We start from the raw sequence: 72,089 nt of genomic DNA on the forward strand, positions 1-72,089 counted from the left end.
TTGTTTTGAGATATGGGGATGGTGATATTAGAGTCGTGCTAGTTGATTAGTTGTGAATTTGAGAAATGCTTGTGTTGAAGTTTGTGATTCCCGTAGCATGCACGTATGATGAACCGTTATGTTAAGAAGTCGGAGCATGATGTATTTATTGATTGTCCTCCTTATGAGTGACGGTCGGGGACGAGCGGTGGTCTTTTCCTACCAATCTATCCCCCTAGGAGCATGCGCGTAGTACTTTGCTTCGATAACTAATAGATTTTTGCAATAAGTATGTGAGTTCTTTATGACTAATGTTGAGTCCATGGATTATACACACTCTCACCCTTCCACCATTGCTAGCCTCTCTAATACCGCGCACCTTTCGCCGGTATCATACACCCACCATATACCTTCCTCAAAACAACCACCATACCTACCTATCATGGCATTTCCATAGCCATTCCGAGATATATTGCCATGCAACTTTCCACCGTTTCGTTTACTATGACACGCTCCATCATTGTCATATTGCTTCGCATGATCATGTAGTTGACATTTTAGTTGTGGCAAAGCCACCGTTCATAATTCTTTCATATAAGTCACTCATGCATCATTGCTATCCCGGTATACCGCCGGAGGCATTAATATAGAGTCATACTTTGTTCTAGTATCGAGTTGTAATCATTGAGTTGTAAATAAATAGAAGTGTGATGATCATCATTCATAGAGTATTGTCCTCAAAAAAAGAAGAAAGGACAAATAAAAAAGGCCCAAAAAAGAATAAATAAATAAATAAAAAGGGGCAATACTACTATTCTTTTTTCCACACTTGTGCTTCAAAGTAGCACCATGATCTTCATGATAGAGAGTCTCCTATGCTATAACTTTCATATACTAGTGGGAATTTTTCATTATAGAACTTGGCTTGTATATTCCAATGATGGGCTTCCTCAAATGCCCTAAGTCTTCGTGAGCAAGCAAGTTGGATGCACACCCACTTAGTTTCTTTTTTTTTTGAGCTTTCATATACTTATAGCTCAAGTGCATCCGTTGCATGGCAATCCCTACTCACTCACATCGATATCTATTAATGGGCATCTCAATAGCCCGTTGATACGCCTAGTTAATGTGAGACTATCTTCTCCCTTTTTGTCTTCTCCACAACCACCATTCTATTCCACCTATAGTGCTATGTCCATGGCTCACGCTCATGTATTGTGTGAAGATTGAAAAAGTCTGAGAACACCAAAAGTATGAAACAATTGCTTGGCTTGTCATCGGGGTTGTGCATGATTTAAATACTTTGTGTGGTGAAGATGGAGCATAGCCAGACTATATGATTTTGCAGGGATAACTTTCTTTGGCCATGTTATTTTGAAGAGACATAATTGCTTAGTTAGTATGCTTGAAGTATTATTATTTCTATGTCAATATTGAACTTTTGTCTTGAATATTTCGGATCTGAATATTCATACCACAATTAAGAGAATTACATTGAAATTATGCCAAGTAGCATTCCACATCAAAAATTCTGTTTTTATCATTTACCTACTCGAGGACGAGCGGGAATTAAGCTTGGGGATGCTTGATACGTCTCCAACGTATCCATAATTTTTTATTGTTCCATGCTATATTATATCCTGTTTTGGACATTATTGGGCTTTATTATACAGTTTTATATTATTTTTGGGGCTAACCTATTAACCGGAGGCCCAGCCCAGAATTGTTGTTTTTTTTGCCTATTTTAGGGTTTCGCGGAAAAAGAATATCAAAGGAGTCCAAACGGAATGAAACCTTCGGGAACATGATTTTTGGAATGAACATGATCCAGAGGACTTGGACCCTACATCAAGCAATCAACCAGGAAGGCACGAGATGGGGGGCGCGCCCACCCCCCAGGCGCGCCCTCCACCCTCGTGGGGCCCATGTTGCTCCACCGACGTACTCCTTCCTCCTATGTATACCTACGTACCCCCAAACTACCAGATACGGAACCAAAACCCTAATTCCACCGCCGTAACTCTATGTATCCATGAGATCCCATCTTGGGGCCTTTTCCGGAGCTCCACCGGAGGGGGTATCGATCACGGAGGGCTTCTACATCAACATCATAGCCTCTTCGATGATGTGTGAGTAGTTTACTTCAGACCTACTGGTTCATATTTATTAGCTAGATGGCTTCTTCTCTCTTTTTGGATCTCAATACAAAGTTCTCCCCCTCTCTTATGGAGATCTATTCGATGTAATCTTGTTTTGCGGTGTGTTTGTTGAGACCGTTGAATTGTGGGTTTATGATCAAGTTTATCTATGAACAATATTTAATCTTCTCTGAATTCTTTTATGTATGATTGGTTATCTTTGCAAGTCTCTTCGAATTATCAATTTGGTTTGGCCTACTAGATTGATCTTTCTTGCAATGGGAGAAGTGCTTAGCTTTGGGTTCAATCTTGCGGTGTCCTTTCCCAGTGCCAGTAGGGGAAGCAAGGCACGTATTGTATTGTTGCCATCGAGGATAACAAGATGAGGTTTATATCATATTGCATGAGTTTATCCCTCTACATCATGTCATCTTGCTTAAAGCGTTACTCTGTTCTCTTGAACTTAATACTCTAGATGCATGCTGGATAGCGGTTGATGTGTGGAGTAATAGTAGTAGATGCAGGCAGGATTCGGTGTACTTGTCTCGGACGTGATGCCTATATAAATGATCATACCTAGATATTCTCATAACTATGCTCAATTCTGTCAATTGCTCAACAGTGATTTGTTCACCCACCGTAATACTTATGCTCTCGATAGAAGCCTCTAGTGAAACCTATGGCCCCCGGGTCTATTTTCCATCATATTAATCTTCCAATACTTAGTTATTTCCTTTGCCATTTATTTTACTTGCATCTTTATTTCTCTTTATCATAAAATAGCAAAAATATTATCTTATCATATCTATCAGATCTCACTCTCGTAGGTGACCGTGAAGGGATTGACAACCCCTTTATCGCGTTGGTTGCGAGGAGTTTATTTGTTTGTGTAGGTGCGAGGGACTCGTGCGTGGCCTCCTACTGGATTGATACCTTGGTTCTCAAAAACTGAGGGAAATACTTACGCTGCTCTACTGCATCACCCTTTCCTCTTCAAGGGAAAACCAACGCAGTGCTCAAGAGGTAGCAAGCATAAAATGATACTTGAATAAGACTTTTTCAATGAAAGACCTCGGTGAAGCTGTTTATATATTGGGCATCAAGATCTATAGAGATAGATCAAGACGCTTAATTGGACTTTCACAAAGCAGATACCTTGAGAAAGTTTTGAAGAAGTTCAAAATGGATTAGTCAAAAAAGGTTTCTTGCCTGTGTTACAAGGTGTGAAGTTGAGTCAGACTCAATGTCCGACCACTGCTGAAGATAGAGAGAAACTGAAAGTCATTCACTATGCCTCAGCCATAGGTTCTATCATGTATGCAATGCTATGTACCAGACTTGATGTGTGCCTTGCTATAAGTTTAGCAGGGAGGTACCAAAGTAATCCAGGAGTGGATCACTGGACATCGGTCAAGAACATCCTGAAATACCTGAAAAGGACTAAGGATATGTTTCTCGTTTATGGAGGTGACAAAGAGCTTGTCGTAAATGGTTACATCGATGCAAGTTTTGACACTGATCCGGATGACTCTAAGTCTCAAACCGGATACGTATTTATATTGAATGGTGGAGTTGTAAGTTGGTGCAGTTCCATGCAAAGCGTCGTGGCGAGATCTACGTGAGAAGCGGAGTACATAACTGCTTCTGAAGCAGCAAATGAAGGAGTCTGGATGAAGGAGTGCATATCCAATCTAGGTGTAATACCTAGTGCATCGGGTCCAATGAAAATCTTCTGTGACAATACTGGAGCAATTGCCTTGGCGAAGGAATTTAGATTTCACAAGAGAACCTAACACATCAAGAGACGCTTCAATTCCATCCGCGATCAAGTCAAGGAGGGAGACATAGAGATTTGCAAGATACATACAGATCTGAATGTTGCAGACCCATTGACTAAGCCTCTCTCATGAGCAAAACATGATCAGCACCAAGACTCCATGGGTGTTAGAATCATTACTATGTAATCTAGATTATTGACTCTAGTGCAAGTGGAAGACTAAAGGAAATATGCCCTAGAGGCAATAATAAAGTTGATACTTATATTTCCTTATATCATGATAAATGTTTACTATTCATGCTACAATTGTATTAACCGGAAACTTAGTACATGTGTGAATACATAGACCAACAGAGTGTCCCTAGTATGCCTCCACTTGACTAGCTCGTTAATCAAAGATGGTTAAGTTTCCTGACCATAGACATGAGTTGTCTTTCGATGAATGGGATCACATCGTTAGAGAATGATGTGATGGACAAGACCCATCAGTTAGCTTAGCATTATGATCGTTTAGTTTTATTGCTATTGCATTCATCATGACTTATACATATTCCTCTGACTATGAGATTATGCAACTTCCGAATACCGGAGGAACACCTTGTGTGCTATCAAACGTCACAACGTAACTGGGTGATTATAAAGATGCTCTATAGGTGTCTCCGAAGGTGCTTGTTGAGTTGGTACAGATCAAGATTAAGATTTGTCACTTCGTGTATCGGAGAGGTATCTCTAGGCCTCCTCGGTAATGCACATCACTATAAACCTTGCAAGCAATGTGACTAATGAGTTAGTTGCGAGATGATGCATTACGGAACGAGTAAAGAGACTTGCCGGTAACGAGATTGAACTAGGTATGATGATACCAACAATCGAATCTTGTGTAAGTAACATACCGACGGCAAAGGGAATAACGTATGTTGTTATGCGGTTTGACCGATAAAGATCTTTGTAGAATATGTAGGAGGCAATATGAGCATCCAGGTTCCGCTATTGGTTATTGACCGGAGAGGTGTCTCGGTCATGTCTACATAGTTCTCGAACCCGTAGGGTCCGCACACTTAACGTTCGATGACGATTTGTATTTATAAGTTATGTGTTTTGGTGACCGAAGTTTGTTAGAAGTCTTGGAAGAGATCACGGACATGACGAGAAGTCTCGAAATGGTCGAGAGGTAAAGATTCATATATTGGAAGGTTATATTCGGATATCGGAATGGTTCCGAGTGATTCGGGTATTTTTCCGGAGTATCGAGGGGTTACCGGAACCCTCCGGGAAAGTATTGGGCCAACATTGGCCTAAGGGAGAGAGTGGGAAGCCCACGGGGGGTGTCCGCGTGCCCCATCCTAGGGAGTCCGAATAGGACAAGGAGGAGGGGGCGACACCCCCCTTCCCCTTCCCTCTCCCTCTCCTTCCTATTCCCTCCGATGGAGAAAGGAAAAGGGGGAGTCCTACTTGGACTAGGAGTCCAAGTAGGACCCCCCCCCCCCCCCATGACGCGCCCCTCCTGGCCGCCAGCCTCCTCCTCCCCCCTTTATATACGGGGGCGAGGGGCACCCCAAAGGCACACCAAGAATTCTCTTAGCCGTGTGCGGTGCCCCCCTCCATAGTTTACTCCTCCGGTCATACCGTCGTAGTACTTAGGGGAAGCCTTGCGCAGATCACAACACCATCACCGTCACTACACCGTCGTGCTATCGGAACTCTCCCTCGACCTTCTGCTGGATCAAGAGCTCGAGGGACGTCATCGAGCTAACTGTGTGCTGAACACGGAGGTGCCGTACGTTCGGTACTTGGATCGGTTGGATCGTGAAGACGTTCGACTACATCAACCTCGTTAACCTAACGCTTCCGCTTTCGGTCTACGAGGGTACATGGACACACTCTCCCCGTCTCGTTGCTATGCATCTCCTAGATAGATCTTGCGTGATCGCAAGAAATTTTTTGAAATTGCATGCTACGTTCCCCCAACAGATTCCCAATTTTGGGCTGAAATTGGTGCTTCCTAAGGTGATGGGGTCGCTTGGAGGGGACTTGGTGATGCCGACTACGACCTCAACGTTGTCGTTGGAGCCCAGTCAGCCACACGCCTATGTGGACCGTGGAGGTTTGGACGTTGCTATTGCTCTCTCACCTGAGGTTGTTTCCCATATGGCATCCGTGGGTGCCGATGTTGATGAGATAGGTGCTTTCGCAGCTACTTCTGAGGCACCGAAGCCCATTCGGTCGCCCATCTTTGACCGTGACGCTATGTTGGCACGTATTGACGAGGTGGTCTTCGTGAAAAGGCTTGACCGTTTGCTCGCCTCCTTGGAGGCAACTTGTCATGCGTCTCGCAATGCGATTGCTTGCCTCCTAGTGGATGAGGTTTCTACAGGCAAAATAAAGAAGGTGAAGAAGGCTCTCAGGAGCATAGGAAAGAAGAGTGGCGCCATTGATAAAGCGTCTGCGGCTGCTTAATGGAGGATACTCAGTCTCTTCGTCCTCCATCTCCGAGCGGCTCGTCTACGTGGCGTCTGATGTATTCAACATTTGTTTTGTTGAGGGTTTCTTTGCAACATAGAAGTCCCAGGGTTTGTGGTTGTTGCGTGTTATGTATGTTTCTCGGGTTGACCGTGAGGTCATGGAGTTTCTTTTTTAGCGAGTAGTCCGCATGTGATCTATATGTATCGGTTTTCGCCTGGTTTTCTGTTAATTAACCGGGAAATTCTCTTCTTCTTAATTAATCGATGAGGCAAATCTTTTGCCTCCGTTTCGAAAAAAGATCATTTCTTTCCTTCTGTAGGTTTATACTTGGAAATGGTAAGAATGTGAGATTCTGGGAAGAGCGGTGGATTGGGGATAAACCTCTTAAAAATAATTTTCCTAGGCTCTACAATATGTGTTTTCATATAAACAAATCTTTCAATGAGATTTTGAGCAAAGGAGTAGATCTTGTTCAATTTAGGAAGAGCTTGTACGGTGACTCATTAGATCTCTGGAACCATAGTAGAGAGGTTTGTGATGGTGCGGCTTTAATTGAACAATGAGATTCAATCAAATGGTCTCTTAATAAAAATGGCGTATAATCTGTAAAATCTTCTTATAGATCTCTTGTTGAAAATGGGGCCAAATATCCCCATAACCTCATATGGAAAGTAAAAATGCCTCCTACAGTTAAAGTTTTGATGTGGTTGGTCCTACACAATAGCATCTTGACCAAAGGTAATTTGCTTAGGAGGGGTTGGATTGGAGATAAAAAAAATCTCGTTTCTGTAGGATGAAACAATCAATCACCTTATTTTTCATTGTTCAATTGTTAAGTTGCTCAAGAACAAAGGAATTATTGTTTTGATTTGCATAATATTCCCGATAATGTTCAAGTTTAACCTTCTGATTAAAGGTGTTCAATAAAACGAAATAAATCTAGTGTTTGTTGGGATTACTGTTGTTTTTGGAAAATTTGGAGATTGGTAAATGGAGTCATTTTTTTAATAACAGGGTTACCGGTCCTGGTACACCAGTAAATCTAATAATCAAAATGTTGCATGATTGGAATATTTTGTAGAGAAACCAAGAAAGGAAAAAAAAATGAGGTGGAGGACTTGAGATGATCGCTGGTGAGGTCTTCAAAACTATGCTTGGATGGAGGATGGTCAATAGGATTGTTGTTGGATTATCAAAAAAAGGACGTCCTTCTGCCAGATTATTAAAATAGAGGGAGTAAGTTAATAAGTTACTCCTAATTAGGTGAGTTACCATCACATGTCTTATGTCAAACCAAACATGCATGCACGTGTAAGCAGGAGTACATATGTAGCAGTGAGCTCACCTATGATCACAGATCACGCGGAACTTATGTGTGCTCTCTCCCGGCCATGCACCAGGAAGATTCTCGGAAGGTTCACTCGGTTTGTTGCGTAAAAGACAGGAGAACTGACAAGTCACTCGATCGGCCACATTAATAGTGTGCATTCGCAACCACATGAGCACGCCGACGTGCCATTTTCCACGCGCGTGCGTACGGTTGCGTACGGCCGATCGGCGATGATTGGCCAGTCCCTACGTAGGCGATCGACTAAGCCGATTAGCGACCGGCCTGGTACGCACGCATGTGCTCTCGGCGTGCCAACTTATAACTGCTCACATTTTGTTGCTTGCCCGAACACCTACGTGACTGGCTTGCAGGTCTGGAACTCGTATCCGGCCGGCGTGATGTTCTGTTAACGGCAAGGCGTAGCTCAGCATTGATTCTCAGAAGGACAGGTGTGGTTTCCACAGCAGGAAAAGGGTCGGCAACAAGTAAGCATAGCTGCACACCTGTCGTGGTGAGGAGCAAGGCGATCCCCGAACGGCTGCGCCTACCCGACCAGCCTGCGAACGCCAGAGAGCAACCTAGAGACGCAACGCATGGAGGAACAGATGGCAGCCGGGGCGGCGTATCGGTCGGAAGGCGTTGGTTGCGCTTTGCAGGTTGCCGCAGCGACGCCATGAGTCTGGACTTTGGCCGCGCATTTCTTACATCATGAAAAGGGCTATCTTTTTTTTTGCATTGAATGAAAAGGGCTATCTGAAATAAGAAAGCACCACTGTTGTAATAATCTATACCTACTAATAAAAGAAATACGTATTTTTAGTCCGTCATGCTATTTTATAGAAACCCCCTTAATGTTTCTGACATTAAACCCGCAGTACATATCAAATGGTTTTTAAAATACGCATATCTTCTAAACCGTAACTCCAAATTTAACGTGTTATATATGGAATTTGCTTAGAAAAATATATAGAATCTAGATATGATGTTATTTTACCTGTTAACCATTTAAAAAAATACTATCTAGGGTGCAATCTTAAATCAACAATGCATCATCCGTCTTTCTTTCATATCGGTACTGATTCGGATTGTGGATGAACATCTCAGCAAAATCAGGATTAGAGACGAAATTGAAGACCACTGTCCGTTTCTTTGTACGTATTAAATCTACATGCAAGCCGTGTTTAAATAGAAGACATGTGTAATCTTGAACTTGCACTTTTGTACAAAGACCATCTTTGTTTGGGCCGTAGTTACAAATACTCATATTATAGACCCTTTTTTGAAAATTAAGAGCGTGGGGTATTCTTTTCTTACGTTGCAACACACGGAACCTTTTGCTAGTTAAGTAAAAAGATAGAGAATCGTTAGTACTATCTCTGTCCTCATTTATAACTCTCCTTTGTATTTTGTGCCAAATTTTGACTAGAGATTTAACTAACAAAATTAATGCATGTTATAAAAAATTATATCTCTGCCTTTGTATTTAAACATAGTTTTCAATTATATTATTTTTTATGACATGCGTCAGCATTTTGTTAGTTAAATTTAAGGTCAGGGGACTAATAAATCAGGACGAAGGTAGTAGTACTAATCTGGTGTGTATGCTCGTTGATCACTTGATGTTGAAGCGCTTGAGTGGTTAGCCAACTGCCATATCCAACATCCCAAGTTGCAAGCAGAAGCAGCTTATGCAAATGGAAGGAAATATCTCAGAGTTCAGATTTGGATGACTCTCGTTGGAGTCGGCCAAAAGGCCCAATCTCTGCTGCGTCCCATCGCATCAAGACGATCTCCCCTATCATGCCGATGCCCACACAATAATCTCTATCCTAAAAGCAGTTCTAGCACTATTTTGTTTGGCAGCATCCTAAACGAAACTCGGTACTGAATGCAAAAAACGGGTACCTTTTCAGTTGGTCAACTTCTTCACCGTCTAATAGACTATCCGCCGACCTCAGAGTTAAATGTCAACGTTACCAAGAGATCAAAGTTCAGGCTCTCTTTTTTCTACCTGTTTTGTTTTAAGAGGACGCTGACTCTCTTTCCAAGAGAAAGATTACTAGTTTAGACGTTGAGCCTGTTGGCTGGAACACAGAGCAAAGCAAGCGCACACCTTTTCTTTTCACTACATATAGAGTAGTAGTACTATTTTGCAAGCAACAGAGGTTTGACATCCCTCCAAGACCGAAAATACATCTCTGCACCTGAGCTCATCTACACCCGCGCTGGCGAAAAAAGTAAAAGAACTAGAAAAATTCAAAAAATTACAATTTTTTTTGTGCGGTAGACAATTTCACGCGTGTGGTTTGCTCCAATTTTCAAATCATTTGGACATCTAAGTAGCTCTCGGCAAAAAAAAAACAAATTGATGGTCTGTAAAAAGTTTACTGTTCATGTACTGTTTTGGCGTGATTTGTCTTTTTTGCTGAGAGCTGCTCGGATGTTCAAATGATTTAAATTTGGAGCGGGCATCACGCATCAAATTTTTCTACAACACAGAAAAAATGATTTATTTTGATTTTTTTACGATTTTTTTCTAACTAGGTGTAGATGAGCTCGGGCACCGAAACGTCGTACCTCCAAGACTTGCTTTTCAGACCACTGATTGGAAATGATTTGTATGTTCGTGTTTTTTCACAATGCACATACGGAACAGTTTTTCTTCGGAAGTTTGATGTATCATCTATGGAACTCGAAATGAATTACTAGCTGAACGTTATGTATAAGTAAAAGTAATCGTATGCGTCGCTTCATATCTGCCGACGATCCTATCTATCGCGCTGATCATACCGGACACACCGTTGGTCTCTCGTTCAACTACACCGGGCCATTCAACCTCGCGGGCGCACCGTTCAAAAAGGTTAAAGGGCCGCCACCTGCTATGTACAGAGCTGAGTTGGGGGTGCCGTTGGCAGCCAAAAGCAAGTCTGTGAAGGTTCAAGAATTCTACGGTATGTGCTAAATCTTCGCAGAATTCATTAATAAAATCCTACAATGCAAGGAGGGGCTAGTAGAATGATTTCCCGTTTAAATAAATAAATAAAAAAAATGCTAAATTGAAGCCAATCAAAGAGGGCCTAGTAAAAAGATTTCACGTTTTATGCTCTGAATTGGAGTAGGCAACGTGGCTACTAGAACCAGGCGACGTATATGTTCTGAAATAGAACTAGTACTAGCGTGGAAATGTAGTCAATGTATATGTTTATGTTTTGACAAGTGTACAGCTGCTGAGCTTGCTTGTTGCCGATCCGCCCTTCCCGTTCCTCCTTGTGGAAAGCACCACACTTGTCCTTCTCGGCGTACGTCAATGCCCGTAAAAAACACCACGCCGGACGCGAGTTCCTGGCCTGTAACTGCCGGATCAGAGACGCATCGCCGTGAGGGATTCCGGCAATGGCAAGCATGTTAATAATTGACACCATACCATTGACTGACTGGTAAACATACATAGCATACACCATCATTCAATTCTTGTTTATCCCGTGCCGCCCTGCAGCAACAACAGCGGGGCCGGTCCACCGAATATTTGGCCCGGTGCGAATCAAAATAAATATAGTCATTTACACTAAACAGTAGTGCTTATTTAGAAATAGTTTTTTGTAAAATCATAGTTATATGTAATTTTAACATATTGCACCTTAAAATTAATTGAACAAAATCCACTTAACTATAAGAAAAAAATAAATTAAAAATTTACTTGTTTTATCCGATTAATTTGTGACTATTGCATGAATATAGCATATATGTTTTTTGTGCATTCTTAAAAAAAGCACACTTTTTTCAGTCGAGGTCTTATTAGAGATCTCTATAATGTATCCCTAAAAAATAGATCTATATAGTGTATGGTATATGAAATATCTTGATAGCGGTCTTTGATCAGACTTATGCAAATAAAGAAATCTAGATTACACAAGATGTTTACGAGGACCTTGTCTCTTATTCATTGACACACTACTTTATTATTTTTGGTCAAATGTGTCATACATATTATAATGGGTTTTGTAATCTAATGGTTATGTGTGTCTACTCCGTGCCACTTGTAAATTCGTTCACTTGAGGAAGACTAGTAGCCTAACTTGACTTGATTTATATTTTGGACTATAAATTGATTCGTCTGTTTGTCTAGATATTCAATTTTTGTCACATAAATGTAAGAAATATTTAAGTCTGTCACGTTGCTGTGACTAAACCCCCAACCAAGTCGGCCCAACACTAGAAATCATAGGTGCAAAAATTTATTTGGTGTCTTGTAACAACCCCGTCAGCGGCTAGCTAGCTAGCACGCACGCACGGGTGCGACGCCGATGCTGCTGGACAACGGATCCGGTCGGGGAGGCGCGTGTGCTCCGGCAAGGAGACGCGATGGATGGCGGCGCGTGTGCGCCGACAAGGAGGTGTGGTGGACGGCGGCGTGGATGCTCTGACGAGGAGGCGCGGTGGACATTGGCGCGAGTTTGAACGCACGGGAGAGAGATGTGCGATTTATTTGGCCACCATGTGGGGTAGCGGCAGATACGAACTGACAGAAAAGAGAGCTCATGCGTCCGCTTTGTGTCCGACTCCGACCCAAATCTGACCCTAATTTGGTACGAGATGGGTCAGAAAGGACACAACATAAAAATAGACCTCTGCTTTGGGCTGTGTTTTTTGTTCGCACGGATTCAAACAGACACGCTTGGATAAAATGGATCGGTGTGTTGGAGTCTTGGAGTTGCTCTTATGTCATCTTTGGTCGGGGATTTCCTCGTGCTGGGAGGAGCATTGACCTATTGACCTCTCGTAGTGGGCCCCGACGTGGCTCTTTTCATTTTGTGTAGACATCTCGTATTATTTCTGTCATCCTGCGCTCATGCTCCACGGCATTAGATAAATCATGAATTCTGGAGTTGATAGTAGGCCATAGTTGAAATTATTTCGCTTTCAGGGTAAAAGTTCTAATTCTTTTTTTTTGCAGGGAAAAAAGTTCTAATTCTTGATGCGTCAGTTTTAAATTCTTAAAAGTGGAACAATATAAAATGGAAATCATAAATAAAAGTTTGGAACCAGGAAGAGTCACCCATGATTCACGCCAACCAAAATTTGACTCTCAAATACGTGATCGGTTGACAATTCGAAGCATATTTGTTTCCAGAAAATCCACAAAATATTACGGCGTTCCATCCCTGGATTTCTTTTTAATTTATAATGGTTGCTATGCTGTAGGATTTGCGTTGATGCATTTTTTTATTCGTATGTGTGTGGAATCAAGGGAATCAGAGAGGATAGAACTACTCACGCCCTTGCCATTTTTGCTGGGACTATGCTGCACCGCAACGCCATGGACCGTGGTTACTCCAAGTTCAGTTCAGCCTCGAACTCACTGCCGCCCCTGCAAAGCGCGTGTGCCTCCTTCCGATCAGAGCGCTGCTACACAGTCGACGGGGTCTGGACGATCTTCAGACGATGCAGCACATCTTGCCATCGATGCGTAGAGCAAAGGTGAACAGGACCGTTCAATTCTTCAATCGTGTGTACAGTAATTCCGTTCCGATCATTCGGCCGCGCACGGCCGCGCTTGCTGCCATCTGTGCCACCTTCCGTCCCTCGGTTGCTCTCCCTCTCCGGCGTACGTCCACGAGCTGACGACTTACAGGTGGCCAGGTTGGGTAGCGTAGGTGGACTGGTGCAGCCGTCGGGGCATCGCCTTGCTCGTGGCCACGACAAGTGTACAGCTGCAACGTACTCTGGCTTTTGCTTGTCGATCCGATATGCAAGCCAGTCGGGTCAGAGACGGGTCGCCGTGAGGGATTCCGGCAAGCACAATAATAATCGGCACCAACGCACTGACCGGTGCGATCCAATCAACTCGCGGCCTCATGATTGGCTGGCCGCTGGGTTTGCTCGCACGTTGCACCGGCGCGCCTAGCTAGCCAGCTCGCTGCGTTGACGCCACCGGGCTCATACTGACCTAGTGACCTGGGGTCCCTCCCAAGGGCGTACGTGACGCTCTACCGATGATCATGGGTGGGTGGTCATTGGCTGCTCGATCATTTTGTAGTACTCATGTGGCTAATGATTGGTGCGTGCAGATATCTGTATTTACACACGTGATTTGGTATGACTCCGTTTCCTTTGAAACATGGTTAAAACAATGTGATGAGTTTGTGGATGTGCTACTCTATCCGCAATCTTTTGTGTCGATTGGATCACCAGACTCAAAATCCTGACCATGCTGCTCTCAACGGGTAATGCTATGTGTTGGTTCGGAAAAGCATTGGAGTTATAAAATTACAATTTTGTCTACTAAAGCCGAATATTTAGGCTGCACAATAAAAAAAACATACATGTGAATTTATCTCAAGAACACACTCACAAATATACAATTTTTATACGCGTTTGTCTTAGTCAATCCCCCACGATGAAAGCAAACATGTAGTGCAAAGCATCGAGCCGGACACAGGGATGATTTGGCCAGGTTCGCCATCCCCGAGGAGGGCGATCCTAGAATGAGCCGGAGAGGTGGCATTGATTGATGAGTGCGGGTGTGATGGTGGGTTGTCGACGGCCGGGAAGGGGGTTTGGGGGGATGACCAGGGTGGCGGTGCGGAGGCACCGACATCGGTTGGAGGGGAATGGCAGTCCGATTGAGAGTGGCGGGAGGGTGGCCTATGAAAACCAGATAAGAAGAATCGGCTGACATGAACCTTTTCCAGTTTCCCGAAAAGTAAGTGCTTCCTATTTTTCTATTTCATATAAGATATTTTTATTCATCCAAGAGTTTAAGTTTGTGATGGAAATTGACAGTCAAGTTCCGCTCCATTCGGCGTGAATGCTGAGCCATGTAAATAAAAGTTTTGTTTTCAGAGACCGTGACACTGTTTATTAGAGTACAAGTCACGTTACTTGAGCTGTTGTGTCGGTGGAGGACCAGCACGGCACGGGATAAACAAGGACCGACCCGACCGATGAAGCTGACTTAACACTCGCCGTTTCATCTCCAGCTTTCTCCCGTTGCTAATAATTTGCCGTACGTGTCGACTCGCTCTCTAAAAATCAACCAGCTATAATCTCAAAAATAAAAAACGAACCAGCTAGCTACTTTTCTAGCGGAACTTGACACCACCGATTCTCTAGAATAACTAGTAAGTATGCACATACAACGCACGTCTCGACTAAAATATATTCCATTATAAAACACATTATTCTATTATAACATAAACCTACTTTCTGTGAAGCTGAAATCTCATGCAAAGAGCATATAATTTCTAAGTCCTTAAAATGACTGAAAAATATCATGCTTTATGAATACATGCTCAAGTCCATTGCGTAACAACTACCGAATATCATTAACTAATTGATACAAATTCAGTCCATGAAGAAAATTAAATTGTGGCCAAGTATATTTGCATTATGCACCCCCCCCCCCCCCCGGTCCCCGTACTGCATCTTGGCAACAAACGCCATCACCAACACCTCGCGGTCAACCATGGTACTATATAGATGCAGATATAATTGTTTGTCATATACCGCAGCCATGACCTCTTAAGCAGCATAACTGACATCATTCACGTGTTATTCATAGTTAGAGTAATCATTTGATCTGAACTGAACTAAATTTGATGTATAATATTCCCAACCAAAGAAAAATATTTTTTCAATCTTATTTTCTTCTAGTTGGTACCTACAAATGTGCCACTGGCAATAGGCACTGGGAAAACAGACATGTAAGTGTGTATATAGAGGCAATGGAAATTAGTAGTTTCCACAGAAGCTGATCAAATGACGTAATTCATCAAAGCTCTGAGATACAAGTTTGCGCATCTAAGAAACAAAACATTGCTAGTTCATACAGAAACAAACCATCAAGTTGTATCAATAAGACATCCTCGCCCCTGTGGTTGTACGAAGCAATGTCAGGAACACGTGAAACCAGTCACAAAACTCGCTAACAGACAAATCAGTTGCACAAATCACTAAAGGTGGAACCACGCTTACTCATAATCTAAAGGTCCTGGCCAATATGTAATTCATTTATGGTCATTTAGTGTTAATCCTTTCATGACAAGGTTCAGAGCAACGAAGGTAATTGCAACCTGTTATTTCAAATAGTAAGCTTCTCTTGTGAACATTCACAATAAAGCACATACCCAGTTTTAAATAGTTTGGAAAATAACAACAAAACATTGGGATTATAAGTCGAATAGCTCTTAGTGAGAAAGAACAAAATCCAATAGTAGTATGAAACCGAAAAGAAAAACAATAAAAATATCCAGACTACGATGACCTCCTAATTTCAATAATCTCCTCGTTCCCCTAGAATTCCCCTTATCCCTCTCAAATTTAAAAATCCAGTTCTCCGTCATGGTAGAATGAGCTCTCGGCGCGTCCTCACCGTCGCCAAAGGAGCAATGGACGCAGAGCAGTACACGTGAAGATGGAGCCCGAGTGGTCAGCGGCGGCTGGGAAACAAAGCAACACATGCAGAGGGAGCCCTCACTGTCCGCGGTGGCCGGGATACAAAGCAACACATCGCGAGAGCCCTCCTGCTCGGAGGCGGCTGGGAAACAAATGAGCTCTCTTCCTTTTGTATCCTTGAAAAAAAAGAGTTAGTCAGACCTGACGCGCCTACGTTCTGCAAACGACTTGCAGTCTGGCACCGCAGAAGAGCCGGTGGTGAAATAATTTCGACTTTCAAATGTACTCCCGTCGGTGGTGTGGGCTAGTTTCTTCTTTGGGTGGAGAAGAAACGGACAGCCGAGCCAATGCATGTAGATGTAGGGTTACTTGGCCGAGCGGTGAAGTGGAATCAAACAAACCCAGCGGCGGCACGCATGATGAGTACGATGGACGGGGTGAGCGGCGATGCGGTTCACGGTGCCCATGGACGCAACGCATCCGTCCATGCTTTCGGTCTCGGCGGCCCGGCGCCGCAAAAGCCCTCGCCACGCTTTCGGTCGCCGCATCGGCATGGGCCAGCACCACCTGCGCTCCGTCCATGCCTTCCCGCGACGCCACTTGTCGCCGGCCCGACGTGGCCGTAGGTACTCCGCGTGCATGTGTCACTTGTACGCTAGCTAGCCGAGCGGGACAGCAGCCGGCGTCGGCGTCGAGGAGCGTGTGCCGTGGTGGTACTAGCCGGCGTCGACCAGGGAATCTCGTGTGCGGCGTCGAGCGCCGCAGCCGCAGCCAGTGAACGTGCCTGCATATGCGTTAGGGATCGAATATTCCCTGTCGTCCTATTCCTATTCGTATGTGTGTGCCTGCATAGGCGTTATGCGTTAGGAAGTGGAACGCCGCATGTGATGGCAAGGAGGACAGACGCGCGCGAGATATTTGCTCGGAATTTTCCGTCAGGTCCAGGAGCTTTCTTTTCCGGTGAACAAGAACTTCATTTAAGGAGGAATTCTGGGGCAGACGCACAGGAAACAGTCCGGTGGAGAGAAGACCCAGCTGACCAACTCCGTTGAGGTGCACCCGCTGACTTCGATCACTTCCGTTCGTACGCGACCCAGCGCGACTTTGACGAGTCCGTAAATTGCTTGCACCTTCCGAGAATCATCGGCTGAGCTCAAAAACACTCTCGCCATTACTTACATAGAAAATCTGAGCGATCCGACACGGTTTTTGCCTTTTCCGGCTCCTAGACGAGATTATTTGACGCAGGCTAAGCATAGGCAGAGCGCGAAGCCAGGTCAGGTCAAGCACAGACCGCTTTCGCGCGTTCCCACTCACCGTCCAACCCAATCCATGGCTGCCGCGACCGCGTGCTCGAGAACCCAAACAGCTTGCTTCCCACGCCTTTTCTTTCCCTTGGGGATTTCCAATCTTTATCGCGCACGCCAAACACCTTCCATGTTCCAAACTTGCAATCTCCCCAACTTTTCCTCTCCCAAAGTACCAAGCCTATATATACGCTCACCCGCCATAAAAGAAGCCATCGCCACAAGCAAGCTCGACACAACACAATCCACCGCATCCCAATTGCCACCAGCAGAGGAAGGAAAGAAACGAAAACGACCATGCCCGTGAGCAAGCAATGGACGCGGGTGCGCACGCTCGGCCGCGGCGCCTCGGGGGCCGAGGTCTTCCTCGCCGAGGACGGTGTGTCCGGCGAGCTCTTTGCGGTCAAGTCCGCCGTGGGGGCGGCGTGTGCGGCGGCGCTGAGAAGGGAGCATATGGTGATGGCCGGCCTGAGATCCCCACGCGTCGTCTCCTGCATCGGCGGCCGCGGCGCCCGCGACGGCTCCTACCAGCTCTTCCTCGAGTTCGCCCCCGGCGGCTCGCTGGCGGAGCAGGTGGCCAGCAGCGGGGGCCTCGACGAGCGCGCCGTCCGCGGCTACGCGGCCGATGTGGCGGCCGCGCTCGCGTATCTCCACGCCACCGGGATGGTGCACGGGGACGTCAAGGCGAGGAACGTCGTGATCGGCGCCGACGGCCGCGCCAAGCTCGCGGATTTTGGGTGCGCTAGGGAAGCCGCCGCCGGCGGACCGATCATCGGTGGCACGCCAGCGTTCATGGCGCCGGAGGTGGCGCGCGGCGAGGAGCAGGGACCCGCGGCCGACGTCTGGGCGCTCGGCTGCATGGTTGTTGAGATGGCCACCGCACGCGCCCCGTGGAGCGGCATGGACGGCGACGCGCTCGCCGCGCTGCACCTGATCGGGTACACCCAGGCTGTTCCCGAGCTGCCCCAATGGCTGTCTGCTGAGGCCAAGGAATTCTTGGCCAAGTGCCTTGTCAGGCAGGCCAGCGACCGGTTCACGGCGGCGCAGCTGCTGGAGCATCCGTTCTTGGCCGCCGCCGTTGTCGACGCGAAGCCGCAAGCCGTGGAGAGCAAATGGGTGTCGCCCAAGAGCACGCTGGACGCGGCATTCTGGGAGTCGGAGTCTGACACCGACGAGGCGGACGACGAGCCGTCGCACGGCGCGGCCGAGAGGAGGATCAGCGCATTGGCCTGCCCTGCGTCGGCGCTCCCCGACTGGGACTCCGACGAGGGATGGATCGACGTGCTCTCCGGGCCAACGGAAGCAGTTGCCGTTCCCGCCAAGGTGACGTGTGGCATCATCGTGGACGACGCGATCACCAGTGAAGAGGAGTCAATCGACCCAGAGTCCGGTGCTCTCGACATTACCGTGGACGTGGAGTACAGCAGCGTGCTAAACGCAGGGCAAGAAACATATGATGATGGTTCAGTCAGTCATCATCAGTCACCGGAGAATTTAGCTTCTGACCAATTAGTGCCATGTAAATTGTTACCACTGTTATTTGGCAACAGAATTAGTAATGCAATCGATTTCGTTCATGCCAAAAGCACTCTGCTTCGCAAGCGCTGCTCCTCTGTTTCTTTGCTCTTACTCGTGCTCTGCTCCCCATTGCGACACGATTGATCGGCAAATCGCGTGAATTCACAAGCTTGCCGGCGGAAAGGATGGAGTCGACGCGGAAAGCGCAGCGTCACAGCCGGCGGACGTACTGGACTAGAAAGAATCCTCGACGGAAAGTACTGCTGCATGGTCAAGAACCACTTGCTCAGGCAGAGTCGACGGCCGACGAGTGAAAGCCAAACCTTTTTCGACAAGCGAGCGTCGCGTCCAGAGATTACTTCGCCAGGTGGAGATCCATCCAGCGCCCTACTCCGGTGTCCTCTCGCCGCTGCCCGACGCACTCGCCGACTCGTCGTCGTCCTGCACTTCTGGATCGCGTGTCGGCGAATTTGACACGTACTCCATGCTGCTCCACTGCATGTTTCTAGACTGACAAGAACTGGTAGGCTCGTGTTCATCTTTTTTCCATGTAGTACTACTAGCTAGTCCACACGGCAGACGCCACGCAGAGAAGTCTATTTTTTCTCTCTGAAAACTAGACATGTTTAAAGCATCTACAGCGAACCTCTCAAACTCGTCTCATACGTCTGGGTGGATCACCCGGTCATAATTTTTTGATTTAGACGCCCCCCCTCCCCCCAAACGGCCCTCAAACGGCCGGGCTGACCGGCACCCCCATATCCAGCCACGTCAGACCCGACAGCACGCCCCGACCTTAGATTGCACCAAATCCATCCCGAAAACCAGCCGGATCCATTTGCTATCCCCTTACTTCTTCGTCTCACACTCCGCCGCCGCGCCGACTCCGCAGCCGTTCCCACGCTCTCCGCCGCGAGCTTCGGAAGAGCGCTCCCATCGTCGCCAGCCCAGACGCCACCATAGTATGTCCGGCAACTCTCCTGCTCCGCCTTGCGCTTGATGTGTTTGATACATTGACCGACGGGGATTATTGTGATTTTGTTAAGTAAATGATGGATTCCGATGCTTTGTCAGACGAGGAGTATGGACCGACGGAGCTTGACCAAATGATTCAAGATGAGTTCTTCGGTTCGTCGGATTCGGACGAAGAAGTGGATATGATCATGCTCATGAGCATGCAAGAGGAAATGGACCAGCAGGTGGAGCATATTCTCAACTTTAAGGGCTCAATCAAAGAAAAAAGAGTGATCAACTGAAACAGGGTGTCCGGAGCAAATCTACTGCACAATGACTACTTTGCTCCCACACCTGCTTTCCCGAAAGATCCATGGTTTTGTCAATGTTTTCGCATGGCGAAACCATTGTTTTCGCCCATTGTGGATAGAGTGGAGGCACATGATGACTACTTCAAGCTCAGAAGGGATTGCTGCGGCCAACTCTCTTTCTCGGCCAAGTAGAAGTGCACGGCTGCTCTAAGGATGCCTGCACTTGGTACTGTCGCAGACGCCGTTGGTGAGATGATCAGGATGAGGGAGAGCACGTGCCTGAAGACTACTATCAAATTAGCCCGCGTCGTGGTTTAGGTGTTTGGACCTGAGTATCTCAAAGAACTAAATGCGCAAGACAGAGAGAAGTTGTTGGCCATTGGAGAAGCAAGGGGGTTTCCAGAAATGCTCAGATCAATTGATTGCATGCATTGACAATGAAAGAACGCCTCAAAGGTCTGCGGGGAATGTATCAAGATCATACACGAGAGGCCACCATCATACTAGAAACAGTGGCATCATATAACTAATGAATTTGGCATGTTTTCTTTGGATGCCCGGTTCTCGCAACGACATCAACGTGCTAGTACGCCTGTACTCTGGGCTCTGGCTTAAGACATGCATGCATCAATGCATGGTTGGTTTGACGTAAGACATGTGATGTCTACTCATCTAACTAACTAATTAACGAGCACTTGGTGCCTTGTTGTTGCCGTAGGAGCCACCGAGCGTTAAGTCAATTGATCGGTCACATTACTCAAATCGGGTGTGGTTGGCAGACAGTTGGCACCGAGATTGCGTGCAGTGAACCGGGAAGTTTACTGAAAATCTGTGGCAAACGTCGGTATGACAAGCGAAGGATATTCTAACACGTTTTTTTTGAAAAAAAATTAAAAAAAATTCTAACACGTATCAAGATTATTATGCAATGTTCGCCCCAAAAAAGATAATTCTACTAAGTACGCAACTAACCGGTGGCAGAGCTGGACAAGGTTGCTTGCCTGCCAAGCTTAGGATATGTGGTGATTTTTTTTTCTCGAAAATGTCTATTATCAAAGTTCAGCAGAAGTACAAAGCATCTCGAACATAATAAAAATTACATTGAGATTCCAAGACCCCAAACAACCACTACTGCCGTCAGAATGAGCTGCGGACGCGCCGCTGTCGCCGCTCCTCTACTGGAGCCGGCTTGACCTTGTCGATGATGACCGGAAAGTCTTCGTGCACGTGCACATAAGGGCCAGCGTCCTGGAGCCGCAGTCTTCGACGTTGAACCCTTGCATAGATCTGAAACACTTGACATCAAATGTCGTCACAAGACGAGAAACCCTAACCTCACCGCCCCAAAGAGACGGCAGGAATCTACGCGAGAGCCCCATCGATTCCATCCAGACGACGAATTCAAGGAGGATCTGAGCTCGGAAGACAAACTTGAAGAAGTAGCGTCGCCATCCGCCATCCGCCCGAGCACCGCACCTGCGAGGACTAAAAACTCTAACCTAAACTACTAACCGGAGCGGAGGCACCGAAATTCCCCTCCCCGCCACTGGCGACTGAGCGTTGGGCGGAAGGGAGGCGAATCCACAGACTCGCCGGTGAAATTTGGAGGGAAGAGTTTGTCCTAGCCGCTTAGGGGTGATTGTTGATAGCAACGAATTTTGAACAGTCGCACGGTCTTCACAAGACAAATTTTACCGTCAGTGGTATCTACAATCAGGTAATATCTAAAAATGTCTACTCGTACTTCCAAGCATTAGACCCATGATACCAACGATTATTTTTTGTTCGGGAATGATGATAGCAACGAATGATTGCCCATGACCCATGGAAGGGCGTCACGTTCCTCGTAGGGATCGAGCCCAGGTCAGCATGATGAGCACCATGGCGTCAACACACTAAGAAAGAAGACGACGATCCTAGCTGGGAGTGCAACTACTCCGGAAAGGCAGCGGCTGTCGAATCATGATGAGGCGGCGAGTCGATCGGGTGGCGCCATGTGCGCTGTGCAAAACGCTGGATTGCAGCCCACCAAACTGCACCAGATACGATGTTACTATTGCCGTAGCTCCCCCGGAAGTGCCAACTGGTTTCTCTCCTGTACACATGGCGCGCTGCGACGCCGGGACACATGGCTGCCGTCGCGCTGCCCACATGTGCTGCGTTCAGTTAGTTAGTTTCCTTGTCAGAGTAAGCAAACAGAGCATTACAGTTGGCCTATGATCACGGGTGACGCCGAATTGGTTCGCGATCAGCAGCGACGCGCCCGCGACAGAGAGAAGTGTAGGGCACCGGGCCATTAAGATTCCGTGGCTCTTTACTCGGCCGCTGCGTAAAAGGCAGGACAAATGCGGCGAGCGTTTAGAAAGATAGGCAGCGACGCGGCGCACTGGGGCGAATCGACGACACACGGCGCAGCAGCACGGCTCGGGTTGGCATCGCTTCGCTTGGCGGACAGACGAGCACGACCAAGTGCAGAGCGCAGTGGCGCGCGTGTGGGTGTGGCCCAGCCAGCGACTCCTTGATCGACGCCGTCCGCAGCCACTCCACTGGCGCCCGCGCGGCGTGCATGAGTACGTACGCAGCTACCGCTAGCACGGTCAGACGCGACTACCTGTGGCCTGTGGGTAGATATGCATCGTTGGCTGGTCGCACATCCAATGATCAGACCAAACATCACCCAACAGAAGCTCAGTAGTTTTCATCCACTAGAATGTCCAAACGGAACAGCCAAGCTACAAAGTTGTCTCTGGCCTCCCCCATGACAGGCCCGTAAACAGTAACTTGTGTCCATGTTTCATTGTTGTGTTTAGAGGCCAACTTAATTACTACTACTTCCATCCTGGTTTACTAGTTCCCTTTCTATTTTGTACCCGAATTTTGATTTTAGATTAACAAACAAAATGTTAATGCATGTCACAAAAATAATATCACTCGAAATTACGTTCAAATACAAATCCAACGATTTAATTGTTGGTGACATGCACTGACATTTTGTTAGTTCAATTTATGATAAAAAAATTGACACAAAATAGGAAGTGTGCCAATAAACTGGACGGAGGTACTAGTCCAAAAGGCTGGACATCAATGAGAACCCCATGCAGCCTGCAGAGTTCCAAATCACAAGGATACCACCAGAAGACCCGGGGATGCGCTGGCAGCAGAGTTGCCAAATCTCTTGGGGCAGAAACCCTTGATAGATCTTGCATCAAAATGCTGCATTTTGGTTTCTTGCAAGCACACCATAGTACTACTCTGACTTTATTCAATTTTTTCCATGTCATTTAAGGGGAAGGTGGATTAATTTTAACCATGCCAGATGGATTTCCAACCGAGTTTTAGCGGATATTCTCGTATGCGATCATGGATGGCATGATGAACTTTCTCCATGAATTTCAAGCGGCGACATGTCACTATATAGTCACAACTTGCGGCAACTATCTTGCTCCCTAAACATAAATAGGCCATGATCATTAGATGATTTAGACCCAATTGCCTCCTAACTATTTCTGAATACTCGCGAAGGTGGCAACAATAAGATCTAAGCAGGTTCATTACCACGTGGTTCATCCGAGAAAGCATCCTCGAAGGATTTCTAATATTACATTCACAAGATCCATAAGAAAAAAAGATGGGAGTAGTTGTTTTGAGAATTGATTTTGAGAAGGCAGACAATAAGGTTAAAACAATAAAAAGTGGTGGTTTCTTTTCAAACCCTCGGGACGAAAGGATTTTTACTTCTTTCTGACGTAAGTGCATGGAATTATTTATATTATGTCAAAGTGCTCTATATCACAATAACTTAGGGATATATTTATAAACAAAGAAAGATCTCCGCAAAGGGGATCCTCCGTCCTATATCTCTACTATTAAAGAGCAATAGGTCGTTTGCTTCCTCGCCTTTAGGTTTTTTTTCTCTCCTTTGATTACACCCCTTCCAACAGATTTACTGTCAATTCTAATTGTCCGGTATCAAATCTGCTACCTTTCGTAATATGGATTGTTATTATTATTATTATTATTATTATTATTATTATTATTATTATTATTATTATTATGTTGGCAAATTGGAAAAGTACTAACCCTAGTAATTTATTTCCAATTTTGCCTTCCCAACATCACATCCCCGCTTATTGATTTATTTCCAAACTTGTTTGCCCGACATCACATCTCCTTCCATCAGTAATATGAACACTAGTTCTTTTTTTTTGGCAAATTGGAAACGCGGTACTCCCACTGATTTAATTCCAGTTTTATTTATCCAAAGTGTGTGTGTGGGTGACAATGGAAGGGGGGTTGTGACCGAATGAGCCACTGAGATATGGGGATTGAGGAGGCGGAGATGGTGAGTGAAAGGTATACTGGAGAAACAATTGATATGGACCACAAAACTATGTATGCTCTCGTTGCAACGTACGGACAATTAGCTATTTTTTTAGAATTTGATACGCCAACAAATTTGATTGATAGAGCGTAGTCAGAGAGTCTAATTCATAGGATGGTGCCTCATCTTGTTGGTGATTGATTCATCCAATCTGGTATAAGCCGATTAAATCATTCTATTTATGGTCAACGACCTAAGAAAACAAAGAATATAGTACTTTTAAACTAAAATCACGACAAGTATAGTTTTTGAAAGGAGGGAGTATTGCCTATTTGAGCAACACACGGTTCGGAAAAATATTATAAGAGTGAGATTTTGTACTTCACGAAGGGACAGGGATGGCGTTGGAGGTCAATCGACTAGAGGGGTGAATAGGGCATTATGAAGTTTCGTTCAATTTTTTGTTAATCATGCAAGAATGAAGCTTACAACTCTGCCAAGTGCTCCTACTAAAAAGACGGCGTCCTCGGTGCTAGATTTGAAGATGTTGGTCGTCTAGTTGCTGCTTGAGTTGCTTCCCTGGTTGGCAAGTTCAGATGTGTTTTTTTTCATTTGGGTCGAGCATCTCATGTCTCCCTGCTTAGGCAACCATGTTCACATCTTTTGCGTTCGTGCCATGGGTTGCACCATCACTGTACTCACTCTAACTTCTATCAATGAAATCACGCAAATTTGCGTATTCGTGAAAAAAAGTCCTACTAAAAAGAATTAGGACTAATCTACAAACATGTTTATTTATAAGTGTGTGCTTTTGTTGCATCACTTGTACGATCGCTGAATTTTGCACCAATTACGTAAAACACATAGAACAATACCTTGGACTAAATCCAAAGAACCATCTGCCCATGTGAGCACCGGTTTTGTGGCGCGTAAGGCTTGGTGTAGGCCTGTACCAGTAGGGACAGCCCGGTGATGGCCGGCCTTGACGCACCGACTCCACCGGCGTGACGGTCGAATCGGCTGCTCTTCTTTAAGAGCATCTCCAACAGGCACGGCAAAACGCATGCCCACACGGTAAAAACAGTTTTTCGCGTGCGCTGGTTGGTTCCGCGTGCTCCAATGGTGACGGGAAATTACCGCGCGCGGGAAGCATTTGCGCGCGTGCGGGAGAAAGCGCCACGCGGCACGATAGATTTGGCGCGTCGCTTCACGCGCGCCTATAAAGTTTCGCGCTTCGCCACGCGCACAGAACAGCCGCGCGCCCTCCTCCTCGCAACCTCTCCGCTTCACCGCTTTCTACGCCACCATCGCGCCACCATGTCGCCGCGCCGCCGGGCTTTCGCGGCGTCCGCGAGCGCCCCAACGGCTGGTACTCCGCCGAAATACGGTCCGGTGACGTCCGACTCGGCCTCAGGACGTTCCGGAGCGCGCGCGAGGCGGCCCGCGCGTACGACGCGGCGGCGTGGCGCTTGGAGAGACCCTGGTCGCAGATGAATTTCCGGGACGTCTTCATGCGCGAGGAAACGCAGCGCCTCGCCCCTCCGCCGCGTCTCATCACGGACATGGACCGTGCCGACCACTCTCGGCGGCAGCGCCGTCTCCTCGTCGCCGAAGAGGACGAGCGAGCCATGGCGGAGTGGCGCCGTCGCCACCCAGAGGACGTCGACGCCGGGCGTGCCTACTGGGTGGAGAGGACGGCAAGGCGCCGCTCGGAGCGGGCGGACCGGCGTCAGCGGAAGGCAGTGGCGAACGAGCAGTGCGACATCGTCTCCGCAGATGGGAGGTCGTTCTTCACCTCGGACGATGAACGTTGGGACGACATATGGCTCTCAACCTCGGACGACACCGACGAGAGTGATGATGGTGATGATAGCGACTTGGAGTAGTTTTATATCTATGTATACCGTAGTAGTTTCTATCTATCTATCTATCTATGCCGTAGTAGTATCTATCTATCTATGTATGTCGAACTATCTATCTATCTATGCCGTAGTAGTTGCACCGATGTAAAATATCTTTGTATCGTTTTTTTATCTATGTAATTTTAATTTAAAAAATATTGTAGCATGAGCGTGCGCTGCATTTTACCGCGCCTGCTGGAGCTGCGCGTGCGACTTTTCAGCGCGGCTGCTGTAGCAAACGATGCGCGCCACGCCAAACCAGACGATGGGCATGCGCCAAATCCGTTTTTACCGTGCGACGCGTTGGGCGCGTGTTGGAGATGCTCTAAAACGTGGTTGGCCTCGTGCTCTGCCCGCCGTGTGCCGTGTGGACTAACTCAGCAGAGAAACAGATAAGCACGAGCCTACCAGTTCTCATCAGAGAAACATGCATTGCGGAGCATCCACGAGTGTAGGGGGTACGTGTCGACTGCGCTGGCACACCCACAAAAAACAAAAAGACTACGCCGGCGCACAGCCGACACGACATCCACAAGCGCACGGCGAGTCGACGAGTCCCGGTGCGCGGCGAGAGGACACCGGAGGAGTGGTGGCTGGATGAATCTCCACCCGTGACCCGGCGAAGCAATCTGTGGACGGGACGCTCGCTCGTCGGCCGTCGACTCCGTCTGCTGGACCCACGTAAAAACAAGAGGTTTTTGACCGTGCGGCAGCGCTTTGTGTTGACGATCCATTCGAGCAGTAGTACGCCTGCAGTGACGCTGCGCTTTCCGCGTCGACCCCAGCCCTTCCGCGGTGGAAGATTCACCGTTGGCGCCGTGGCGCACAAGCTCTGAGTCCACGCTGGACTCCCTTTCCTCCGTCCGAGTCACGGCCACGCGACGTGCTGCTAGTTTACTGTTCGTGTGGCCTAATTTTCCTCCGAATTTGCCGATCCATCTGATTCTAATTCTAAGTCCAACCTAATTTTTCCTTTAATTCGTCAATCATTATCTTTTTTTTCCGGGTGAACCCATCATTATCACGTAGCAATGGGGAGCAGAAGTATGAGCGGACAAAACAGAGGAGCGGCGCCAAGCGGGATACTGTTTGTGTATCAACGAATTCGATTGCATCAGTGGTTATGTTGCAAAACAGTACTGTTTGCACTGATAATTTACAAGTGCATGACACTAATTGGCCAGAAACTAAACTCTTCAAAAACTGGTAATGCCTAACGACTGGATCAGCCTCATATGCTTCTCCTGCGTCGAGGAAGCTCCTGCTGTGCTCTACGTCAACGGCAATGTCGGGAAAGCCCGACTCTGCATCTAGTACTGATTCTTCTTCACTTGTGATCGCGATAATGCCTGCGATGATGCCAGTCGTCTCCTTGGCCGGCACGGCGTCTGCGTCCGCTGCTTCGGTTGGTGCGGAGAGCACGTCGATCCAGCCCTCGTCGGAGTCCCAGTCCGGGAGCGCCGAGGCAGGGCAGGCCAATGCTCCGATCCTCCTCTCGGCCGTGCTGTCGTGCTCCGCCTCCTCGGTGTCTGACTCCGACCCCCAGAATGCCGCGTCCAGCGTGCTCTTGGGCGACACCCATTTACTTTTGCTCTCCACGGCTTGTGGCTTCGCGCCGTCAACGGCGGCGGCCAAGAACGGATGCTTCAACAGCTGCTCCGCCGTGCACCGGCCGCTGGCCTGCCTGATCAGGCAGCCGCGCAGGAAGTCCTTTGCCTCAGCGGACATCCACTCGGGCACCTCGGGCACGGCCTCCGTGTACCCGATCCGGTGCAGCGCGGCGAGCGCGTTGCCGTCCATGCCGGTCCACGGGGCGCGGCCTGTGGCCATCTCGACGACCGTGCAGCCGAGCGCCCAGACGTCGGCCGCGGGGCCCTGCTCCTCGCCGCGCGCCACCTCCGGCGCCATGAACGCCGGCGTGCCGCCGATGATCGGACCATCGGCGGCCGCTTTCTTAGAGCACCCGAAGTCCGCGAGCTTGGCGCGGCCGTCGGCGCCGATCACCACGTTCCTGCCCTTGACGTCCCCGTGCACCATCCCGGCGCCGTGAACGTACGCGAGCCCGGCCGCCACGTCAGCGGCGTACCCGCGGACGGCGCACTCGTCGAGCCCCCCGTTGCTGGCCACCCGGTCCGCCAGCGAGCCGCCGGGGGCGAACTCGAGGAAGAGCTGGTAGGAGCCGTCGCGGGCGTCGCGGCCGCCGATGCAGGAGACGACGCGCGGGGAGCGCAGGCAGGACATGAGGCCCTCCTCCCTCTTAAGAGCCGAGGCGCACGCCGCCGTCGCGGACTTGACCGCGAAGAGCTGGCCCGACACATCGTCCGCGGCGAGGAAGACCTCAGCCCCCGAGCCGCCGCGGCCGAGCGTGCGCAGCCGCGTCCATTGCTTGCCCACGGCCATCGCCATGTTCCTTCCTTGCTCTGCGTTGCGAATTGGGATCGGGATGGGGTTGTTTCTGTTGGCACTCTGTTGTCGAGCTTGCTTGTGAATTGTTGATGGGTTCCTTCTTTTTGTGGCGGGTGCGCGTATATATAGGTTTAGGGGTAGGAGAGAAGAAAAGTTTGGAACATGGCGAAAGTGTTTGGCGTGTGGGGGGACGGGTTAGGAAAGGAAATCCAGAAGCGAAAAGGCGTGGGAAGCAAGCTGTTTAGGCTCTCGGCACGCGCTCGCGGCGGCGGCGTGCTCCTGTGACTGTGGGTGGGAACGCGCGGTCCGGGCATGACCTGACCAAGCTTCGCGCTCAGCCTCTTCTTGCCCCGCGTCTCATAATCTCGTGTCCGAACAGGAAAACCATTAAACCGTGTCAAATCTCTCGCATCCCGGGTCGACTTCCGCCCGGATTTTCTATCTAATGGCGCGTGTGTTTTGAGCTCAGCCGAGGAAATTTGCTACTACTAACATGGAGTAGTTGTCAAAGTCTTGGTCGCTCGTAGCGAGACGGGGTGTGTGAAACAGAGCAGGGTCTGCGTATGTAAACGAATCGTGGGTGGAAGTCAGCGGGTCCACCTGAACTCAAGGGGGCGGAGTTGGGCACTTCGGTCTCCTCGGCTGGTCGTTTGCCATTGTGGCGTACCAAGTCCACCGCCGCGGTGCACTGCACCGGACAGCTTTGTGTGCGCCTGCCCCCAACATCTACATCTAGAACCAAGACCGACGGAAATATACTCCTGAACGCGGCAGCAACAGTCATTTCTGAAACATTGTAAGCGACGTCCCGACCCCAGTTTTCTTTACCCCGGAGGAAGAATTCACAGCTGGTTACAGGCGTGATTCCTCGAATTCCATAGCTGGTGACGATTCACCGGGAAAGTTCCCTTTCATCACCGGGAAAGAGTAAAAAGCTCGTCGTGGACGGCCTTGAACGCGGGTGGCTCCTCGACGTACCAGAGAGAGAGAAATCCGAGCAAATATCTCCCGCGCGTCTCCTCGTCCGCGGCATCGCATGCGCCGTTCCCCACATCAGAATAGGATGGCCTGAAATTGGAAGAAATATTCCATTCCCAGTGCATATGCAGCCACGTCCTCGACGCCGATGCTACACAACACACGCAATGTCCACGACACTCGGGTGCGGCTGCGAAATCGCATCCGACGTGTCGTTGCAGTGTCCGGCCACGTCGAGCCGGCCCAGCCGTGAACAAGTGGCGTTTGTTGTGCTTCGTGACGGTCGACTTGCTGTTGGCCCAGGCCGATGCGGCGACCGAAAGCCGGGCGTGGCGTCGTGGACGCGCCTACTTTCGCCGTTTTGCGGTGTGGGGCGGCAGATCATCACGCGAGTCCGATGCGTTGCTTCGCTTTGTTGGCCAGTGTCGCCGCTCACTCGTCCTCCACCAGCCGCCACTGCCAACACTAGACGCTCCTCTGGTGCATGCCGCCATTGGATTGTTTGATTCTACTTCACTTAACCGCCCAGCCAAGCCAAGTAACTCTAGCATGCCTTGGCCGCAGTGGCGTAGCCAGGATTTTCGGTCAAGATGGTACAATTGATATATACAATATTTATACTAAAAAATATATAACATAGCAATATATGTAGCGGAGGCGTAGCTATATGTGTTAAGATGAGGGGGCCAATACCCCTCTCCCCCAGCTTTAAACTTATTTTTGAAAAAATAAAATGAAAATACTTGGATAGGAGATTTTATAGCCTTCACCCCCTGCCCTCAAAAAAATGTTGACTTCAGTGCTGGCCTCTCTTTGGACATTGTTCAATTCTTCGGTTCGTCCCAGCCCCAAAAACTTTCCATGTTGGTTTCTTAGCCAATAACGGGCGGCAGAATCCTCTTCCAATTATTTGACGCACCAATATTGACATATAGCGAGCACATGAAGGATCCAAACTGACATGTCATCTTGCTCCGCCATTGCATGCTAGTATAGAATGTATCAATAGAATGTATGTGTAAGTTTGATTTTTGCAACAATTCTACAATAAAAAAACCTCATAGTTAAACCTTGAAGGCAAAATCAAACTTTGAATTGAAGATGGAAATCATATTTTAAATTGGAAAGGTGTGAAGTCGGCGGAGTTCTTGCCTTGGTGTTTAGCTCTACCCAGTGCATGCATTACTAGCCATCCGCTTCGCTGGCACTCCGCCGCCTTATGCCTACCTGGCGCAATGCGTCATCGGCTTCTGTCACGCTGAACACTAGGGTTCGCCGTCGTGGTGTGGTCTGTTGGAGACTTCGGGTGATCAAGTCCATCCTCTAGCGTACAAAAAAACTGCTTTAAGCATACGAGGGAATGTTTCTTGGGTAAAGCGTACAATGAGAACGTAGGAAGGAACGAGTGAGCTAGTTATCAGATTCATAGTTTTTGGACTTATACCTTTGATGTGCACTGTGGCCTAATTTTTTTTTTACAAATATACTAAAGTACCGGGCCGATGTACAGGATGGTCCTTGGACCACCCTGTCCACCCTCCAGCTACGCCACTGCTTGGCTGCCCAGTTTTCTCCATCAGTAGAAGAATGAAACCCACACCACACTATAGAAGGTAAACCTTCTAAAAAGAAAAACCACAGAGTCTGTGGCCCTATTTGGATCCATGGGTTAGAGTTAGTTTGAGCTAGTTTAGGCTCAAATAGCCCTAATTATCCAAAGATAGGACTAGTTTGAGCTAGTTTCATCTAACCCATCCAAAAAGCTATGCCACCTAAAAGATGCTAATTGAAGCTAGTTCTTTTAGTGTATTTATTATTAATCTAACCTTGTCATCCAAACACCTATTTAGCTAGAGTTAGTTTAGTAGGGTTAGTCTTAAGCTGGAAACTAACTCTAACGTCTAGCTAAGTTAGAGTATCCACAGCCTATGATGATGCACTTGAAACTCGAAATAATTTCACTAGAGAGGCTGCCGAGCTGTGGTGGCAAACTGCCAGTCGGTTGCAGAAACTAACGTAGACGCGTCAGATCTGGCTGACTGACGACGCGAAAAGGAGCGGCGGCAGCGTTCTTCCCACGGCTGCTGCACATGAACTCGATGTCCAGATGTGCACCCCAAGTCACACAGCCACGTAAGTCAACCTTCACCGTAGTTGTACTTTAACTTAATTCCCTTGTCAACTTAATAATTGTATATTCCTCGCAAAAAAGAAAACTTATGATCGCACAAGTAAATCATCACTAATTAATTTAGTACTACCCTGCAGTGTTCCAGTGCCGACTGCCGGCGGCCATGTACTAACACTATTTAATTCGACATTCAATTTGTTAATGATAGTCTTTCTTTCTGGCGCCGATTCTTGCTTTTCGTTGGAAAAGGAAGCCTAACTGTGAAGGAGGTGGCGGCCCTTTGACCTTACTGAACGCCGGTATGATATGCGCCGATCGAAATGATATTGGGCAGATATGAAAGCGACGGACATGATCACACTAACTCGATATGTATGAGCCGTCTGCTGCAGGTAAGTTTGAGTTAGATGAAGCGGCCAAGCCAACTTCTACTTGAAGTGACACTGAGCTGGATGCAACATCCAGCAACTGTTGCCTGCGTGCGTGCAAAGAACATTCAGCTAAACTCATTCGGAGCCACATACATCGAACCTTCAGAAGAAGAATTGTTCCGTCGTCTTGGACAGTACTACAAAAATGGACGTAAATTGTGCGCAGTTGAAAGAAAAAGGTCTGCCTGCTCGAAAAGTCCATTCTGCACCCGAGCTCATATGCTCCCGCATGAACAGTAAAATCGAAAAAAAATCGAAAAAAATTCAAAAAATTCCAATTTTTTTGAGAGAAACATTGACAAAAGTTCTAAGTGCCTGCAAAAATTCATCATGAAATCACATTCCTGTAAGGCGTGGCAAAAAAAAAAACAAATTCAGTGCTTCAAAATGCATTTGAAAGTAGCGTTTTCAGAGTACTATTTTTGTTTTTTTGACACGCTTTCTAGGAATGTGATTTCATGACGAATTTTTGCAGGCACTTAGAACTTTTGTCAATGTTTCTCTCAAAAAAAATTGAAATTTTTTGAATTTTTTTGATTTTTTTTCAATTTTACTGTTCATGCGGGAGCATATGAGCTCGGGTGCAGATTAGCCGCGTCCCCTGCCTGCTTCGCTTTGTGTTCCAGCGAACATAGTCAACGTCCAAACTACTCTTTCTATAGGAAAGGTAGTCAACGTCCTCTCAAAATTGGGCAGGTACAGTGGAAAGGGCACCTGAATTTGATCTCGAGGCAGCTAGCCCACATCGTTGACATTTAATTTGAAATTCTGCGGGTAGCTTAGAGCCTGTTTGGTTCATAAGTTCTAGGACTTTTTCTAGTCCAACTAAAAAGTCTCTAGTCTCTAAGAAGTCCCTCCCTGTTTGTTTCCAGAGACTAAAAAGTCCCTAGTCCCTTCCTAGAGGTTATTAAATGACCATGTTGCCCCTAATATATAGAAAAATAACAATCAAACAACACCATGGGATGACGGGCCATTGAATGCATGGAGAGACATTGTTGGAAAAGTCTCAAAAAGTCTCAAAAAAGACTCTCCTTAAGAGTTTTCTTCATTTAGTCCCAAATGCCTAGTTTAGTCTCTAAAAAGTCCCTCTCGTTTGATAAAAAAGTCTCTAAGAGGGACTTTTTCTAGTCCCTACACAAAAAAGTCCCTGGAAACAAACACCCCCTTAACCCGGGAAGAGGTTGACCAGCTGAAGGGGCGGAGCCTTTAAAGGAGTAGTTATAATTGTGTGTCCATCAATTATAATTGCGAGTCCATCACTAGTTATAATTGTGTTGCCATCGGTATGACTGCAGAAATCATCTAATGGGATGGAAATGCGGTATGTTAGACATGGCGGGAAGCTCGCTAGTTACAAATTGAAGCGAACAGCCGGCCGGCCGTGGCGCACAAATTAGGGACGATAGCTAGGATGCATCCAGATAAATGAGAGATCGAGAGAAGGAGGTTTACAGAGAGGAGATCAAAACCTATTTAACTCAGTTCTATCTCTACGCTATCTACCTGTATAACACTATCCCTAATTTAAACCCTATGAAACTTTATCAAGGTTGAGATTGTATTTGAAATCATCTAACATTCTCGCTGTGACAGGTTTTGTGAAACCATCAACAACCTGATCCCCGGCTAGAATGAATCTGATGCCTGAGTAACTTGCGAGCTACTCTTTGGCAAAGTGAAAGTGAATTTCAATGTGTTTTGTGCGTACATGAAAAACAAGGCTAGATGAGAGATAGGTTACACCAATGAGCATCCACATCTTGTACCATATGCCGGGAGCTAAGAGCATCTACAGCCGGAGATCTCAAACCGGTCTTAAACGCCCAGGCAGGCTGCCCGGTCACGAACCAGACAAAAAACCCGACCCACCTTGGCGACTCAATCCGGCCTCAAACGCCAGGGCTGTTCAGCGCCCCCTCATATCCAACCCAAATGTAGGACGGACATGGGGGCGGCCCGGGCACGCCCGGAAGCGTCCGCCACATCAGCAAGGCCCACCCCTACCCCACTCCGTCCCCACACAAACCCAATCGAAAACCCTCGCTCACTTCATTCTCCTTTCTCACCCCTGTTGGAAATATGCTTTATTGGCAATAATATTGTATTATTTACACTTCAAGAAACCTGTTAATTCATGACAGATTTCCGATGACGTTTTCAGAAACTGTCATGGACATCCTGCTACAGCCCTACAAGCCCGCGCAAGCCCGCTAAAGCCCGTGTAACTGCTCCGCGTATAAAAAGCTAACCCTAGAACCCTCCTCCGCCCACTGCTCTCTTCCCCTCCTTCTCTTCCCCTCTCGATTCTCCTAGCCGCCACCCACCACGCACCACCTCTTTTCCTACCTCCTCCCACAGATCGCCGCCGGCACTCCCCCTCCCCTCCTCTCCCTCCCCTCTCACCTCGCATCTCCGACAACTGCCAGATCTGCCGCGCCCGCACCCGTCCATCCCATTGGCAACCCGTCTCTCTCCCTCTCTCTCTCTCATGAGACCCCTCACGCCGTGGCCAGCGGCCGCAGATTCCGGTGACGTCCTCCACCGCGCACCATGCTCACGGGCTGGTCTACGACCCCTCCAACCCCCAGTCCGTCTGGATCCATCGCTCCTGGTCTCTGGCGTCACCTGCGAACCCAATCTCGTGGCTAGGGTTTCGGCTGCGGCTTCGCATCTATCGTCGGCGAATCTTCGGCGGCTCCTCTCCGTCCCACACCACGCAGCTTCGCACCCTATTCGCCTCGTGGATGGCGCCCCCAAGATCGGTGCGCTCGCGCCCATTGGTCTGGACTGCGGCGACCACCGTGCTAGAGCAGAGTGGCGTGGTCACCAAGGTCAAGGGCTTGGGCGGCTGCGCTGCATGTGCACAGCGGCAAATATGCAGGGTGAGTTTCAGTTCCCTTCCACGCCCTATTCGTCATTCTCAATTTCCTATGGCTGATTTTCTATACGGGCACTAGATCTGAAATTAGATCATGTTGCTCCTGATTTTTTGTCACGCATGGTTACTACTAGCTCCCCCGTTTCTATGGTAACATGCATTGTTAATTGATGTGCCTAGTAACTTCTCGTGAGTGGACAGTATTTCACTCATCTTTTCCTATCTTCTGACTTTAGCAGCCGGAGTAATGAAACATCCCATCATATTTCAAGTAGATGCCGGCCTGCCATTAGAAAGAAGGCTGCTCTATGCCTCCTATGATTTTATAGCATGTACCCGGATGTTGTGAATATTGATGGACTGGAGTCAGAAAACATATTTAGCTGCATGTTTCTTTCTGTGATTTTTTATCATAAACGTCTGAATCTCTGGATTGCAGTATGGAAATGTGATATAAATTATGAAGCATCTACCTGGGGTCTGGCCAAGGAAAATTATATGCTAAGCCGCATTTCATAAGCCACAAATGCATATTACATAATCTCTGATGTGAATACTAAGTAAGAAACAAAATCATATAATTTTCTAAACTAAAATCTGGTGGAGTTGCTATGGTTGGAAAATTATGTTTTGTTTTTATTCTGTGTGATGAAACAAAACATGTACTCTCGGTGGTAGTTTTACTCAACGCTTGTGTGGCCTTGGCAGAACACATTATTGTTGTTATCTTCTTTATTAAACTGACTTATGTCACATCCATCATCGACTTTGCTGTGTTGTTCAAAGAAATATGTATACCTGTTGTTCAACTTGGATGCAATTTTTCTGCACATCCATTTATTTTAAAAATAAATTTTGTTATTATTTCAGGTTAAGGCAATCAGAGCTCTTCAATTCTTCCCTACCATTAAGGATCCTAAGTGCAAGGCGAGCTTTATTTGAGGTACTACTCTTTTTACTACTGTACAACACAGTTGACATAGACAAATGGTTCATGGATTATAATGTTTCTTGTGATTCTGCAGGTTTTACAGCGTATTTTGATGTTCACTGATGTTGTTAAAAAATCAGCAAGAATAATGCCTCACTTGCTTTCTTGTTGAAGCTCTTGCTCTAGTGGGTTTATCTTCTCGCTTATGTCCTGGATTTCACTATTACGTGACTCTCTTTCTCTGAATTATTGATACACAACTTGCTGCCTATAGGTGCAGATGTTGACACCTTCTTACTGTAGGTGTGCCTTTCACATGTTTGCTGAGATGTTTCATCACGTCAAAACAAAAAACCTGGCCTTATGAAATTCCATCAAAATAGCTTAGTGATTGCTACTGCAAGGCGTACATGTAAGTCCTCCAAGATCCCACATCCTACTTAATTAATTGTGTGCATGAATTATTTTAGCTTTTAAAAACTAAGGTGACTTCTTACTATTATGTATATGCGTGCAGTAGTTCAACTTCCATACACTAATTAAGATTACAAAAGAAATAGAAATGCTTCTGATTTGCGCTGAAGATGTTAAATATGAAATTATTGGAGGATATGTGCTAGGATTTTATACTTAAGCAATGCTTTTTGTTTCATGGTGATACCTTTTTTGTTCCCCTATATTGAGCATATATAAAATGCAATCTGTACAAGACGAGCAATTGAAAAAAAAGGAACTTCAGACTTTGGCTTGTAACTTAACAACCTTGCATTGCTTCAATACACTACTAGAGTGGCCATCACCCGTTGTTCATATGTTCTGATTCGGCTTGTACCTTAATAACCCTGAAGTAATTTTTAAGCCATGTATAGACTATATTTGTAGTTCTTGTGCAAGCCGATGAGGTTTGCTACACATGCGCAAGCCTTCTTCCTACTGTTGTCACCTTGTATAAATATATACTAGTTCATTTCATTTCATTATTGTTTCCTGTTATAAATAATAGTACTATGCAAGTGTTGTTTACTATTTGTCAGACCTTTAAGATGTACTTGTAGCATAAACATTAACTTTCATGTCGTTGCTCGTCGACCTAGTTATCGTAAACTTCAAATGTTCATGTGTCAACAAGTTTACACATCATGGAGGGATATTGTTAGTTAGTGATGCAATTTTGTTGGCCTTTATATGGCCTCAACTACTGCTGCCATTGTACTTGGAGTTCTATGATATGTGTTTTGTTACTTTGTCATTTGACTTTCATTCACACACTTTTCCTTTGGATTAATTTTAAGCAACCTCGTGTCTACTCTTCTTTTATAGTAGATACAATGTTATTCTCATTTGTAGACACTATAAGATTTAAGAATTTTGGACATGTAATTCATTTTTATATTTTGGACAGCGGGCTACTTGGTGCTGGTCATCACAATCAGCCACGACATGATAGTTGCCATCAAGAGCGCCGACCGCAAGAGCCTGAGTAACAGCCTCAATATTTTATATGTTTTGATGATGTAAAATTGATTGTACTTGTTCATAACCCTGATGTGTGATATATTTTGTCAATCTGTGTTGTAAGACATCATTTCATAGAGGATTTTGTAAACTACTATGTTGTATATGCATATGGATGGTTGCATGCCAGATAAACTATATAATGTCTGGAACTTTGCAAATACTTTTTGTTGGACAAACAGGATTTGGGTATCGGATTATGCTAAAAATGTACTGTGTCAAAGTCTGGCCAAAAGAAATGGGGTCGACCAAATTTAAATTGCGCTTTAAATTGTGCCTAAATCCATGACGACTTTTGTGACGAAAAATAGTATCCACGTAGCCAGCCATGTCACTTGAATTGGTCAACTGAAAATCCGACGTGGCGTTAGTCTATGACGGATTTGTTCCGTCACCAAGGTTTGGGCCTGGGCGGGCCTGGGGCAGATCCATGACGGTCAAGAACCGTCAAGGAAAGCACAATATCAAATTATGATGCGATATACATGACGGATTTCAAATCCGTCAAGGATGGGCACCCATGACCATTTTTCCTTAATCTGTGACGGACAAGATCCGTCACGTATTAACATATTTCTTGTAGTGTTATTTCCATGTTTATAATTAAGAGTTTATATTTTATGCTATAACTGCTATGATTATGAAATATGTGATTCAGCGAAAAACTCATAAGCACGCTTGCAATCTGTAGAGAGGCCGTGCTTTTGGTCTTTTGTTTAAGAGATCACTCGTGAACAGTTCCAGAGACCTTGACGATCTACACCAACTCTTCTCCCACTGCATTTCGAAGTTGTTAACATCCGATCTAAACCTCTAAAGCATCTTCATAGTGTTCCTAGGATTGTGTTCGTAGGATGAATTTTTTGTTTTCTAATACGTTTCCCGACAACTCTTCTCTTCTTCTTTTCTCCTTCGATTTCTCCGATTCCAATGCACCGTGACGACTCCGGCGAGCTTGTTGAGCGTTGGCAGCCGCTTCGACTCCAACCTTGATGTGGACGAGGAGTTGGCCGTGCGCATTGCCCTCGAGTGGTCGACGGTGGACACAGGGGCAGTTTCGGATATGCCCCTCGCTGCTCCATGCGCCTTCAGTGTAGTTTAACTCTTGTTTTCGTCAACAAGTAATGATTGTATATTCCCCGCAAAAAATCTTATGATTGCACAAGTAAATTTTCACTAATTAATTCAGTACGTACTCTACTCTGCAGGGTTCAGGTGCCGACTGCCGGCCGCCAGGTACTAATTCGACATTCCATTTGTTAGTGATAATCTTTCTTTCTGGCCCCTGTTGCTGTCAAGCCAAAAGGCAACGATTCTTGCTTTTCGTTGGAAAAGGCCCCAACTGTGAAGCAGGCGGCGGCCCTTTGACGTTGCTGAACGCCGGTAGCGGCCAACAGTGCACGCGGTATGATCTGCGCCGATCGAAACGATATTCGGCAGATATGAAAGCGACGGACAAGATCACACGAACTCGATATGTATGAGCCGTCTGTCGTTGCAGATAAGTTCGAGTTAAATGATGCGGCCAAGCCAACTTCTACTTGAAGTAACACTACGCTGGATGCAACATCCAGCAACTATTGCCTGCGTGAGTGCAAAGAACATTCAGCTAAACTCATTCGGAGCCACATACATGGAACCTTCAGAAGAAGAATTGTTCGGTCCTCTTGAACAGTTCTACAAAAATGGACGTAAATTCTAAGTTTCTAACCATTTCCAAAAGTGGAACGCTTTCAACTCAAACCTGTTGCTTGCCAATTGCGCGCAGTCGGAAAAATAGGTCTGCGTGCTTTGTTTTTCTTTGCTTTTTTGTTCCAGCGAACATAGTCAACGTACAAACTAATCTTTTTATATGAAAGGTAGTCAACGTCCTCTCAAAAAACGGGCAGGTACAGAAAAAGGGGGCCTGAATTTGACCTTGAGGCCGATAGCGTACATCGTTGACGTTTAACTTGGAGCTTGGTGAGTAATTTAAGCCCGGAAGAGGTTGACCAACTGAAGAGACGGTGCCTTAGTATATTTCCTGGAGTACCGAACTTCTATTGGAGCATCTCTAGCATACCCTTAAACCGCAAAACTGAAAAGACGGGTTTCAGTTCGCGAAAAACGCATTTTAAGTGTTGGTTTGAGCTGCGGCTGTGTAAACCCCTTAAACATGGACTGTAAAATCGATTATTTGTGTATATTCTTCCCCACGTCTTCTTCTCCTTCTCGTCCATGTCCACGGTTAGCTAGCTCGCTCATACGAAGCCGGCGGACAGCGCACGAAGCGACCAAATACGGAGCCGCCGGCGTCGCTCGCACAAGGCGCCCAGCGTCGCCGTTGCTGCTCGAATCGGTCCAGAAGCTAGCTAATGCTGGCGTTGAATCGATCCAGGAGATTCTTAGGAAGTGAACTCCAAGATTCTAAACTATTTTCATAGTTTGTATCTCCCTCAAGGCTACAATGATATGAATGAACTATTGCAGTTTGTAACCCCTTGAGTGGCAGAAGCAATGAATGATAGTCTTGAAAGCGAGTTCACGACAGAGGAAGTTAAAATATCTCTATTCCAGATGACTCCGTCGGAGGTTCCGGGTGTTGATCGTTTCACCACCGGATTTTTCAAACGACATTGTTACGTCGATCATAGGAGAGGATATGGTGACAGCGATCTTGGAGTTCCTCAATGAGGTTGAGTTGCCGTTGGGTTTAAGTGACACTGCCATTACACTTGTACCCAAGGTACGCAACCCACAAAAAACAAACTAACGTGGTGTCAATGTTTGGGACTCCGAGCCTGAAAGAACCAATTGTCGCAAACACCGAGATGATCATGGCAATGACTGAAGCAAGATGGTGGCCAGGTTTGCTCGGATCTCTTGACTGCATGTATTGGAGATGAGAGAAGTTCCCAAAAGCTTTACAAGGGCAATATCAGAGTCATGTTAAGAAACCCACCACGATTGTTGAAGTAGTTGCATGACATGATCTTTGGAGTTGACACACTTTCTTTGGCAATGCCCGAAGTCTCACAATAACATCAATATGTTGCAACGATCGTATTTTTGCCAGGTGAAATCCCAATCCCCAGAAGTGTGAATACGAATCTTGACAATCTCCTCTTCGTCATGATGATAGAAACGATACTTAGTCAAATTTTCATCCCAAGTCATCCTCCCACTAAAAGAAATCGAAGACTCACTTCAACCTAGTATTATGCCATTTAGCTGAAATTTTAATGCTATGAAACAAGAGGTGGATATTTCTGTGGAAGCTTTTACTGAGTGGTAGCTTTGTTTGCTGACGGCGGTGGGCCGAATTACTAGTGGCACATTTGATTATATTGGAGAAAGGAGAGCATAGGTAGAAAAATGCAAGGTTGGTTTGAAAAGAACTTTGGCATGCACAGGGCGTGAAGTACTGTTCTAATCGGTAATCCAGGGCATCCCTGTTCATGGGTGAAGCAGGAAAAGAGATCCGATGGGATCAGCTTTATGGCAATGGTGTCATTTAAAAAAATATAGTGATTCAACTAAATATAGTGATGGATTTTTAAAAATCATTGGTGTCACTTGACACGAGAGGCTATACTACTACAGCTTTGGTGAATTATATTGTAAAATCATCCTTGGTGCTGCTGTGACTCGGAGCGAGCGTCATATGCTCTAGAGGAAGCAATCACATTGGAGACTTCAACATGTGAGAAACTGTTGTGGACCGCTCTTTTACAAGACAAAATGTTATTTGGAACTGATAGATGCAAGGTAATTATTACAGTTATGCATGATATCTGCACTGCCCTGAATTTGTACCACCTGGATGGTTTCTAAATGTTGTTAGCAGCCTCATGGCTAATTTTAACCGAATTTCAGTTAAGCAATAAAAAAAGGAACTTGATTCGAAGCACGGAGAGCATGGTGCATAGTACATAGTACGTGTCACGCGCGCCAGCACGCAGCCGACACGCGACCCAGAAGTGCACGACGAGCCGGCGAGTGCGTCGGGCAGCGGCGAGGGGACGCGGGCGGTCGTGGCTGGATGAATCTCCACCTGGCGAACCAATCTCAGGATGCGACGCTCACTCGTTGAAAAGGTTTCGCTTTCACTGGTCGGCTCGTCGACTCTGCTGGACCCACGTAGCCCAACAAAATAGTTTTTGACTGGCCGCGCGCTAGTGTAGTACTAGTACTACTTTCCCAAGGATCGTTTCTAGTGCGTGAGCTGCTGTGACGCTGCTCTTTCCGCGTCAACTCGAACCCTTTCGCGGTGGAAGCCGCCGTGTGCAGCGTTGCCGGCAAGCTTGTGAATTCACGCTGGATTTCCTCCGTCGGAGTCATGGCCACGCGACCTAGTATTGCCTAGTCGTACAGGCGAAGTAGCATGTAAATTTCTTCCGCCTAATCGTACAGGTGAAACATAGAGCAGCAGTACGAAAACGGAGTGCTTGTGCAAGAGCGAGATCATTTGCATTACTCTTTGTGTTGCAAAGCAACAATTCGGTACATGATAATTCGTGGCAAGCTAAACACTCAAAAGACTGACGATGCCTAACTGAATCGTCGTAGGCTATATTGCCATCGCCGTTGTACTCCACGTCCAAAGTAATGGGGAGAACGCCGGACTCTGCGCCGCTGGGTTCTTCGTTTGTGATCGCGCCGTTGTCCAGGTCGGTCATCTCCTCGATCACCAGGGGCACTGCGTCGGGTGCTTCAGTTGGCGCGGCGAGCACATCGATCCATCCCTCCTCGGAGTCCCAGTCCGGGAGCGCCGAGGCAGGGCAGGCCAATGCCCTCATCCTCATCTCGGCCGAGCTGTCGTGCTCCGCCTCATCCGTGTCTGAATCCGATTCCCAGAATGCTGCGTCCAGCGTGCTCTTCGGCGACACCCATTTGCCCTCCATGGTTCGCGGCTTCGCGTCGACGGCAGCCGAGGCCAGGAACTGGTGCTCCAGCAGCAGCTCGGCCGTGCACCGGCCGCTGGCCTGCCTGACAAGGCATCTGGCCAAGAAGTCCTTCGCGTCGGCGGATAGCCATTCGGGAACCTCGGGCACGGCCTCCGTGTAGCCGATCCGGTGCAGCGCCGCGAGCGCGTTGCCGTCCATGCCGCTCCACGGCCCGCGTCCAGTGGCCATCTCGACAACCATGCAGCCGAGCGCCCAGACGTCGGCCGCGGGGCCCTGCTCCTCGCCGCGCGCCACCTCGGGCGCCATGAACGCCGGCGTGCCGCCGATGATCGGCCCGCCACCGGCTCCCGCCTTCCTCGCGCACCCAAAATCTGCGAGCTGGGCTCGGCCATCGGCGCCGATGACGACGTTGCGCGCCTTGACGTCCCCGTGCACCATCCCGGCGCCGTGGAGGTACGCGAGCCCGGCCGCCACATCGGCCGCGTAGCCGCGCAGGGCACGCTCGTCGAGGCCCCCGACGATCGCCACTCGGTCGGCCAGCGAGCCGCCGGGGGCAAACTCGAGGAAGAGCTGGTAGGAGCCGTCACGGGCGCCGCGGCCGCCGATGCAAGAGACGACGCGCGGGGAGCGCAGGCCGGACATGATGCACTGCTCCCTCCTCAGCGCCGCCGCGCAAGCCGAGCTCGCCGACTTGACCGCGAAGAGCTCCCCGGAGGCGTCGTCGGCGGCCAGGAAGACCTCGGCCCCCGAGGCGCCGCGGCCGAGCGTGCGCACCCGCGTCCATTGCTTGCCCACGGACACGGCCATCTTCTTTGCTCTGCGTTGCGAATTGGGATCGGGATGTGGTGGTTTCTGTTGGCACTCTGTGTTGTCGAGCTTGCTTGTGGCCTGCTGAATTGTTGATGGGTTCCCTTTTTCTTTGGCGGGTGTGTGTATATATAGGACGGGGAAGGAGTACTTGTGGAGAGGAAAAGTTGGAGAGATTGCAAGTTTAGAACATGAAAGGTATTTGGCGTGTGCAGGGACTAAGAAATCTAGAGGCGAAAAGGCGTGGAAAGCAAGCTGCTTCGGGTCTCGGCACGCGCCCGCGGCGGCGGATGGGGTTGGGCGGTGAGTGGGAACGCGCGGGCGGGGAGCTTGATCTGACCAAGCTGAGCGATCCTCCTATTCTTACCACACGCGTCAAATTATCTCGTGCCAAAAACCAATCTCGGGCTGGTTCTGCCCTAGCCACCGCCACAACCAGGCGACTAGAGAGGCGGATCTTCTTCCACCGATCTCCACTGGTCAGGACGTTGGCCCTCTCTCCCTTCGGCTGCTGCTTTGGCAGCAGGAGGGAGGGGAGATCCCGTTTCTCTGCTCTGTAGTTAGGGTTTGGATTTGTAAGTCGTGGTGCGTCGTTGTGGTGGTAGAAACAGCGTCCAGACGAATAAATCTTTCTCAACTCTACTCCCACACTGGCGGTGCTTATCATGGCGGCGTCTCAAAGTTAATGGCATCATGTGTTTGCCGGTCCTTCAGATCGGTGACGTTAGGTTTCATGGTTGGTGTCGGCGAGGCAGCGGCGGTGACTCCATCAAGTGCATCTCTCCTCCCGCTCTGTCCCCATTGCTACGGCGTTATCTCCGACGTCATGCTGGAGCAGGGAGGTTTTGTCGTCCAGGAGTACACGCAGACGGTTGTCTATGCAAGTGACAGCTGGAAGATGGTGCATATTGTGCTGAGTTTATGGTTGAAGGCTGAGTTTCCTCCTCCGGCGTCATAGTCGCGTGGGTGTGTCAGTTCTGGAGTTCGATGACATGTTCGGGGACATATTGCCCCGGTCTGATTCTTTCAACGGCAATGGTTTTGCTTCAAACAAACTACTTTGGAGGTCCGTAAAGCTGCTGATCAGTGATGGTGCCGCGTCGAGCTCGTGTGAAGAGGTGATCTGTCTCATTTTTCTAATGGAGAGGGACAGGCGCTGGTTTTTTGCATAGGATTATTCTATCTTTTCAGTTCTGTAATATTGATGTTTACATAGCTTGTAACAGAATTTTTATTGTATTAATGAAACACGTATTATCATGCAAAAAAAATTATCTCGTGCCGGAGCCGGAAAAGGCAAAACTCGTGTCAAATCTCTCGCATTTTGAGCTCAGCCTAGGATTCGTCGAAGGCACTCACTAGTAACCTGGGGGGGAGACTAACTCGCTACTCGCTAGTGCAACGGTAGTCGACAAAGTCTTGGTCGGTCGTTGCGAGACTGGGGACTGTCAGAAACGGAGCAGTGTGCTGGGTTGGCCGCGTCTTAGAGTAAACGGATCGGCCGTCGAAGTCAGCGGCTGCACCTGAACGGAGTTGGCCAATTGGGTCGCCACGGTTGGTACTTTGGCACTGTGGTTGGCCTTGGCCAAGTCCACCACCGGACTGTTTCGTGTGTGTCTACCCCCAACACTCATCTAAAACCAATACTCTGACGGAAGTACTAGGTAACACTGAACGCAGCAGCAACAGCATTGCCTTTCACCGGGAAAGCTCACGGCGAGAGGCCTCAGGGTCAGACGTTGGTGTCTCCTGGACCGGAGAGAAAATTCCGAGTAAAAATATCTCGCCCGCGTCCACCTCCACATATAGGAGTGGAGTAGGAATGGCAGGGAATATTCGACCCACATGCCCGTGCATATGCAGATGCAGGCACGTTCACTTCACTGGCCGCCGCACACGCGACGTCCTCGACGCCGGCGGGTGCTGCACCGCTCAGCTCAACTCGCATCGGCCACGTCGAGCCGCGAACAAGTGGCGTCGCGCGTGGGCAGGGACGGACGGAGTGGGGGGTTGCCGCCGCCGCTGGCCCATGTCGATCGATCCCGCCAAGTGGTGGACGCGCGGTGCCGCCGAAACCGAAAGGCTGGAGACGCCGGTCCGCAGATCGTCGGGTGAGCCGGATGGGTTGCTTTGCTTGCTTGGCCAGCGTGAACACAGCACGTCGCCGATCACTCCTACGTGATGAATGCCATCGTGCGTGCTGCCGCCCATGGATAGATTGATGGATTCCATTTCACTTCACTTCACTTCAACACCGGGCCAAGTAAAGCTTGCTGCATGGCTATGTCTTGGCCGTCCATCTTCCTCCGACTCAACAAGAAAGCAGAACAGGCTTTGATGGTACACTTGAGACCCACGAAATTATTTCACCACAGGCTGTGGCTGCGCAACAAAAGTAGGACGCGTCAGATCTGGCTCACTGACGACGCGCAAAGGAGCGGCGGCAGCGTTCTTCCGACGGCTGCTGCACATGAGCTCGACGCCCAAAAGTGCACCCCAAGTCACACAGCCGCACAAGTCAGCCTTCACTGTAGTAGCACTTCAACCAAACTTAACTCCGTAGTCAACCAATGATTGCATGCACAGATTACCACTAATTACATTTCCTCCAAAAAGAAAAGGTAAAGCTCGCCTCTTCCTTCAAAATTAATATTAAATACTACTCGTTTCGTTTCTAAATATAAGTCTTCTTAGAGATTTCAACATGGACTACATACGGAACAAAATGAAAAGTCAATCTGAACTGGTGCAGTTGACGAGCGGCCTACAGTGGGCCCGGTATGATTCGCAAGATCAAGACGGTCTTCAGGAGATATGAGAGTGAAGGATTTGTTGGCAGTGTGTATCATGCTATTCAGAGGCCGGACATTCTTTAGATGCGGTTGTATCACCATGATAAATAAATGAGAAAAGTATACTTTTCGTCCCTCAACTTTTCGTGAAGTCTAGATTTGCTTCCTTAACTTCAAAACTGGACAACTTGCACCCCCAACTATCGAAATCGGACAAGGTTCGTCCCTTGACCCTGTTTTGACCGGTTTTTGGTGTTGACTCACCCCGGTTTTGACTGGTGCTCACTCATATTCCTCTAAATTTTTTATATCCGTGAACTTTTTGAAATTCACATACACTTTTCAACTCCGCGTAGTTTTTTCAAGGTCGTGTATTTTTTTAAAAATAAACATATTTTTTTTCAAATCAGCGAACTATTCTGAAATTCGCGTACTTTTTTCAAATCCGTGATTTTTTAACATTTACGCACTTTTCCAAATCCCCGTATTTTTCCCAAGTTTGTGTAAATTTATCAAATCCAAGTATTTTTCAAAGCCGTGAATTGTTTCTGAAATGTGCATACTTATTTCAAATTCACATGCTTTTCAAAGTCCGCTTTTTTTTCAAATCCATGTTGCTTTTATAATCCATGAACTTTGTATGAAATTCACGTACTTGTTTCAAGTTGAAATAATTTTTGACATCCACATATTTTTGCGCAAAAGAACTCCATATCCGCGTACTTTTTTTCAAGTTCACATACAATTTTCAAATTCATGAACTCTTTCAGAAAAATGTACTCGAATATGAAAGGTGCATCAATTTTAAAAAACTAAAACTTTAAAAAACTAAATGAACTTTAAAAAACATATGCATTTTTGAAAAAATACATGAACTTGGAAAAAAAGTACGCCGGTTTTAAAAAAGTACACAAATTTTAAAAAGGTTCACGTATTTGAAAAAGTAACCGAATTTGAAAACAATACGTGAACTTGGAAAAGGTAGGCAAATTTGAGTCGGAACGGTCAAAACTGGGGTGGGGCAGCATCAAAACCGGTCAAAACCGTGATCAAGGATGAATCTTGTTCGGTTTGAGAAGAAGGGTGCAAGTTGTCCGGTTGTGAAGTTGAGGGACTAAATCTGGACTCCGCCAAAAATTGAGAGACGAAAAGTATACTTTTCTCTAAATAAATTCAATGAAATATCCTTTATCAAAGAAAAGAGAGTGACGGACACGAACTCGATTTGTATGCTAAAAGAAGATAAAGTTGAGTTAGAAGAAGCGGGCTACTTTTACTTGAAATGACATCCAGCAACTATTAATACCCTGCGTGGAGAGAGCTTTCAGCTAATCCATTTCGAGTTCCATACATCGAACCTCAGGCAGAAAAATTGTTCAGTGCACTTGAACAGTACGGGACGTAGACTCTGATCATTTTCAAAAGTGGCATGAACAGTTAGCCTTGGAAGGATGTCAGACCCCTGTTGCTTGCAAATTATGCGCAGTAGAAAGAAAAAGTGTGCGCGTGCTTTGCGTTGTGTTCCAAACTAATCTTTCTATTGGAAAGAGAGTCAACGTCCTCTAAAAATGGAGCAAGTGTAGAAAAAGGGTACCTGAACTTTGATCTCGAGGCGGCGTACATCGTTCACATGTCAACTTTGAGCTTGGTGAGTAGTTTAATCCGGGAAGAGGTTGACCAGCTGAAGCTACAGGCATCAGTGTGATTTGGGAGATCATCTGATGTGATGGAAATGCAGTGGAGGTATGGCCTTTTGTCCGACTCCACCGAGGATCGTCCAAATCCGAACTCTGATATTAATCCTTCCGTTGGCATAAGCTCAAATACACTCTCCCCGCCAAAAAAATGGATGCATTCTGGTGAACAGTAAAATTTTAAAAATATATAGTAAACAAATTCATCAGCGAAAGTCTAATTCTAACCCGAGCTCAAATGCATTCTGGCAAACAGTAAAAAAAATAGTAGACAAATCCAAAAAAATCTGAAATTTTTTATGATAGACTTTGACAAATGTTTTGCACGATTAACAAATTTTAAGCACAAAATGACATTTGTGAAAGTCATGGGAAAAAATTAGTACTCTAAAATGTTTTGAAAACAAGCATTTTTGGAGCATCAATTTCTTTTTCTTTGCCATGACTTCCACATATATCATTTCATGTTGATATTTTGCAAGCATACAAAACATTTTGTCAAAGTTTACCAAAAAATCAGAATTATTTTCTGAATTTTTTACTATTATTTTGGATTTTACTTTTCAACAGGGTGCATTTGAGATCAGAAGCAGATATTACACGTCCGTTCAAGACACACAATTATGTTGTGTCCATCAGTATGATTGGGGAGATCATTTGATGGGATGGAAGTGCAGTAGAGCTATGGCCGGCCTTTTCGAAAACAAAAGAGTGGAGGCATGGCCTATTGGCCGACTCCACCAAACATCGTCCAAATATCAACTCCTGAGATGATTCTTTTCATTGCCATTAGAGCATCTAGCCGGGCGCACCAAACCCCTCTTGTATGCCCGGGAAGACGGCCCGGTCATCATTGACCAATCCAAAAAACCAACTCACACGGATGCCTCATACCGGCTTCCAACGTCCGGGTTGACGGGCATCCCTCATATCTAGTGTAAATATGTGGCGGTTATGGAGAGTCCTATACGTGTCTGTAACATCGGACCAGACATGCCAAACCCACCTCAAATTGCACCAATCTGTAAGTGCATTTAGTGCCACCGTACCCCTAGTTGGTTTTGAAGTATTGACGACAAACTTGGTTGAGGGACTAATGTGTTTGTGAGAATTGCAGGATAACACAGGTAGTACTCCCTCATTGATTCGGTTTAGCTACAAGAGATGACCCCTAAAAATGTGTGAAGACATTGAAGACAATGGTGGTTCATGAAGACATTCACGATGAAGATTATGACTTATGAAGACATTCACTTCAAGACTATGGAGTGCGAAGACATAGTTGTTTCATAGTTTCCTTTTCTTCTTTGTTGAGTCCAACTGACAAAATGGCAGACCCTTTTTTTGTGATTGTTTTGTAGGCAAAATGATGGATTCAGATGGTTCGTCGGATGGGGAGTATTAACCGACAGAGCTTGATGAATTAATTCAGAAGGAGTTCTTCGAGATCGTCAGGTGCATGCACAGCTACTCAGTGATCGTGTGGAGCATATGTGGACCTACAATGATAACCAAATAGCTAATGTTTGATTATGCATTTCAATAAATTTTATGTTCGAACTTTGTATTTTTGGCTACCAACAAATGTTTTTTTACGTGTGATGTCGTGGATTTGTCACGACAGATATCCTCGTGAAAAGGACTTAATCATGAGGCCAATGCATCTATGTGATAGCTTGAGAGGGGATGAGTGGGATGAGAGATGCGAGGTTTTTTACCCAGGTTCGGCCCCTCACGGTGGAGGTAAAAGCCTACATCCTGCTTCATTGATATTGATGAAGATGATCACGATACAGGGGTGCTCTATTTCGAGAGCTCTTGACTTGTCTGTCTATCTAGACTTGTCCAACTTGTTCCTCTTGGGGTGCCCCGTCCCTTCTTATATAAGTTGAAGGGGCGGGTTACATGACTAGTCCTAGTAGAATTAGGATTACTCTATTAAAAGTATAGTCCTGGTCTTGCTTCCTTTGTAGGAGAATGTTTCTTATGCCTTTCATCTTAAGCCGGCCCACCATAACATAAGCCGGCCTCCTCACGAGCCGCTTTCTGGATCGTTGGGTCTTGTCAATCGTCTGACCTGCCTACCGGGTTATTAATGAGCCGCCGAGGTTCGGGCGGGTCTCCAGTGAGTCGCCAAGTATAAGCTGGATCGCTGGTGAGTCGCCAAGTCCGGCCGGGTCATACCGCGGGGTATATCCCCGACATTAGCCCCCTTTTTAATTTGGATATCCATGTTAAACTGATCCTGCAAAATAAACACAAGAACAAATTTGATAGGTTGTGCTCCAGGTTAAAAGTTCTTGTAAGCCGACACCTGATCATCCTTAAGTCCTTGTCATTTCCTTCTTCTGGAAAATCCGGGTCAATAGACCAGCTTTATAATCAATTTGCTGACATTGGTTTCTCACAGAAATATTGTGAAGAATAATTCATTTGATTCAGCTCCCAATGCTTAAAAAATATTGGTCTTGAAATACTCATCTGAGTTTCAGCCGGCTTGAAGATGTAGAACTTGTCGGTTTATCATTGCAAAATTGCCGGTTTGTAAATATTGATGGCACTGGGTCATAACTGTTGCTAACATCAAGTTTGAAGATGTACCTCTTTTATATGCATATCACTTGTAGCCCCCAAGTCTTAAGAAGGGTGCCTTGTGACAGCATAAGACTTGCTTCAATATCAATGTTGCAACCTTGAAGAAATCCGGGTTTGTTCATCTCAGTCACTAGTCATAAACTGAATATTCCACATATGTAGCCCCCAAGTGCCGGGTTGTCATGCTTGCAGCAACCTGCGAGTTGTAATTGCCTTATGCTCATAAAAACTTCAACCAGTGTAGCCCCCAAGGACCGGGTCATTATGCAATGATGAGCAGGGACTTTGTAGATATGATCATGTAGACTTGAACAACAACGTGTCCCTTTTGGGGTGCCCGCCCCTCCTTATATAAGTTGAAGGGGCGGGGTACATGACTAGTCCTAGTAGGATTAGGATTACTTTATAAAAAGAAGAGTCCTAGTCTTGCTTCCTTTCTAGGAGAATGTTCCTTATGCCTTTCATCTTAAGCCGGCCCACCATAACATAAGCCGACCTCCTCACGAGCCACTTTTTGGGCCGTTGGGTCTTGTCGATCGTCTTACCAGCCTGCCGAGTTATTAATGAGCCGTCGAGGTTCGGGCGGGTCTCCAGTGAGTCGCCAAGTATAAGCCGGGTCGTTGGTGAGTCGCCAAGTCCAGACGGGTCATACCGTAGGGTATATCCCCGACATGTGATATTCACAGGTATAATGGGCGTGCATGGATTTGCTTTTATTTGAGGGTTTGCATTTGATGAGTGTGGCCGCCCGACATCCAATATGAGGAGACGTCCGCGGGCTATGCTCTTAGGAGGACGCCCTACATTGATTGACCGGTCTCTCCTATCTCTTGAGCACTTGCGTTGGTTTTTGATACGTCTCCAACGTATCTATAATTTTTTATTGTTCCATGCTATTATATTATCAACCTTGGATGTTTTATATGCATTTATATGCTATTTTATATGATTTTTGGGCCTAACCTAATAACCTAGAGCCCAGTGCCAGTTTCTGTTTTTTTCCTTATTTTAGAGTATCGCAGAAAAGGAAAATCAAACGGAGTCCAATTGACCTGAAACTTCACGGAACTTATTTTTGGAAGGAAAGCAACCCGGGAGACTTGGAGTCCACGTAAGGGAAGCTACGAGGAAGCCACGAGGCAGGGGGGCGCGCCCACCCCCCTGGCACGCCCTCCACCCTCGTGGGCCCCTCATGGCTCCCCTGACATACTTCTTCCGCCTATATATCTCCATATACCCTAAAACAATCGGGGAGCACAATAGATCGGGAGTTCCGCCGCCAGAAGCCTCCGTAGCCACCGAAAGCCAATCTAGACCCGTTCCGGCACCTTGCCGGAGGGGGAATCCTTCTCCGGTGGCCATCTTCATCATCCCGGTGCTCTCCATGATGAGGAGGGAGTAGTTCTCCCTCGGGGCTGAGGGTATGTACCAGTAGCTATGTGTTTGATCTCTCTCTCTCTCCTGTTCTTGAGGTGATACGATCTTGATGTATCACGAGCTTTGCTATTATAGTTGGATCCTATGATGCCCCCCCCTCTACTCCCTTGTAATGGATTGAGTTTTCCCCTTGAAGTAATCTTATCGGATTGAGTCTTTAAAGATTTGAAAACACTTGATGTATGTCTTGCCGTGCGTATCTGTGGTGACAATGGGATATCATGTGATTCACTTGATGTATGTTTTGGTGATCAACTTGCGGGTTCCGCCCATGAACCTATGCATAGGGGTTGGCACATGTTTTCGTCGTGATTATCCGGTAGAAACTTTGAGGCACTCTTTGAGGTTCCATGTGTTGGTTGAATAGATGAATCTGAGATTGTGTGATGCATATCGTATAATCATACCCACGGATACTTAAGGTGACATTGGAGTATCTAGGTGACATTAGGGTTTTGGTTGATTTGTGTCTTAAGGGTTACTCTAGTACGAACTCTAGGGCTGTTTGTGACACTTATAGGAATAGCCCAACGGATTGATTGGAAAGAATAACTTTGAGGTGGTTTCGTACCCTACCATAATCTCTTCGTTTGTTCTCCGCTATTAGTGACTTTGGAGTGACTCTTTGTTGCATGTTGAGGGATAGTTATGTGATCCAGTTATGTTATTATTGTTGAGAGGACTTGCACTAGTGAAAGTATGAACCCTCGGCCTTATTTCCTATCATTGCAATACCGTTTATGCTCACTTTTATCATTAGTTACCTTGCAGGTTTTATATTTTCAGATTACAAAAACTATTATCTACTATCCATATTGCACTTGTATCACCATCTATTCGCCGAACTAGTGCACCTATACAATTTACCATTGTATTGGGTATGTTGGGGACACAAGAGACTCTTTGTTATTTGGTTGCAGGGTTGCTTGAGAGAAACCATCTTCATCCTACGCCTCCTATAGATTGATAAACCTTAGGTCATCCACTTGAGGGAAATTTGCTATTGTCCTACAAACCTCTGCACTTGGAGGCCCAACAACGTCTACAAGAAGAAGGTTGTGTAGTAGACATCAAGCTCTTTTCTGGCGCCATTGCCGGGGAGGTGAGTGCTTGAAGGTATATCTTTAGATCTTGCAATCGAGTATTTTAGTTTCTTGTTTTAGCACTACTTTAGTTTATAAAAGAAAATTAAAAAAAATGGAATTGAGTCTACCTCATACGCTTCATCTTTTTAATATCTTTCGTGAGTATGATGGGAAGGAAAATTGTGCCAAAGTGTTAGAAGAAGAATGCATTAAAATGTTTGGCACTAAATCTTTGAATGATGAGCATGATTGCAATGTTGTTAGTATGAACTTCTTGAATATCCACGGTACTAATGATGATTGCACTAGTTATGATGAAAATGTCTCCTATAAACATGTCAATTTTTGTGGAGTGCATTGGATTTGTAAGTACACACCAAATAGGGAAGATAAATATTGCAAGAGGTATAAGTATTTAGAAACTAAATTGTTGCAAGAAAGGCTAGATGATTGTGCTGAAAATTTAAATTTTCTCGGCCGTACTTGTGAGCTTTGCAATGAACGTGGTCATTTAACCATCCGATGCAAATTGTTTCATGATCTAATCGTGTCCAAAAATTGTGATGAGTTGATTTCCCTTGCACATTATAATGAACTTAGCTTGCTTATGGTTTGCGAAGAAATGAAACATATAACTGGAGATCTTCCAGAATTTGCCCGTTATAAACTGCTTGGCTTTGATCTAGAGGAAATTTATATGTATTGTGTGGTAAATTGCATTGAAAATCCTTATATTGCCAATTACATAAAGAAAAGAAAACAAATAGAGGATGAAGAGAATACTAACGAAAGGGAAGAGACTTCCCAATACCCTTCTATTATTTATTATGATGAATCAGGTAACAAGGTGGAGCCTCCTATTCAACCAATCTCATTAATAAGGAGCTCCAAAAAGAGGATTGAACCCACACATGATGTGGTGAAGAATAAGAAAAGAAAAAGGAAGAGAGGTAAAAAGATATCTATCCCAAATAATGATGCTCATATTACTATTATGCCTCATGAAAATATAATTGTGGAAGATAATGATACTTCTTATGATCTTGAAAATCTTTTTGGCACTTGCTTGGAATAATATGATAATTGCTATACTATTGGTGTTATCCATACTCTTAATGATGAGAGTGATTATGCTTATGATATGAAAAGGCCCAAGCTTGGGGATGCTATGTTTGATGAAGATGATGTTTTCGGTAATATATTTGCTGCAATTAATGTTTGTCCCAAGCTTGGGGAAGCTATGTTTAATGAAAATATTTTTAGTCTCCCAAGTTTTGACATGCAAATTTATAATGATGATAGCATGCCTCCTACCTATGATGATTATTGTGATGATACTTATGCTATAAAAAGTAGTGATTATATTTATAAAACTTGTCATGATTATGATTAACCTTTTTCTGAACATTACTCTTTTAATGTGGAAACAATTTATAGTATTCGAGTCTCTTATGATACTCCCACTATTCCGAATGAGAAGAATCTTGCTTATGTGGAGAGTAATAAAAATTCTATGCTTGTAGATCATGAAAAGAATGCTTTAGGTGTTGGTTATATTGTTGAATTCATTCATGATGCTACTGAAAATTATTATGAGGGAGGAATATATGCTTGTATGAATTGCAATAATATCAAGTTTCCTCTCTATGTGCTTAAAGTTTTAAAGTTATGTTTGTTTTGCCTTGCTATGCTAGTTGATTATTGTTCCCATAAGTTGTTTGATCACAAAATCCCTATGCATAGGAAGTGGGTTATACTTAAATGTGTTAGTCATATTCTTCATGATGCTCTCTTTATGTTTCAATTCTTATCCTTTATGTGAGCATCATTGAAATCATCGTGCCTAGCTAGGGGCGTTAAACGATGGCGCTTGTTGGGAGGCAACCCAATTTTATTTTTGTTCCTTGCTTTTTGTTCCTGTTTAGTAATAAAAAATTCATCTGGACTCTGTTTAGATGTGGTTTTATATGTTTAATTAGTGTTTGTGCCAAGTAGAACCGTTGGAAAGACTTGGGGAAAGTCTTGTTGATCTTGCTGTAAAAAACAGAAACTTTAGCGCTCACGAAAATTGCTGCCATTTTTTATTGGAGAGTGATATTTATTTAATTCTTTTTTCAGATTATTAATAGATAAATTCCTCATGTACATCAATTTATTTGATAATTTTATGAGTTCCATAAGTATATGTTTGATCCAGATTACTACAGACTGTTCTGTTTTTGACAGATTCTGTTTTTCGTGTGTTGTTTGCTTATTTTGATGAATCTATGGCTAGTAATAGAGTTTATGAACCATAGAAAAGTTGGAATACAGTAGGTTTAACACAAATATAAATAAAGAATGAGTTCATTACAGTACCTTGAAGTGGTGATTTATTTTCTTATACTAACGGAGCTTACGAGTTTTCTGTTAAGTTTTGTGTTGTGAAGTTTTCACGTTTTGGGTAAAGATTCGATGGATCATGGAATAAGGAGTGGCAAGAGCCTAAGCTTGGGGATGTCCAAGGCACCCCAAGGTAATATTCAAGGATAACCAAGAGCCTAATTTTGGGGATGCCCTGGAAGGCATCCCCTCATTCCTCTTCGTTCATCGGTAACTTTACTTTGAGCTATATTTTTATTCACCACATGATATGTGTTTTGCTTGGAGCGTCAATTTATTTTATTAGGATTTGATTGCTGTTATTTAGAACAATGTTTTGCATATTTTATTTCAATAAAAGTGGCATTGATAGCCTTTACTATTCCTATTTTACAAGTCCACATGTTGCTGTTTGAAAACAGAAAGTTTACCGCTGTTGCAATAATTCCCTAGAAAAGTCAGAATGTGATAAAATGTTGAAACCTTTTGAATATTAAGATATGATAAATTTACTACAGTGGGAATGTTCTTTCATAATTTTTGGAGTTAGGGAAGTATGGATCTTGCTGCACTCTTTACAGACTGTCCTGTTTAGGCAGATTGCTGTTATGTTTGCATTGTTTGCATATGTTTGCTTCTTTAATGATTCTATTTGAGGATAGGACTATTAAATATGCAGAGGCATTTAGTATGCAATGTTGAATAATAATTTTAGTGATTTGCTACAGTAGAGTATGATAAGGTTTTGGCAATGGATTATACTAACTTATCTCATGAGTCCTTGTTGAGTTTTGTGTGGATGAAAGCTTTTGAGATTTAGAGAGACTGTGATATGAGAGGAATTAAGGAGATACAGAAGCTCAAGCTTGGGGATGCCCAAGGCATCCCAAGATAATATTTCAAGAAGTCTCAAGCGTGTAAGCTTGGGGATGCCCCGGTTGGCATCCCACCTTTCTTCTTCAACAACTATCGGTTAGTTTCGGTTGATCCTAAGTTTTTGCTTCTTCACATGATGTTTGCCATTCTTAGAATGCTATTTTATTTAGTTTTGCTTGCTGTTTGAATAAAATACAAAGACCTGAAATTATTAAATGTTAGAGAGTCTTCATATAGTTGCATAATTGTTCGACTACTCATTGATCTTCACTTATATCTTTCGGAGTAGTTTGTCATTTGCTCTAGTGCTTCACTTATATCTTTTTAGAGCACGGTGGTGGTTTTATTTTATAGAAATAATTGATCTCTCATGCTTCACTTATATTATTTTGAGATCCTTTTAGAACAGCATGGTAATTTGCTTTGGTTATGAAACTAGTCCTAATATGATGGGCATCCAAGAGGGATATAATAAAAACTTCCATATAAAGTGTATTGAATACTATGAGAAGTTTGATACTTGATGATTGTTTTGACATATGAAGATGGTGATATTAGAATCATACTAGTTGAGTAGTTGTGAATTTGAGAGATACTTGTGTTGAAGTTTGTGATTCCCGTAGCATGCATGTATGGTGAACCGTTATGTGATGAAGTCGGAGCATGATTTATTTATTGATTGTCTTCCTTATGAGTGGTGGTCTAGGACGAGCGATGGTCTTTTCCTACCAATATATCCCCCTACGAGCATGCGCGTAGTACTTTGTTTCGATAACTAATAGATTTTTGCAATAAGTATGTGAGTTATTTATGACTAATGTTGAGTCCATGGATTATACACACTCTCACCCTTCCACCATTGCTAGGCTCTCTAGTACCGCGCAACTTTCGTCGGTACCATAAACCCACCATATACCTATCATGGCATTTCCATAGCCATTCCGAGATATATTGCCATGCAACCTTCCACCGTTCCATTTATTATGACACGCTCAATCATTGTCATATTGCTTTGCATGATCATGCAGTTGACATCGTATTTGTGGCAAAGCCACCGTTCATAATTCTTTCATACATGTCACTCATGCATCATTGCACATCCCGGTACACCGCCGGAGGCATTCATATAGAGTCATATTTTGTTCTAAGTATCGAGTTGTAATTCTTGAGTTGTCAGAAAATAAAAGTGTGATGATCATCATTATTAGAGCATTGTCCAAGTGAGGAAAGGATGATGGAGATTACGATTCCCCCATAAGTCGGGATGAGACTCCGTACGGAAATAAAAAAATAAAAGAGACCAAAGAAGCCCAAATAAAAAAAGAAAAGAGGCCATAAAAAAGAAAAGGCCCAAATAAAAAAATAAAAAATGAGAGAAAAAGAGAGAAGGGGCAATGCTACTATCCTTTTGCCACACTTGTGCTTCAAAGTAGCACCTTGATCTTCATGATAGAGAGTCTCCAATGTCGTCGCTTTCATATACTAGTGGAAATCTATCATTATAGAACTTGGATTGTATATTCCAATGATGGGCTTTGAGGGAGTCCTGGATTAGGGGGTCTCCGGACAGCCGGACTATATCCTTTGGCTGGACTGTTGGACTATGAAGATACAAGATTGAAGACTTCGTCCCGTGTCCGGATGTGACTCTACTTGGCGTGGAAGGCAAGCTAGGCAATACAGATATGTGTATCTCCTCCTTTGTAACCGACCTTGTGTAACCCTAGCCCCCTCCGGTGTCTATATAAACCGGAGGGTTTTAGTCCGTAGGACAACATATAATCATACCATAGGCTAGCTTCTAGGGTTTAGCCTCTCCGATCTCGTGGTAGATCAACTCTTGTACTACTCATATTATCAAGAATAATCAAGCAGGACGTAGGGTTTTACCTACATCAAGAGGGCCCGAACCTGGGTAAAACATCGTGTCCCCTGCCTCCCGTTACCATCCGCCTTAGACGCACAGTTCGGGACCCCCTACCCGAGATCCGCCGATTTTGACACCGACATTGGTGCTTTCATTGAGAGTTCCTCTGTGTCGTCGCCGTTAGGCTTGATGGCTCCTTCGATCATCGATAGCGATGTAGTCCAGGGTGAGACTTTTCTCCACGGACAGATCTTTGTGTTCAGCGGCTTCGCACTGCGGGCCAACTCACTTGTCCATCTGGAGTAGATCGAGAGTTACGCCCCTAGCCACCAGGTCAGGTTTGGAAGCTTAAACTACACGGCCGATGTCCGCGGAGACTTGATCTTCGACGAATTCGAGCCCCTGCCTTGTGCGCCACACGGTCACGATGAGTATGATTTAGCTCTACCATCAGACAGTGTTCAGGAGATCGCATCGGCAACCGCTCCGACCCTCAGTTCAGAACCAGCTGCGCCATCCATGGACGGGTGGATAGACCCCGCCACGGAGGCCGCACTCTCATCGGCGATTGAGCCGAGTATCGACCTTACCCTTCACGAGAGCCGTGACGCCGAACTACCAGATTCCTCCCCGGCGACGGACTTCCAACCGCCTACGCCCATGCCTATCGAATCCGATTGGGCGCCGATCATGGAGTTTACCTCCGTGGATATCTTTCAGCACTCGCCCTTCGGCAACATACTGAACTCATTAAGGTCTCTCTCCTTGTGAGGAGAATCCTGGCCGAACTATGTCTAGCAGGATTGGGATGCAGATGACAAAGAAATTCGCCGCCCACCCACCACCCACTTAGTAGCCACTGTCGACGACTTAACCGACATGCTCGACATCGACTCCGAAGACATCGACGGTATGTACGATGATGCGGGAGACGAAGAGGAACCACTGCCCACAGGGCAGTGGACAGCCACCTCATCATATGATATAAACATGGTGGACACACCCAAAGAAGGCAATGGCGACGAGACAGCAGAGGATGACCCCTCCAAGAAGCAACCCAAGCGCCCACATCAGCGGCTCCGCTCTAAGTCTCGCCAAAGCAAAAGCGGTGACACCGGCATAGGAGATAATACCACTCCGGACAGTGCCAAAGACGACAACAATCCCCTCCAGCAAGATTTAGGGCAGGAGGATGGAGAAGCCAGCCCTCCCGAGAGAGCGGCAGATGGAGAGGCGGAGGATGATAATTACATGCCTCCCTCCGAAGATGAGGCAAGCCTCAACGATGACGAATTCGTCGTGCCTGAGGATCCCGTCGAACAAGAGCGCTTCAAACGTCGGCTTATAGCCACAGCAAATAGCCTTAAGAAAAAGCAACAACAGCTTCAAGCTGATCAAGATTTGCTAGCTGACAGATGGACCGAAGTCCTTGCGGCCGAGGAATATAAACTCGAACGCCCCTCCAAGAGTTACCCAAAGCGTAGGTTGCTACCCTGACTGGAGGAGGAAGCACTCAAACCTACATCTCCAGCATATGATGCGGCTGACTGGCCACCCGTGGCCGCGACAGAGAGGCATTTCAGCCAAAAACTCAGCCCGCACCCCGACGCCACTCAAATAAAAATGACAAGGCATGGGGAAACTTGCCAAACCTGCAAGACGTATTGGAGGACAAAGGAAAACATGCAAGATCGATCTACGGATCACGAGGGCGCGCGACTATGCAAGACGATAACCGTCACGCCGGATACAGTAAAAGTAAATCCGGCCAGGCTGAACACAGCTGGTAAGACTCATTTGAGTTGCGTCACGATATAGCCCAGTATAGAGGCGCCGCACACCCCCTATGCTTCACAGACGAAGTAATGGATCACCAAATCCCAGAGGGTTTCAAACCCGTAAATATCGAATCATACGACGGCACAACAGATCCTGCGGTATGGATCGAGGATTTCCTCCTGAACATCCACATGGCCCGCGGTGATGACCTACACGCCATCAAATACCTCCCACTCAAGCTCAAAGGACCAGCTCGGCATTGGCTCAACAGCTTGCCAGCAGAGTCCATTGGCTGTTGGGAAGATCTGGAAGCCGCATTCCTCGACAACTTCCAGGGCACTTATGTGTGACCGCCAGATGCCGATGACTTGAGCCACATAATTCAACAGCCAGAGGAATTGGCCAGGCAATTCTGGACACGGTTCCTAACAAAGAAGAATCAAATCGTCGACTGTCCGGATGCAGAGGCCCTAGCAGCTTTTAAGCATAACATCCGCGACGAGTGGCTCGCCCGACACCTTGGCCAGGAAAAGCCGAAATCTATGGCAGCCCTCACGACACTCATGACCCGCTTTTGTGCGGGAGAAGATAGCTGGCTGGCTCGCAGCAATAACATATCAAAGAACCATGGTACTTCGGATACTAAGGATGGCAATGGCAGGTCACGTCACAACAAACACAAGCGCCGCATTAACAGCGACAATACAGAGGATACGGAAGTCAATGCCGGATTCAAAGGCTCTAAACCCGGTCAGCAGAAAAAACCATTTAAAAGAAGCACTCCGGGCCCGTCCAGTTTGGACCGTATACTCGATCGCTTGTGTCAAATACACGGCACCCCCGACAAGCCAGCCAACCACACCAACAGGGATTGTTGGGTGCTCAAGCAGGCTGGCAAGTTAAATGCCAAAAACAAAGATAAGGGGTCGCATAGCAATGACGAGGAGGAGCCCCGGCAGCCGAACACCGGAGGACAGAAGAGGTTCCCCCCACAAGTGCGGACGGTGAACATGATATACGCAACCCACATCCCCAAGAGGGAGCGGAAGCGTGCACTAAGGGACGTATATGCGTTGGAGCCAGTCGCCCCAAAGTTCAACCCATGGTCCTCTTGCCCGATCACCTTCGATCGCAGGGACCACCCCACTAGTATCCGTCATGGCGGATTCGCTGCACTGGTCCTAGACCCAATCATTTACGGATTGCACCTCACTCGAGTCTTTATGGATGGCGGCAGCAGCCTGAACCTGCTTCCGAAGCACAAAATGGGTATAGACCCCTCAAGGATCAAACCCACAAAAACGACCTTCAAAGGCGTCATACTAGGTGTAGAGGCCCATTGCACAGGCACAGTGACACTGGAAGTGGTCTTCGGATCCCCGGATAACTTCCGAAGCGAGGAGTTAATCTTCGATATAGTCCCCGCAGTGGCTATCATGCACTACTCGGGCGAACCGCATTTGCGAGATTCAATGCGGTACCGCATTATGCATACCTCAAGCTCAAGATGCCAGGACCTCAGGGGGTCATCATAGTTAATGGAAACACAGAGCGCTCCCTCCGCACGGAGGAGCACACTGCGGCCCTCGCAGCAGAAGCGCAAAGCAGCCTCTTAAGGCAATCCACTAGTTCGGCGTTTAAGGACCCGGACACCTTCAAGCACGCCCGGAGTAATCGGCAGCAAGACCACCTGGCACGTTCCGAGCTCGCATAGCAATGTGGCCCCCACCCCAGTACCAGCCAAACGGCGAAATCCGTGCCACGCGTACATAATTACGCATTGAAAATACCATGGGCACAGGTGGGGAGGGGGGCACGACTGTGGCACGCCCCAAAACGCGGCTCAACCGCACGAGGGACTTCCCGCTTTGTTATTTTTCTCTCTTTCGGGACCTTAATCTCTGGAAACCCTGTCCGGCAGTATGATTGACGAACACATGATGCAGCAATCAACGAGGCAGAAAGCTACGTCGCACCATGGAACTCCCAGGTAGTCTCTGACAACGAGTGAAATACTCGCTCTAAATACCATTCCTCAGCTTGCCCTTGGAGGGGACATGTCAAATAATCCTACTTTTTGCTTACCGCACCACTTGTATCATTCTGCTTTAACCTACCATTTTTGAATAAACAATGCATAGCACTAGACTATTATCGCATTCTTTATTCTTCTCTTTTTTTTATATATACATATGTTCATTCATGACATCCAGCACCCGTACACTCTGGTACGGCCAATATGCTAGGGGCTTAAGCATACCCCATAATATGGTGTGAGAAGTCTGAACACTTTAGACAGTGCGGCACCCTGAACTTATAGCATTATATGCATCAACTCCAAATCATGTCTTGGGTCAATAGTTGGGTTTTCCCGGCTCCCATGTTTTGGTACCTTACGTTCCGCTATATCGTCTAAGGTAGCACTGGGAGAACTACTGCGATTGTGCCCCGGTTCAGCTGGGCTAAGCACCTTAGTAGAGAAAGCTAAAACTGACTGTCATGATAAGGCGAGAGACTGGTCACTGTTCGAGAGGTTTCGAGTCCCTAAAGACTTATGCCGCTTAGAGCGAGGAGTCGGCTTTGTCCAGCTTAAGGCGTGTATAGCGCCCCAAATTCGGCCTTCCGAATACTAGGGGCTTTGCCAAAATTTAAAATTATAGAATTCTATGGCTAAGTGAGAGTGATAAAGCATTATAGTCCGATTGCCTTGTTCGTTGCGCTGAGCAACTCCCTCGAAGGACCCAAAAATGGGAACAAGAGTGCTCAGGTTCATCCCGAACACCCCAGCACTCGTGGCATGGAGGAAGAAGCCGACGACTAGCCATCTCTCAGATTTCATAAACAGCCGAACAGAAGGTACTATTTTAAATTCAAACAAGCGTTGCATAGCGCATATGAACAAGTTTTCATACCACAGGATCACACGAGCAAGTTCATTCAAATATTACATCTTTTGCACACTCGTCCGCTACAAGACGGGCACCCTTCAGGACACCCTCATAATACATCTCGGGGTGGTGATGCTCCTTGCCCTGCGGCGTCCCCTCCTTCACCAGCTTCTCGGCGTCCATCTTGGCCCAGTGCACCTTCGCACGGGCAAAAGCCCGGCATGCACCCTCGATGCAGACGGACCGCTTGATGACTTCCAGCCATGGGCAGGCATCCACAAGCCGCCTCACCAGGCCGAAGTAGCTGTTGGGAAGGGCGTCACCAGGCCACATCCAGACTATAAAGCCCTTCATGGCCTGTTCGGCCTTCTTGTGCAGCTCGACCAGTTGCTTCAGCTGGTCGCTCATAGGCATCGGGTGTTCGGTCCCGGTATACTGAGACCAGAACAACTTCTCCGTCGAGCTTCCCTCCTCGGCCTGGTAAAACTTTATGGCATCCGACACGCTGCGGGGCAAATCTGTGAATGCTCATGGAGAGCTCCGGACTCGGGTAAGTAACAAGTAATTTACTTTCACATGCTTGCTTTGCATATTGAATGCCTTACCCGCCACTATCTTCCTCATCGCCTCAATCTCCTGGAGGGCCTTTTGGGTTTCAGCCTTGGCATTCTTTGCGCTCTCAAGGGCCGCGGCAAGCTCAGACTCTCGCGTCCTCGAGTCAAGCTCCAACGCCTCGTACTTCGTCATGAGAGCTTGGAGCTCTTGCTGCACCTCGCCCACCTGTGCCTCTTACTTTTCCGGCTCGGTGTGCTCCTGGGCCGCTTTGTTTTCGGCCTCGCACAGCGCTTGCTTCAGGGTCACCACTTCGGTCGTGGCCCCTGGCAAATTCATAATGATCATGTCATTTTGCAATCGCATCTTTTTTTGTATATATATATACATAAACAGTATTCTGATTACTGGATCAGAATAATATTCTGATCACAACATGAACTTCCCGAGTAACGCGCCTGACCTTCCCCGAGTACTAGGTTGCACTTTAGCTAAAAGGTGTCCAAATGGGGCTTGCGATATACCGTTGGATAGCTATGGACATCAGTATCATGACCCAACTTAAATTTTTGGCAAAATGTAAGCGGTTTAAGAGCAGTTTTGAAAACCGTTTTTTCTTCATACAAAAAATGTGAATCATATTTTTGATCGCATTTTTAAACCGTTTATCGGAATGAGGCAAATAATATGGCATTGGAAAGCTGCTGCAAAACTGCTCCTTCCACATGTTGAAAGTTTTCTCTAATTCCCTACGGTTGAAGAGTAATTCGGAAAATCGTAAAATTTTGCAAACTGAACACCCGAGTTCGTATTTTCGATGCCATTTCTAAATGGCTAATCCAATTGAGGCAAATAATATGGCGTTGGAAAGCTTATGAAATTGCGCTACTTTTTTATGTTAAAAGTTTTTTCTAATTTTGAATTGTTTAAAAGTAATTTCGAAAACAGTACAAGTTTCACTGAGTTCGTATTTTCGAGCTAATTTTTTAACCGTAAGTCCAAATGCAGCAAATGATATGGCGTTGGAAAGCTTGAGGAAATGCGAAACTTTTTTGTATATATTGTTTCTCCTAATTGATTACGGTTTTATGTCAGTTTTGAAAATGGTTAAAAACGTATTTTTGCTGTAATTTCTACAAACTTTTTCGGAATGGGCAAATAATATACCGCTGAAAAGCTACGGAAAATGCGGAACTTTTTCATGTTGATGGTTTTCTATGAATCCTGACCATTTTCAAGTAATTTCGAAAATGGTGAGATCATTCGTTCTGCCTTTATCGCGTAACAGATTCTTCAAAAATGCACCGCGTGAAGAACCTGAACTTCTCGGCATGTCTACTTGAACATCACTCTGTTTTTCACGTGTTTTCTTGCTCGTAGCTCTCCATCCACTGCTCGCAGCTCTCCGTCCACTCACCGGAATTGAGCAAGTGATATAACAGTGGAAAGCTGCTGTAAACACGCAACTTTCCCGTGTTGGTCATTTTTTCATACTCGCGACGATTTTAAAAGTTTTTCATCTGATATTCATTCAGTGTAGTAGATGAACTTCCTGCTGTTTTTAGGTTGAACTTCTGTGACGTATTTTTCATTTGTAATTTTCTCATCCATTCGTTAATGTTACACAAATAATATTCCTTCTGTACAAACATCTCTAACAATAATTTTTTTTAACTTTCTTCGATCGAGGACTTGAATTTATAACAACAAAAAATTTAGTATTTGCTTTTTTATTCCTTTTTAATACCAAATGCACATCGTGTTGTACGTGGACTTCTCGCAGTTATCAATCCGAACTTCTCTCGGTTACGTGAAAATATTTTGTTTTTTATGAATATTAATCTGAATTTTCTAATTTTTTATGAATTTTGCGCTCTATTTTTCAAAGTTGAACTTCTTGTTATTTTATTTTTGGACTTCTTGTTTCCATTCTTTAATAACGAGGGAAATCTGAGTTTTCTATAATCATCGAACTTCTCCATCTTTTTAATATGGACTTCCTAGTTTTTTATTAATCTTTTTTTATGAAATTTTGAAGCGCTCTATTTTTAAAAGTTGAACTTCTTGTTATTTAATTTTTGAACTTCTTGTTTGCATTCTTTTAATAACGAGGAAAATATGAGCTTTCTATAATTATCGAACTTCTCCATCTTTTTAATATGGACTTCATAGTTTTTTATAAATCTTTTTTTATCAGATTTTGAAGCGCTCTATTTTTTAAAAGTTGAACTTCTTGTTATTTAATTTTTGAACTTCTTGTTTCCATTCTTTAATAACGAGAAACATCTGAGTTTTCTATAATCGTCGAACTTCTCCATCTTTTTAATATGGACTTCCTGCTTTAATTTCTTTTAGCAACGGGAAAAATCCTACATTTTGATAGACATCGATCCGCCCCGCTTTTAAATTTGAACTTCGAGGTTTATTTTAAGAGAGAAAATGTTTTTTATAAAATTGTTTGAGATGCCTTTTTCAATGACCTTCTCTGGGTTTGTAACAAGCATTAAACGTGTTGCGCCACAAACATTATTTTTTGTAAATTGAACTTCATAGCTTTATTTTTCTTACAACGGTAATAATTTGAGTTTCCCATATACATCAAACTACTCCTATTTTTTAATTTGAATTCATCATTTTTATTCTTTAGTAACAAGGAAAATATGAGTTTCTTTACAAATATCGACTTCTCTATTTTGTAATTTGGACTTCTTGGTTTATTTTCTTTCAGTGATGGCGAAATCCAAGTTTTGTAATAAATATTGAAAATGTTCGTTTTTTAAATTTGAACTTCTAGTGTTTTTCTAGAAATGGTGATAATCCCGTTTGTACGATTTTTTGAACTGCTCTATGTTTAAAACCCGAACTTCTTAATTTTTTATTAGAAACGATGAAATATTCGTTTCAAAGTGCTCTCTTGTTTTTGTACTATTGTGTTATTTTTTTGTGTGAACTTCTTATGTCCTTCCCATCAACAGATTCAGATTTTCCATTTTTTTATATACATCAAACTTTTGCATTACTTTATTTTGAACTTCTTGTTTGCATTCTTAAATAATGAGAAAAATCATAGTTTCTATAATCATCGAACTTCTCCATCTTTTTAATTTGGACCTCCTGGTTTATTTCTTAGTAGCAGAAAAAAATCTAGTCATGTAATAAACATCGAACCACTTTTTGGAAAATAGTATGCTTGTTGGCAATATCAATGAACATGTGTAGAGCGGAGAAGCAAAATTGATTTAATGAAACATTTCTGAGGATTTTGTAAAGAGTAAACTATATTCCCCTTTTTTTATTAATTTTTGTTTCTGTTTGAGAACAAAGAGAACATTCTTTTTCCTGTTAATGATTTGAAGTGAATATTATAGACTTCAATTTTGTTTTATGCTCTTTTTAAATTTGTTTGTCACTTCAAGTTTAAATTATTTGAACTTGCTGAGATACACATAACACACTTGACCTTCTCGAACACAACATTTTGACCTTCACAAATAAAAATTTAGGCATACAAGACAAACAGTGCATTCTCTGCATCCTTTTTTTATGATGGCAACATGGGTGCAGGGGCTCGTCGATGTGTTGTACATTTTTTGTAGATGGCAACAAGAATGGAATCAGTTTAACAAAACCAAAGAAACTAATTGTAGAACATGTGTAAACGAACCGAGGGGTACATTTCTTTTTTCAACAAACAAAACAAGTGATACATGTAGCCAGACCCACACAAATTTCAGTAGCAATAATAACATCTAAAAGGTTTTTGCTGAAGATGATCATTGCATCGTGTTGCTGCAACTTCTCTAAGCAGAGTCTCCATGTGCTCATGTGAGTGTATAGGGGAAGTTGGACTGCACGCATGCACTTTTTTGCAGAGAACAACCGCTGTAGTCAAACAACAAGATGTTGGTGTGATCCAGGAGCTGCGGTGGCGAACGTCTTGGCGCCACGTAGTTGAAAGGCCCAAGTCGATGGAGTTGAACTGCGTTTGTGCTGCCGCAGCCATTGGAAGGAGACTCCGTGGTGGCAGGGGAGCCTCACCGGGGACCGAGAGTAATTGCACGATCCCGTCCGAGCTTTGCCATTGGCATCAGCCGGGAGGTCGAGGAGCGGCATGGATCCGCTGGGGAAGCAATGCATCTAGCGATGGGTAGGATCCAGGGGGAGCTCCCTGGAGGTAGAGAAGGAGAAGGGGAAGGCAGAAGGAGGCAGGAAGGAGGAGCAGCGCACCTTGCCGGGGACCAAGCCGGGAGCAGGCGCTGGGCCACGTGGCCGGCCATGAAAGTGTTATTGGGGCAGAGCCAAGAGGAGGAACGAGAGAAAGGGGGCGCGGATCGGAGTTGGGCGGCGCGCTGGGGGAGGCGGCGGCGGCATCCGGTGGTTGGGGTCCTCGGCCGTGGCGGCGGGATCCAGCGGTTAGGCACGAGGTCGCGGCGGCGGTTGAGGGTGGAAGGAGGCCACCGCCGTGGTGGAAGAAGTGGAGGAAGGCCGGCGACGACATGGCGGCAGGGGTGCGGGAGGGCTCGTGGCGGCGGAGGCTCCTCGGAGGGCGCGCGCGGCGTGGAGTTCCGGCGGGATCTAAGGGCGGCGGCGGGATGAGGGGCTCGGGGAGGAGAGGTTGCGGGTGGATTGGGGAAGCGAGTCGGGGCAGGGGAGGTGGGTTTTTTTCTTATCGGAGGTTGGTTAAGATTTCCAAATTCGGGAAAACCTGATCGGCGCCTATATAGGGTGGACCGTAATCCGAATAACTATTCTGATCCTGGGATCAGAATAGTGCCACTATATATATATAGACAAGGTATTACTTACCTTTGTTCTCCTCGAGCTGCCTCTTGGCAAGGCCGAGCTCTTTCTCGGACCCCTCGAGGTCCTGCTTCAGTGCGGCGACCTCCGCAGTCAGTGCGGCACAGGCCAGCAGCGAAGCCTGCATGGGCATATAGACATACTTATATTAGACTCCTGCAGATATTATTTGATCCTCTATTCGGCTTTTCTTTGTGAACACCAAACAGAGCATCAGGGGCTACTGTCTATGCGGTGATATTTTCCCTATATTTTAAATACTTACCTCAAAGCCTGTTAGAAGGCTGGCACAGGCTTCAGTCAGTCCGCTCTTGGCGGACTAAACCTTCTTGATCACCGCACTCATAATAGTGCGGTGCTCTTCGTCGATGGAAGCGCCGCGAAGCGCTCCCAGCAGGTTGTCCAGTGCCTCTGGATGGACAGAGGTCACCGGCACGGGCGTCTTACCCCTTTTGGAAGGGGCCGCCTGCCCGAGTCCGGAACCACTGGAGGTTCCGGCGCGGTGTTCGACTGAGATCTGAACTTGGAGCCCCCGGGAGCCTTGCTCCCTTTGCTCCTGGAGTCTGGAAGGTCGCCTTGAGGCGCCTCCGGGACTGTCGCCCCCCGGCTCGGTGCCCCTTGAGACAATACCTTGGCATTGTCCGTAGGGCAAGGGGAGGAGGCGGTCGGAAGTGGATCGCTATCCATATCCGACGAATCCAAGGAGCCGTCCGACGAGGATACGTCGATACGGGCTTGGGGCGGTCTGCATAATCATATTCGGCATTAGGAGAAGCAGTGCGACAAAGGTATGCTATGAGTTACTCTGGTATCCGAATACTTACGACTTCGCCAGGGGCTTGGCCCTGAGCAGCCACTCGTCTTCGCCTTCGGCGGCGGTGGTGGAGCAGTCCGGAAGAAGAGTCCTTCCCTTCTTGGAACCTTCGGCCTCCCCGGTCGGGGCGGCCTTCCTATTCTTTTCTCCCCCGGCTAGAGGGGGAGCATCTTCATCTTCCTCCTCGTCTTCATGGAAGGAGTACGTCGCGGAGTTATCGGTAGATGAGTCCGATACCACCTGGCGCCGGGAACTCTTTCGGGTTCCTTTGGCCTTCTTCTTGGTCTTCTTCGGCACCATATAAGGAGCCGGAGTTGGCATCTCCGTCAGGAGAGCGTCCGCGGTGTCTTCGGGCATGGGGGGCAGACAGTCAATCTGCTTCGATGCCTCCACCCAGTCCTGTTAAAGGCATGAGAGCTCAGACCCCGCACATGGTTAAGCTATGGGAAATAAATATCCTACCAGATGTACAGAACTTACCGGATTCACAGGGCGCTTCGCGCTTAGCCCACGGTCCTCGGTGAGAGAGGGAGGGACCTCAGCGCCCTTGAACAGCACCCTCCAGACATCTTTTTGCGTCGTGTCGAAGAGCTCGCTTAGAGTCTGGTATCGGGCCGGGTGGAACTCCCATAAGTTGAAATCATATTGTTGACACGGGAGGATCCGACGGAAGAGCATGACCTGGACTATGTTGACAAGCTTAAGTTTCTTGCTTGTCATGTTCCGGATACACTTCAGGAGTCCGTCCAGCTCAACCGATGAACCCCAGGACAGGCCCTTCTCCTTCCAGGAAGTGAGCCGCATGGGGATTCCGGATCGAAACTCGGGGGGCCGCCACCCAGTTGGTGTCGCGCGGCTTGGTGATGTAGAACCACCCCGATTGCCACCCCTTTACGGTCTCCACGAAGGAGCCCTCGAGCCATGCAATGTTGGGCATTTTGCCCACCATGGCTCCGCCGCATTCCGCTTGTTGGCCGCCTACAACCTTCGGCTTGATATGGAAGGTCTTTAGCCATAGGCCGAAGTGGGGCCGGTTGCGGAGGAAAGCCTCGCACACGACGATGAATGCCGAGATGTTGAGGATGAAGTTCGGGGCCAGATCATGAAAGTCCAGCCCGTAGTAGAACATGAGGCCGCGGAAGAATGGATGGAGGGGAAACCCCAATCCACGGACGAAGTGGGGGAGGAAAACCACCCTTTCGTGAGGTTCCGGAGTAGGGACGACCTGCCCCGCGGCTGGCAGCCGGTGCGCGATGTCCGCGGCTAAGTATCCGGCTCCACGTAACTTTTTGATGTGCCCCTCCGGTGACGGAGGAGACATGTTTGGAGAGAGTTGAGGAGGAGGATGCGGACTTGGGCGCTGGAGCTTGAGTGCGCGAGAATGGATGAGCAAGGAGGAAGAAGGCGTGGGTAGAAAAAGGTGAGATCTTATCCCTTTATAAGGGCGGACTAAACTATGCACCCCCACTAGCCTGGTAAAAATCGCTTATCCCCCAAGCGCCGTAATTGATGGCGCGGTTGGGTTACCCACGTCCGTATTGATGAGAATCCTATAAGAAGGGGAACACGATCTCTACCTTGACAAGACGTGTCAAGAAACCGTCTTGCGTTATGTGCGGGGCTGGTTAAAGAAAAATGGTTCGAATAATTACCGGACCATGGAATGATGTCATGCTGCCAAAACATGTCAGCAGCTTGGATTTGTGGAAATCTTATTCTCTCTACGGTGGTATGTGGAACTTATTTTGCAGGGTCGGACAATATCCTTGTATTCAAACTATTCTGTGGTGTATTCGGAGGAGGAACCCGCCTTGCAATGCCGAAGACAACACTGCGCGCCGAACTCATCGTCATTGAAGCCTGGTTCAGGGGCTACTGAGGGAGTCCTGGATTAGGGGGTCTCCGGACAGCCGGACTATATCCTTTGGCCGGACTGTTGGACTATGAAGATACAAGATTGAAGACTTCGTCCCGTGTCCGGATGGGACTCTACTTGGCGTGGAAGGCAAGCTAGGCAATACGGATATGTGTATCTCCTCCTTTGTAACCGACCTTGTGTAACCCTATATAAACCGGAGGGTTTTAGTCCATAGGACAACATACAATCATACCATAGGCTAGCTTCTAGGGTTTAGCCTCTCCGATCTCGTGGTAGATCAACTCTTGTACTACTCATACTATCAAGAATAATCAAGCAGGACGTAGGGTTTTACCTCCATCAAGAGGGCCCGAACCTGGGTAAAACATCGTGTCCCCTGCCTCCTGTTACCATCCGCCTTAAACGCACAGTTCGGGACCCCCTACCCGAGATCCTCCGGTTTTGACACCGACAGGCTTGCTCAAAATGCCCTAGGTCTTCGTGAGCAAGCAAGTTGGATGCACACCCACTTAGTTTCTTTTTGAGCTTTCATACACTTATAGATCTAGTGCATCCGTTGCATGGCAATCCCTACTCACTCACATTGATATCCATTAATGGGCATCTCCATAGCCCGTTGATATGCCTAGTTGATGTGAGACTATCTTCTCCTTTTTGTCTTCTCCACAACCACCATTCTATTCCACCTATAGTGCTATGTCCATGGCTCACGCTCATGTATTGCGTGAAGATTGAAAAGGTTTGAGAACATCAAAAGTATGAAACAATTGCTTGGCTTGTCATCGGGGTTGTGGATGATTTAAATATGTTGTGTGGTGAACATGGAGCGTAGCCTGACGATATGATTTTGTAGGGATAGCTTTCTTTGGCCATGTTATTTTGAGAAGACATGATTGCTTTGTTAGTATGATTGAAGTATTATTATTTTTATGTCAATATTAAACTTTTGTCTTGAATCTTATGGATCTGAATATTCTTGCTACAATAAAGAGAAATACATGATGAATATGTTAGGTAGCATTCCACATCAAAAATTCTGTTTTTATCATTTACCTACTTGAGGACAAGTAGGAATTAAGCTTGGGGATGCTGATACGTCTCCAACGTATCTATAATTTTTGATTGTTCCATGCTATTATATTATCAACCTTGGATGTTTTATATGCATTTATATGCTATTTTATATGATTTTTGGGACTAACCTATTAACCTAGAGCCAGTGCCAGTTTCTGTTTTTCCTTGTTTTAGAGTATCGCAGAAAAGGAAAATCAAACGGAGTCCAATTGACCTGAAACTTCTTGGAACTTATTT

The 72,089-nt window shown here is 46.2% G+C and overlaps 4 protein-coding genes across 4 annotated transcripts; 2 read left to right on the top strand and 2 right to left on the bottom strand.

Annotated features, from left to right (window-relative positions):
- The first annotated feature begins 17,582 nt into the window (after positions 1-17,582).
- On the top strand, positions 17,583-19,493 carry LOC125537919 (mitogen-activated protein kinase kinase kinase 18). Its single transcript, XM_087529860.1, has one exon. It carries the CDS (start codon positions 17,686-17,688, stop codon positions 19,048-19,050), a length of 1,365 nt encoding a protein of 454 aa, XP_087385986.1. The 5' UTR covers positions 17,583-17,685; the 3' UTR covers positions 19,051-19,493.
- Positions 19,494-24,489: 4,996 nt separating this feature from the next.
- Positions 24,490-27,182, top strand: LOC147992382 (uncharacterized). The gene is made up of 2 exons (XM_087539019.1): positions 24,490-24,524; positions 25,742-27,182. The coding sequence occupies exons 1-2, from the start codon at positions 24,490-24,492 to the stop codon at positions 26,376-26,378; spliced, it is 672 nt and encodes a 223-aa protein (XP_087395145.1). The 3' UTR covers positions 26,379-27,182.
- A 147-nt stretch (positions 27,183-27,329) lies between these two features.
- LOC125527306 (mitogen-activated protein kinase kinase kinase 18) lies at positions 27,330-28,961 on the bottom strand. The gene has a single exon (XM_048691845.2). The coding sequence runs from the start codon at positions 28,797-28,799 to the stop codon at positions 27,345-27,347; it is 1,455 nt and encodes a 484-aa protein (XP_048547802.1). The 5' UTR covers positions 28,800-28,961; the 3' UTR covers positions 27,330-27,344.
- Positions 28,962-41,982: 13,021 nt separating this feature from the next.
- On the bottom strand, positions 41,983-43,499 carry LOC125527316 (mitogen-activated protein kinase kinase kinase 17-like). Its single transcript, XM_048691853.2, has one exon. It carries the CDS (start codon positions 43,357-43,359, stop codon positions 41,998-42,000), a length of 1,362 nt encoding a protein of 453 aa, XP_048547810.1. The 5' UTR covers positions 43,360-43,499; the 3' UTR covers positions 41,983-41,997.
- Positions 43,500-72,089: the final 28,590 nt, after the last annotated feature.

Source organism: Triticum urartu, chromosome 1A, assembly GCF_056163025.1.
Source record: "Triticum urartu cultivar PI428250 chromosome 1A, HENAU_Tu73, whole genome shotgun sequence".
Classification (NCBI taxonomy): domain Eukaryota; kingdom Viridiplantae; phylum Streptophyta; class Magnoliopsida; order Poales; family Poaceae; genus Triticum; species Triticum urartu.

Coding starts and splice junctions, on each gene's coding strand:
- LOC125537919 (XM_087529860.1), top strand. CDS start 17,686: ATGCCCGTGAGCAAGCAATGGACGCGGGTGCGCACGCTCGGCCGCGGC.
- LOC125527316 (XM_048691853.2), bottom strand. CDS start 43,359: ATGGCCGTGTCCGTGGGCAAGCAATGGACGCGGGTGCGCACGCTCGGC.
- LOC125527306 (XM_048691845.2), bottom strand. CDS start 28,799: ATGGCGATGGCCGTGGGCAAGCAATGGACGCGGCTGCGCACGCTCGGC.
- LOC147992382 (XM_087539019.1), top strand. CDS start 24,490: ATGGGGATTGAGGAGGCGGAGATGGTGAGTGAAAG. Junction 24,525..25,741: donor GCGGAGATGGTGAGTGAAAG/GTATACTGGAGA, acceptor CCACGCGCACAG/AACAGCCGCGCGCCCTCCTC.